The following is a 72,089-nucleotide window of genomic DNA, read 5'->3' on the forward strand; positions in this document are numbered from 1 at the left end:
GCCATTATGAGCATTATACTCACAATGTACAGACAGGTATCACTAGGCATCATGGCTGCTATGTGCAACGCGGTCTGGAGGGATGGCCAGGATATGTTAAGTTAGTTTACCTTTTATTGGGGGAAAGCTGAACTTATTCTTTATTAACCACTTCCCGACCGCCGCATGTATATGTACGTCCACAGAATGGCACGTACAGGCAAATGGGCGTACATGTACATCCTTGCCTTCTAGCGGGTTGGGGGTCCGATCGGGACCCCCCGCTACATGCGGCGGTCGGGTTCCCTCTGGGAGTGATCCGGGACGACGGTGCGGCGATCGCTCCCCGGAGCTGAAGAACGGGGAGAGCTGTGTGTAAACACGGCTTCCCCGTGCTTCACTGTGGCGGCGTATCGATCGAGTGATCCCTTATATAAGGGAGACTCGATCGATGACGTCAGTCCTACAGCCACACCCCCCTACAGTTGTAAACACACACTAGGTGTACCCTAACTCCTACAGCGCCCCCTGTGGTTAACTCCCAAACTGCAACTGTCATTTTCACAATAAACTGAGGGAAAAAAAAATGTTTAGATATGTTTTTGGGCGATATTTATTATAACAAAAAGTAAAAAATATTGCATTTTTTTCAAAATTGTCGCTCTATTTTTGTTTATAGCGCAAAAAATAAAAACCGCAGAGGTGATAAAATACCACCAAAAGAAAGCTCTAATTGTGGGGGAAAAAGGACGCCACTTTTGTTTGGGAGCCACGTCGCATGACCGCGCAATTGTCTGTTAAAGCGATGCAGTGCCGAATCGCAAAACCTGGCCTGGGCATTTAGCGGCCTAAAGGTCCGGGGCTTAAGTGGTTAACAAGAGGGCTGGAGCAGAGTTTGAAAACTTCAAGCACGATTCACAAAACTGTTTTGCGAACAAACCCAAGCAGACTTCTTCATCTCAATCAGTTATGCTATTGGTGGTCCGCATCACAGTCAGTTATGTCTTTGGTGGTTTTTATTTATCCACCAAAGCAGCTTAATTTTAGCATACAATGAACAAAAAAGTCCATAACCTCTGGTATAAAACAAATCTTTGGCTCACCACCAGTGTACACTGTCCCACCACAAAGTTTTAATGCCCCCACTCCATGGGTCCCGAAAGGGTCACAATAGCCCGGCAGTGTCTCAGCAGACCGAACAGCCACAGGTTTCGCACAAGTGTGTCCTACTCCAAGCAACACCTCATGAATCTGCTGGCTGCTTTCTGCCTTTTTCAGGCCTATCTCACAGGTCGGTGTAATCCCAAGTACTAAAAAAACAGCTCATTATCATCCCCCTTAAAGGGATCATAACCCAAATAATGGTGATACATATCTAGCAGCCAGGACCCATCCCTGGTGTCCTGTACACAGTCTATATATCTGTGCGCACTGTACATTACAGCAATATTTTTTTTTGGCAGCAGTAACGTGTGAGATATGTGTCTCCAGCCTAATGATGCTCCAAGATTCCTGTCACCCGATTAAGTTTCTATTTTCATTTCTTGTGCAACTGCTGGATCAGCTTACCTGACATAGTGGAAAGGATACATTCAATGAGCCCCTGCATAGTAGCTCAGATGAGATGGAATGCAGACACATTGTATAAATACAGCTGATGACATGACTTTTAACGGTTTTATCCTTAATGGGTCACGTGTTGAAAGACGCACCATATGGCGTGAAAACTTTAATCTTTTCTACCTTCCCCAAGTAAATAGGTCCGTCTTTCTCTGTCAGCCATAAATTACAGTATGGAAACAGACTCAAAGAAAGCCATAAATGGACAGGAATAAATGACTGTATGTGTTCAGAGTGATGAAGATGCTGAATGAGTGACCTTTGTTTTATTTAGTGCCACATTTTGGGGGAGGTTTTACTTCACATTTAGGATGCAAATGTGAGAACTCATCATCGGTGTACAAAATACAAACTGTCTGTTACTTTGCAACCACCAGATTCAAAACCTCAATAAAGTGCATCTATAGTCGAACATTCATTTTTGTTTTTTTTTCTTGAATGGAACAGGGAAGTGTTAAAATGCCTGCCCATTTTTTTGCTACACAAAGCCATAGGAATGTTTAGACTTGAATTGAAAAATTCAAACATGCTTAAATGCTATGGTAATGTGGCTTCCACACAGCAAGGCTTCCCCTGGTGAGCACCCAGCAGTAGCTGAAGCCTTAAAATTACCAAAAGCAGACTAAAGTCAAATGACAAAGTCCAAGCTAATTTTAATTCTTGTTATAAAAAGGTCATATAAAACAGCCAAAGTGTTTCGTGGGCAACACCACTTTCCTTTTATTGGAGCTCAAAAGAAACTTGAATGCACTCAGAGAAAAGAGTGACTTCACAGATCTATAGTGGAGCCAGTATTGAAATCATTCCATAAAGCAACAATTTTATGGCAGCTTCTGAGCAATGATGGAAGAGCCATCGTCACTGAAACACAAAATGATAGGAAATCTAACATTTTACGGTTTTCTTCGGCACAGGAATTAAGGTGAATTCTTTTAACGGTGACACATGTTTCGTGAAATTTGTCTGAGAGATTTCTACTCACTTTCTCTTGTGGAACTGGAATTGGGTTTTAAAAGATAAGTTCACTTTTAGTGAACTTGTCCTTCAAATCAATTCCCAACCTAACTAGAGCCTCCCATGTTACAGCGATCTTCCTTGAGCGGAACAGCCTAGTACAGTAGAATACAAAGTAAGTTGCGCTAAGTGAAAATAATATAAATGTGGATGGATGGTAAAGTCCAAAAAAAAATAAGTCCAATTCCTTGAAACATATGCTGAATAAAGTGTTGACTGCTGTGAACTCCAAATGGTATCCTTCACCAGGTGAATCACCAACATAAAGTAAGGCTGTACTCTTACCCCACACGGTGGACCATCTGTTATGGAAGGTCAGACAACCATAGGAAACTGTCAGCTCCTGGCATCAAGGGGAAACGGTGGTATAAGTAATATACCAATCTCCAACAGCTCCTCTAGATGACTGGATCAGAACCTCATGTCCGCCGAACAGATTCCCAAAAGAAATAGGAAGGGGGGCTTCCAATAGTGTAAAAAAACTTTTAAGAGGTGTTTTATTCAGACACTATGCACAACATAAGATACACAGTGCATATAAAGCATAAAAACTGCAGTTTAAAATTTTAAGTTTGATTATTATGAATTGAAATGTATTTAAATTATTATATTTCTGCGTGCTATTGACTTATTTCTTGCTAATTTAATACAAATGTATGTATTTATTTTATTGAAAATAAACTTAAATTTGAATGAAAAAAAAAAAAAAATTTAAGTTTAAAAGAACTTGCGGTGGCGTAGTTGGCGTCTCGTCGCCTGACCGGTTTCGTCACTACAAGGACTTCTTCCGGGGCAGTAGAGCTTTTCAATTACACAATTCCTACCAGCTTGTTTTTTAAAGGTAATTGAATTGAAGTATTGAAGTACAGTACACTCATAGTTATGAACAGGGATTCCCTGGGTGACCCATTACCTTCCAATGGACTTTGACGAGTCTTTATTGCTCCATAAAATATGCAACACTATTTATTTGGATATTGAGGCGTTGAAGCCTCCTTTTTATAGCAGCCTCCTGTGCTTCCTTCCTCTTTTACCCCATTATTCTAGACCCCCTCCATTTCTAAACCCTCATGTCCCTTTTCTTTTCTCTACTTTTGTTCCCAAGATATTCTTATTCTTTTCAGTACTCTCTTCTTCTTGTTCAAAGGGCCACCAGGGCCAATAACCTTTACATGCACAGGCATGCTACTGTAATATTTGAATTTCCTCTACCGTAACATTTCTACAAGTCAGTTTTAACTATTTACTATATGTATACCAGTCTCATGTGGTTGATCATATATCTCCGAGATGTTATCTTTTTAATTCTTCCAAGTCTTGCACCTGAGAACTACATTCTACGAACATCATTCCAGTGTACCCCGATGGCTGCTTTCGTACTTTACTACAGAATGTTTTATTTTGATCCATTGGTTGCATTATCTTGTTCCCTGTTCTTACCCCAAATACGAATTAAACAAGGAATGAACAGGGATGTTTTGTGAAGCTACTATCAAGTCCAAAATCAGATCGTAGTGGGAATGGACTTTCTGCTTGTGACTGCTTAACACCATGTTGCCATTCCTGAGAAATAATCAGTGGTAAACCAATGGATTTGGCATGTTTTATAAAAATGTTGCTAATAACAGAAAACTGCATAAAATCAGGATTTCACAATACTACAATGTGCCTGGACACTGCAGAAAATGATTCTCAATAGCTACAGCCAAAACTAAAACATATATTACAGCCTTTCAGATTCTTTCACCCCAGGGGAACCATTGAAATAATTTTGAGGTCTCAAGGAACTCCTGCTATTAAAGAATTATATCTACAGGTCATGGTACATTACCAGGATCAGTAAGCTTTAGAATACTTGAAATAGAAAAATAAAGAAAATGGCATTGCTACAGTATTTGACACTCAGCGTGTATTATTTTACAACACTCCCCTTTTCCCTACGGCAATAATAATTAAATTAAACAAATAATAATGACCAGAAAATAAACTGTGAAAGCTGTAGTGACCCCGTACACTTGCTGTCAGTGGAAAAGAGTCTGTTACATTGGTGGTCAAGAGGAAAAGGACCTTTACGTTGGTGATCAGTGTATAAGTAACCACTTATGTTGGATGTCCATGGGAAATTGCCCCTTACATTGGTGGTCATTTGAGGGGAGATCAATTTTCCAAAGCAGTGTTTTTCAACTCCAGTCATCAAGGATCTGCTGTCTGGTCTATTTAGTGAACTGCTGTATAACCAAAAGTTATTTTCTGTGGGATACCCTATAATTAACACTTCAAGTAGTCAGTTGATAGATTTCATGACTCAACCCCAGTTCCTTGATTTGCCACCTTTTCCAGCTGTTGCTGGCTAACAGTAGATCATAAGTGTCATGCAATTGTCAGGTTAACTTTTGAGTTCAAAAGAGCAAATTTTCTCCATTCCATGAAGTTGGTCTAATGAAACCTCAAATGTAAAATGCTGCACAGTAGTGTTGAACCCCTATGGTGGTAATGGATTTTCACTTTGATTGCAAGCATTTACTGAAGTTTTATCCTATTATGAAAAAAAACAAAACACTTTTAATCCCACCAAGATCTACAGTTTTGCTCCTGTTGATTATTTTCTTTCTAGGTCCTTTTTTTAAATTTTTTCTTTTCATTTAGAGTAGGTCCTATTATACTTGTAAATGCTGTATTTTGCTCAATAACGGGAGAAAAATTCAATAAGAACAAATGTATTACAGTTTTTTTTTCATTCAAGTTGTACAAGCAAGAATATCTGCAGTTATTTCCCTGGAATGCCTTATATTTATTCCATGACAGAGGCAAGTCATCAATGTACTGCCTAAAAAAATCTTTATGTTGGAAATAAATATGGAAAGCAAATACAAACGTTTTAATTCCAGACAAGCAAACACACTGTATGGTTCTTTTTAACTTCTATTTTCCATCCAGCCATAGGGCACCCATCAGAAAATTTTGGGGCCCCTTACACAGCTTGAGGCCTGCCCCCCCCAGGCCTGCCCACTGGCCATCCCATCTTCTCCTCCAATCCCATCTCCTCCACCCGATGTACTCCTCCTCATACAAGTTCTATCTCATCAATCCCATGCATTTCTTCTCCATCCCATGTCCTACTCCTCCAGTCCCATTTCCTTCATTCCATGTCCTCCTCCTTTTCCATCTCATCCATTACATGCCCTTCTCCTCCATCCCATGTCCTCCTCCTACTTCAGTCCCATCTCCTCCATACTATGTTCTCCTCCTCCTTCTCTGACCTAAATCCTTAATAACATGCCTTCCTCCATCCCATGTTCTCCTCCGCCTCCTCCAGTCCCACCCACTCCATCCCATGTTCTCCTCCTTCTCCGGTCCCATCTCCTCCATCCCATGTCTTCCTCATTCTCCAGTCCCACCCCCCATCCCATGTCCCTTATGGGGGTGGTGAGAGGCAGGGATTGAGAGAGGGATGGGAGTGAGAGAGAGAGGTAGGGTAAAAACAGAGAGAGGGGAGACAGGGGGTGAGAGAGAGAGAGAGGGGAGTGAGAGGGAAAGGGAGGGGGTGAGAGAGAAGGAGTGTGAGAGAGAGGGATGAGAGAGAGAGAGAGAGAGAGAGGGTGTGAGAGAGTGTGATTGAGATAGAGAGGAAGATAAGAGAGAGAGAGAGGAGGTGAGGTAGAGAGAGAGGAGGTGAGGGGGTGAGAGGGGTGAGGGTGGATGAGGGAGAGGGGTGAGAGAAAGAGAGGGGGTGAAAGAGAGAGAGAGGGGGAGAGATGGGGTGAGAGAAAGCGGGGGTGAGAGAGAGAGAGGGGGGGGTAAAAGAGAGACAGGTATGTGAGCGAGAGAGAGGGGTATGAGAGAGGGTGGGTGAGAGAGAGAGGGGAGTGAGAGAGAGATGGGAGGTGAGAGAAAGGGGGAGGGTGAGAGGGGTGGGGAGGAGGATGAGAGAGACACCTCGCCCAGTCCCTATTTGCAATACCTCCTGTGCCCGCCAGTCCCAGTCTTTATCTGTGGGTAGGTGACTATGTGTGATGTCCGGTACCTTCATGTCGTTCATGATGGCCAGCAGCGGGCAGGGCTCATTCTCCTTCTGGGTGACAATGAGGGGGCTTTGCTCCTCTCAGTGGATCCCTGGCTTCCTGCGCCTCCCACCAGTCCTCCTCTGGGCCGCAGTCACTGTTGATGGAGCCAGGAGTGCAAAGGGGGTTGGAGGAATCCAGGCTCTGGGAGGTGCCGGGTATGCTGCACCCACTGCTGCTTGTTTCTTATGTGGTCAGGGAGGCGGTAGAGGTCTTCTCTCTCCCAGACCCTTGCTCCTATCTGCCACCTATTTGCCGTGTGCAGATGAGCAAGGTGCTATTTTCCTGCTTGTACCCCAAGGGCACCGCTGTTTGCTGCCCCGCTCCCACCACCCACAGACCTGGTTGGGGCCCAGGACCTCTGGGACGCTTGGACCCCCTACATGTGAATGGACCAACCCCCTGATGGTGGTCCTGTAGCCCAACCCACATTAGTCCTATTGCTGGAAACGTGGTGTTCTGGGAACGTCACCTCACCAATGATGAGTGCAACAATGATTACCAACAGGGCTGAGTAGAGTGGAATTTGCGTGAAAATAAAGAAAAATATACTAAAAAAAAAACATTTAATGTGAGATGGGTAGAGTGATTTCATATCGTGTTCTCTGTATTTGTGTTTTTTTTTTTTCATATACATTTTTTTTAGACTTTTTTGGCACCAGAAAAGGTTGTGGGAATTATTTCTAGTGTCATTTAATTATTACAGTTACTTATATAGCAGCACTTTACATGTATATTGTACATTCACATCAGTCCTTGCCTTCAAGAAGCTTACAAACTAAGGTCCCTAATTCACATTCATACATACACATACTGGGGCCAATTTAGACAGGAGCCAATTAACCTACCAGCATGTCTTTGTAGTGTGAGAAGAAACTGTAGTACCTTGAGGAGACCCACACAGGCACAGGGAGAACATGCAAACTCCAGGTAGGTAGTGAAATGGTTGGGATTCAAACCGATGACCCTAATGCTGCTAGGCATAAGTACCAACAACTTAGCCACTGTGGCTTTAAGAATGCAGTCCACTCATCAAAAGCTTTTTTGCCCACTTTTATTTAGAATAAAGTTCTAAAGATCACACAAAGTGTAATCCATGCAGGGGTTGTTCAGTATCGTTCTGCCATAAACAATTATTTCAACTTGTTGGCTTTCTAAAAGGGTCAAAAAGACAAAGTAAGGCCTGAAGCGAGAGAAAATAAAATGAAAGATAGTGCAGGGTCTGCATGACAGTGTGAGAAGGGGAAGCAACTATGGGGTTAAGGATTTTAGGTGGAGAATGGGGGAGAGGTGGATTGGTTCGTGCAATAGGATGAGGAGGGGTTTGTGGTAGTTATTAAGGGATAGGTGGGGTTTCCTGGACAGCAGAGAAGGGGCGGGTGACAAGCAGGCAGTTTCCCACCCACCCTCCCTGTGTTTTGTTTTGTTTGCTTTATCTCTTTGCAGGTGCAATATGAGCAAAGGACGTCATGGCAGCTGATCGTGTGGCGGTGGTTGGTCTTTTGACGGTGGAAGAAAATATGGTTGAGATGGAAGTGTGGGAGGTTCATCGGTGGTATGTGCCCTTCTGGTGTATCCCAGTTACTAAGGTTAGCTGGAATACGGTAATGGTTGCACTGTGGGTTTGGGTTGACTCCGAGCTGGTGTATTACGTCTGGAGGTCTGGTATGGTAAAAGGTCCCGCAGTGTTACAAGTGGAACAAGTTGGAATTCTGGGTGTCGTCATAGGACCAACAGGCTGACAAGTTGTTTTTGTTAATAAAAAGACTGCTATGGCCATTTGTACTCCAATTCATGTGTGGTCTCATTAATTTAGTTAATAGCAAGGGGGATGGTGAATACTCATGGTCGGGCAGACACAAAAGAAGGTGGCACATCTTATCTACACTGGTCAAGGGTTTATGCCCACCTGTACAATCAGTGGGGGCTGGTTGCCAACAAAACATGGACTTAGGGTTAGAGGCTTCATCCCACTCAAGGTTCTACAAAGCCTCTTGGCTCTAGGACTAGGACCAGGATTTTCCAATGTGAGAGAAAACAGAACAGCCAGCATGTATATACATGCATCCTGGAAACCCCACAATCTGGATGGGTGAAAACCCTAGGTGGCACCAAACTGTTTTCAAAACCTGTAATTCTTCACCTGCAAAACTGCTGCCTAAATGCAATATTTCACCGTTACATGGTGTCATCCTGTCACAAGGTTAAAAACAATTGAATGTGGCTTCCCTAACCCTCAAGAGCTATTTAAAGACCATTGCTTCCTTAACCACCTCAATACCGGGCACTTTCACCCCCTTCCTGCTCAAGCCATTTTTCAGCTTTCAGTGCTGTCTCAATTTGAATGACAATTGCGCGGTCAAGCAACACTTTACCCAAATGAAATTTAAATAATTTTCCCCCCACAAATAGAGCTTTTTTTGGTGCTATTTGATCACCTCTGCTTTTTTTTTTTGCTATAAACAAAAGAGGAGCGTCAATTTTGAAAATAAAGCAATATTTTTTACTTTTTGCGATAATAAATATCCCCAAAATATTATACTAGTAATGGCAGCGATCAGTGATTTTTATCGTGACTGCGATATTGCGGCGGACACACCGGACACGTTTGACACTATTTTGGGACCATTCACATTTATACAGCGAACAGTGCTATGAAATATGCACTGTTACTGTGTAAATGTGACTGGAAGGGAAGAGGTTAACCACTAGGGGGCGATCAAGGGGTTAATGTGTACCCTAGTGAGTGATACTAACTGTAGGGGGAGGGGACTGACTGAGGGAGGTGACCGATCTGTCTCCCTATGTACAAGGGCCACACCATCGGTCTCCTCTGCCTGACAGGACGTGGACCTCTGTGTTTACACACAGAGATCCACGGTCCTGCTCAGTTACTGGGCAATCGCGGGTGCCCGGCGGACATCACGGACGCCGGGCACACGCATCGGGTTCCCAGTAACGCGGCGGGTGCGCGCGCCCCCTAGTGGCTTCGCAAGGCGAGGACGTCATATGACGTCCTCCCAGAACAACAGGATTATCAATTGACGGCGGCCGGTAGTAAAGAGGTTAAAGACCACCCAAACACCTAATTTTATAGTTGACTTCACAGTTGCCAAATTAGCAAAAAAATCATTGTAACTTCCAGATTTTTGGCAACATTTTTGGAACAATTTAATTTTGCCAATCTCCAACTACAAATCCTTCTTATTTTAGCTTTTCTGCCTGAATGAAAAGGAGGGGAAGGGGGAAAGACAATCATACTGGGGTTGTCACCCTTTTATGGGCTATCCACCCAGCACTTCTTCCTTGTGTTCATTCTTTGCACCCAGTTCTACTTGTGGGGAGGTGCAGCATTGTAGGGGGGCAGTAATCACTCAGAATCCAGCTGCGGAAACAGAAAAGTAATGAAATTAAAGTTCAGCGAAGCATAACTAGCCCGGTGGGAAGGCAACCCGAGTGGCACACTCACAGAATGTACAGCGATGAGTTTAGCAGTAGGTCTCAGGTGTGCCAACAGCATCTGTCTCGAGAGGCAGAATGCGGCCTGGCCTGTCCATACCCAAGTGAGGAGTTTTCCAGGAAGGGTGGCATGTCCCTGCACTTTCCCTACTCAACTAGAACCTTTCCCTGTTGCTAAGCACTGTCCTTGACAGACAGGTGACCTGTCCATACGCTATTCACACAAGAAATGTGTGCCAAACCTGGGAGCCAGGGTCTTAAATGAACTCTGCCTAACCCAAGATGGTCGCCAAAGTCATATGGGACGCCAGCATCTAAGCGGATGCTGCCTCTTAGTGACCAAGAAGATCATAGAGGAACAAGGTTCCTTTCGACTTCCCCCCTCCACCTGCAACGCCGCTGCGGATGAGTGCTACCTTCAATGGAGAAAATAGACTGCGACTGCCCACACTCTTCAGCCCCCGCTCACTCTTATCACCAAGTGCCAAGAATAGGCAATATTTCTAATGCCTGCTGTAATCACTCTTCGGATTAGATTTCAACCTAGGCCCCGTACACACGGACGGACAATCCGCTGAAAACGGTCCGCTGGACCATTTTCAGCGGACATGTCCGCCCGGAGATTTCTGTCTGATGGTTGTACACACCATCAGACAGAAATCCGCGCGTAAACAATACGCGGGGCGTGGCCGCGACGATGACACGGCGACATGGGCGGCCTTGAAGTTCAAAGCTTCCACACATGCGTCGAATCAGTAAGACGCATGCGAGGGATGGTGGTCGGTCGGTCGGACGTGTCCGGTGAGTCTGTACAGACGACCGAACATGTCCGACGGACAGGTTTCCAGCGGCCAGCATGCTAAGAAATTTTTGTCCGCTGGAAACTGTCCGATCCGCCAGACAATTGTCCGGTCGGGCCTACACACGACCGGATCTGTCCGCTGAAACTGTCCGTCGGACAAATATCAGCGGACAGATCCGGTCGTGTGTACGGGGCCTAAGAGACTAGCCAGCTGGAACTGGGAACACTTCCACGCGGTAAGCAGACTTCGACCCCCCCCCTTAAAAGGTAACTGCATTTGAATGGCAGTTTTTAGGTATTTAGGAGGCAATACTGCCATCTCCTGAATGCCTTTTTTTTTTATCCCACGGGATTATCACAGAACAAGTGTTTGGTATGTGTTTGCGGTGCACTCCTATTGACTTCAATGGGCACGTTTGGCAATGACATGTCAAGTTAATTGCCGCAAAGCATCATGGCAATGTGAACAGACCTGAGCAGCTGCCATGTTAATTTGTAAGTAGAGGGTAAGGGAGGGGCAGGGGGCAGTAAAGATGCAGATCAGCTCAGCCATCATGTTTACCACCCCTTCATAGCCTATGACAGTGATGGCGAACCTTGGCACCCCAGATGTTTTGGAACTATATTTCCCATGATGCTCAACTACACTGCAGAGTGCAAGAGCATTATGGGAAATGTAGTTCCAAAACATCTGGGGTGCCAAGGTTCGCCATCACTGGCCTATGAGAATCTAGGCTTAGATCAACACGGCAGCCAGACAAGTAGCATTTTCTGCTACTGTACATCTTATTTTCTTAGTACAGTTTTTCTTTAATTGTGAGTTGTCAAGCAGTTAAAGAACTGTCTGAGCAGTGTTGACGCTGTCGTTGTCTGACTCACAAGCTGAAAACTAGCCGGCAGGGCTCTCTCTCAGTCCTCTGACAGATCCTCCGCTGCTTTGGAAATAGAATGCAGCTTCTGGGGCAGATAACGGCAGCTTCCATCAAAGGCTTTTCAGACAGGTGTTTAGCTTGATGGCAAAATTCTTTTAAACTCTGTGGTGGATATTGTTCAGAGACAATCAGATATTTTAATCACTAGCTCATTTATTGCTTTGCCAATGTTGTGCTAGGACGATTGAAAGTGATGTAAAAAGAGAGAAAAAAGCTATCAGCGCAGTACAATGGTTACAATGCCAAATCTGACTGACAGATCTGATGCCTAAGCCAAAAGACCCTGGAGCAGTATAGAATTAACATTAGTTCATTCTAGACAATCAAAGTACTGTAATAATAAATCTGCAGAGACAGAAATGAATATTTTATTATTATAAGCTTTAACAGAAAATTATGAGTTTGGAGAATGATACAATTCCTATAGATGATTCTGTCTTTCAATAGTCGTATATCATATGATGAGTTTTAGAAGGGACTTACAAAGTTACCTGGCCTGTAAAAGTTAGAGAAGATTGGAAAAACTAATTGAAGTGTATAATCATTGTTTTCCAGGCTGTAACCATGATCTATTTTCAATTTAAAAGGATCGTTCCACCTAATGCAATTTTCAAGATGTAATACTTTGATGGGTGTAGCATAAACCCCAAACCAGGCCGGCAGTTTTGTTCCTGGTTTCATTCCCTATGAGGTACACGTCAACCAGGCACACAACAGTTCTACAGTCTCACAACTCAAGAAACAGGCAGTACGTTTCTTTTTGTAGTTTAATGCTGGTTGAACTTGGTTAGGGTCTGGGGCAAGCCTTGGGATAATCGTGCAAAGTACAAAAGAGGACACTCTTTGACTATAACTGACTCTTCAGGGTACAACTTGAAACTAGTGGTAGGTGAAAACAGATCAGGAAACCCCAATGCATGAGCAGATCTGAGCCAGCAACTCTGGGAAACTCTCTGCAAGGGGTAACAAGGACAGTCACTAGGATCGCTCTCTCTCAGGCCTTTACTCACTGTCCCCTGGGTACTTGAGTGCGCTCCTGCAGTGCCAGTTGGCCTCTGTATTGTGAACCTCCAGGCCAGATCCTCTAGGACAGTGATGGCGAATCTTGGCACCTCAGATATTTTGGAACTATATTTCCCATGATGCTCATGCACTCTGCAGTGTAGTTGAGCATCATGGTAAATGTAGTTTCAAAACATCTTGGGTGCCAAAGTTCGCCATCACTGCTCTAGGAACTTCCTCCAAACTGCTTCCAGCAGCTTTAGACACCTCAGTTCTCCCGGAGCAGGGACCCCGATGGCCTCCTGCAAACTTTAGCTAAGTGACCCAGAGGGTCACAGCTCTTAGACTAGGTCTTCTCCCACAGGACAATGACCCTGCTGTTTCAGGCCCCAGCCTATGTATACATACATGGTCATTCTTGCAACAGAGACAGTATCGGGTATATTGACACCAGAATGAAATAGTTAACTGGAGGACAGTTTATTGCTGGGGTGTACATGGAGCACTGTGCAAGTAAAGGTACAACATGTTTAAGGCAGTGATTCTATCCAAAGTGACTAGCGTCCCCAGGAAGAACCCACCCCCGGGTTAGGTCTCTTATGTGACCCACACTTAATGCTCAACAAGGAGGGAAACATAGAGGAAGTGCCACCTCAGCCCCCTACTGTTTATTCTTCTTCCCATGGATTGGCTGAGGCTGTATAAATTTTAGAACTCACTAAAAACCACATGGAAGCAGTTGAACCTGCAACCAGCAGAACTTAGAACAGCCAAAAGCAATCAAACTTTGCTCCACTGACTACAGAGGAACCAAAAAACAAAATATGCCTTAATCCTGCCAACAAGCTAACTAGGAAGGCGATTCAGTTTGCATGTGTTGCGCTTTACAAGTCTCTCTCTCTCTCTCTCTCTCTCTCTCTCTCTCTCTCTAGGAGGGTGTTACATAGGATATATTTTACATGGAAAGCATTTGTATTTCTGTCTTTCTATTCTGATATTTTCACATCCCCATAAAAACCAGGTGGATGAGGCCACATACAGAAATACAATGGTGTTCTCCTACCACCCCCAGCTTTCTGATTCGACAGTAAAGTAGAAGCAGCAGACTGGGGAAGTCATCCCTCTGCTCACTCTGCTCTCCTCTCTTCTTTTATCAGCATGTTCCTTCCCAGCACATTTGCATGCAGCATGCCTGATTGGCCACCAGTTCTGCCTTTCCCTCTCCTTGTCTGAGCCCTGCTATACAAGGGATTTAGTAATGCTGATAGCAAATCTACAAAATTATACCCGTTACAATTATGAAAGAATACATTTAAAAATGTATTAAGGGATACAAAGTTGCAATAATTTCTTTGTTTTATATTTTCCTGAAGTTCATTTACCATTTGTCGACCGTACAACTTAAAGTGGAAGTAAACCCTCCTATCATTTTCAGCCAAGGAAGCTGCCATCTTGGCCATTGTTTAATCTTCAACTGCCATGATGCTGCACGTGTGATCAGTTATGACACCAGCCATTGGCTAGTTTGACAGTTTGGTTGAACGCACAAGCAATGTGACAGTTACATTCCCGGCATGTGCCGGAAATGTAACATTTTTTTGAAAGTATTAAATCGATGGGTTTACTTCCGCTTTAAATATATTGCAGCAAAGTGGCACGGCTGCCTAATACTAGATCCGACACTCCCAGGCCTGGGGCGCACATGCGGGTATCCCTGGTTTTCACCAAAACTAGTGTTCTCATTGGAATATTTCCCCTCTATTCCTGTTCTAGTAACAACCCAAGCAATTGGGATTTCCTTTCACTTTCACTTTGATGATAGGAGTCGCCAAAACAAATGGGAAAGGTGAATATCCCTAACAGGAGCACAGATGGCAACAAATATCTAACAGGCGCTTTAATCCCGCTCTGCTCTATCCAAAACTAAAATAAAAAGTTTTGCCTTTAGTTATGCCTTTATTTACTGGTGGGTGGTGGTAGACAGAATTTCCTATTGTCTTGCTTCTCAAAGTCTCAAGTAGCAAGATCACACTGCTGGAGGTGGAAGATCGCTCCCATCCAGCACAGAGTCCCAGTGTTCTTGCTGCATTCTCTTTCATGTAGAATGAAAAGTACAACAGGAAGAATATGACCTTCTTATAATAATGGCTATGGCAGTTGGGTGGAGTTGGGAGCTACGGCAAAATTCGAGCAAATCATTTGATTCATCTGATGATGCCTTATACAGAATGATGATACCAGCACTCTATACAAACACAAAATTCCTGGTGCTCTACCCGAATATAGCAATATAACAAAAGGTACAGTACGTACTCAGGGGTCTTCCACAAGAGTGTAAGGCCTAATGCCCTATACACACGGTCTGAATTTCCGATGGAAAATGTCCGATGGGAGCTTTTCATCGGATATTCCGACCGTGTGTATATCCTATTGGTCTTTTTCCATCGGAAGCTCCGACGGACTTAGATAGAGAACATGTTCTCTATTTTTCCAACTGAAAATCGGAACATCCATTCGTCTGTATGGAATTCTGACGGGAAAGAAACACGCATGCTCAGAAACATTTTCGACGCATGCTCGGAAGCATTGAACTTAATTTTTCTCGGATTGTCATAGTGTTGTATGTCACCACGTTCTTGACGGTCGCAATTTGGTGTGACTATGTATGCAAGCCAAGCTTGAGCGGAATTCTGTCGGAAAAACCATCCATTTTTTTCCAACGGAAAATCCATTCGCGTGTATGCGCCATTAAGCACACTGGTCACTGGGCTGCCTCTAAATACCCCTCCATGTTAGTCTGTGGGGTTTCTTTACTAAAGGCAACTTGGAAAAGTGCAGTTGGTCCAGAGCTTAGTAAATGAGATAAATCTTCACTTTGCAAAGAATACCAAATCACTAACTAAGGAACCTAAACAGCCATTGGTCCTAAAATCCAACAAGAACCTGTGTAACAGTTAAGACAAAGGACCCAACCAAATTAGAGCTTATGTAATTTGGTATTATTTGAAATGACACAGCTTCTTTCTTGTGCTAAGACAAACCCATGATTGACTGTCTAAGTGGGAACGGAAGGATTGAGTCCTAAAAAGGGTTTTAGTTTGTTCTGGGAGTGTTCCATACGAAAAAACATATTACTACTAGATGTTAGGATAAATGTCTAATGCCGCGTACACACGATCAGATTTTCCGGAATTCTGCTCAAGCTTGGCTTGCATACACATGGTCACACAAAAGTTCTCTGAACTTTCGACCGTCAAGAATGACACTACAACAAGCCGAGAAAATGAAGTACAATGCTTCCAAGCATGCGTCAAATTGTTTCCAAGCATGCGTCGGAATTGCTACAGACGATTGGATTTTCCAATAGGATTTCTGTCGGAAAAATAGAAAACCAGCTCTCAATCTTTTGTTGGTGGAAATTCCGACAGCAAAAGTCAGATGGAGCATAAACACGGTCAGAATTTCAGTTTAACCACTTAAGCCCCGGACCAATATGCTGGCTAAAGACCCAAGGTGTTTTTACAGTTCGGGACTGCGTCGCTTTAACAGACAATTGCGCGGTCGTGCGACGTGGCTCCCAAACAAAATTGGCGTCCTTTTTTCCCCACAAATAGAGCTTTCTTTTGGTGGTATTTGATCACATCTGCGGTTTTTAGTTTTTGCGCTATAAACAAAAATAGAGCGACAATTTTGAAAAAAAATAATAATAAATATTAATAAATATCCCCCAAAAACATATATAATTTTTTTTTTCCTCAGTTTAGGCCGATACATATTCTTCTACCTATTTTTGGTAAAAAAAAATCGCAATAATCGTTTATCGGTTGGTTTGCGCAAAATTTATAGCGTTTACAAAATAGGGGATAGTTTTATTGCATTTTTATTTTTTTAATTTTTTTTTACTACTAATGACGGCGATCAGCAATTTTTTTCGTGACTGCGACATTATGGCGGACACTTCGGACAATTTTGACACATTTTTGGGACTATTGTCATTTTCACAGCAAAAAATGCATTTAAATTGCATTGTTTATTGTGAAAATTACAGTTGCAGTTTGGGAGTTAACCACAGGGGGCGCTGTAGGAGTTAGGGTTCACTTTGTGAGTGTTTACAACTGTAGGGGGGTGTGGCTGTAGGTGTGATGTCATCGATCGTGTCTCCCCTATAAAGGGGATGATGCGATCGATACGCCGCCACAGTGAAGCACGGGGAAGCCGTGTTTACACACGGCTCTCCCCGTTCTTCAGCTCCGGGGACCGATCGCCGCACTCGAGCGGCGATCGGGTCCGCGGGACCCGCGGTCCCGGTCCCGGAGCTTCGGACCCACGGCTGGGTACAAGTACAGGACGTATATATACGTGCTTGTGCCCAGCCGTGCCATTCTGCCGACGTATATGTGCAGGAGGCGGCCTGAAAGTGGTTAAAAGCTCACAGCCGACTTTTGCTGTCGGAATTTCCGATTGTGTGTACGGGGGCATAAGAGCTGGGCGGTGGAAGGGGGGTAAGGATAGAGGTGGTGTCATCTCCTCAGTCTACAAAAAAGGCAGGACAATACAATCTATTTGACAGAAAAATTATGTGTTGGGAAGTTCATGACTGGAGACCATAATATATATCTGCTCATGATAATTCTCCTTGATGGGGGGCCTCCCATATTCATTCCTTGGGTAGGGGCAGGAGGCCCTTTGTCTAGCGTTAGAGATAATGAAGGCCTCTTGAGCCCCATTAGGGAAAGAGAGCCTTGACTGATGGGGGCATGGCCAGGTACACGATAAGGCGGCTCCAAGGATTGGTTGCTAGGGGGAATGGGCTGGGCCTGAGCTCTGGAAAAAGAATTGCCCCAGGGAATTCTGGGTCTTTTGAAGAACGTGGTTGGAAAAGCTGCCCACCCTCCCGCCCTTTTTTTCTATGGTATGTCACAGCTTGCTGCGGTTTCCTGACCTTGTCAACATAAAATGGCTGTAATGGGCTATGCCCTTAATGGAAATCGGAAGTAGGCGGCCTGTCCAGCACTTATGGTAAGGACAGGCTCCCTCCCCTTTTTGGAATTGTGTGCTCACAGTACAACTGTGACTGGCACTGGTTGAAAAGTGTTCACATGTTATGTTTGAATATAATAAAGCTGTGGCCTTGCCCTTCCCAACCTAATGGTTGTTAGTGTGAGGGGGCAAGGGGGAAGGTTTTCTATAATCTATGTTACAGTTAATTGTACCTGGGATCATTGCTCCTCAGCAGTCATGCCTGGATATAAGTTCTAACGTGAAAAGTCAACTGGTTATTGTGGGGGGTTGGCAGGGTTCAGTCCCATCAGAGTTAAATATCTGTTTATGGTTTGGAAATGGGTCAAGATCACCATTTTTACCACTTGAGCAGTGGTATGTAATGTGCTGGACATCCTGGAACACATAGGAGGTTTTGTGTAAAAAGGAAAGGAAAGGCAAACTAATCATTTCAATCTTTATATTTTTAAAGAGCTCTATACATTGGATCAAAAAGAAGGACTGAGGAATTTGTTTCCAAACGAGAGACCAGTCTCTTTAAATGAGAAACAGTTGACAGCTATGCATGCACCGTGGTTAGACGTGGCTGGTACACTTTAATATACATTTGTTCTTATATAGACCATGCAGCTAATTAATAGTACCAATTTAGCATCACATTTTAACATATGCCAGAAAATATAAATAAATTAATACATCTGTTAGATGAATTTGACCTTTTAGCCCTAGATCCTACACGACAGATATATGATGTATAATATCACATGGTTTGTGTAAGACACAAAATGATATAAAACGAATGAAGGCTTCATAAGGCAGACCGTCAGAACAGGGTGTCTTGCCAGACTGATGTCCTCATCAAGCAGAAATATGCAATCAGAAGTCTAGCAGATGCTGGATGGAGCCAGACAGCGTTTAGGAAATTGTGGTGGAACACAAAGTTTCCATTTTAACAGCTTTTTTGAACTTTTATTTGTCACTCAAAGTTCACAAGGTTTTCTAAAGCAGAAAGGATCACAACACTTCTGGACCTCAACCCGCAGAGCATTACCGGCTACAGATAATACTTTATCAGAATGTGAATTATAAAAGCTTCAAAAGCAACTCTATACAAAACTGTTACACATTTTTTTTAACTGTGAATGAAGCTGAATGTATAAGTATTGGATATGAAAAACCCATTAGAGTCCAATTGAATTCTCAGATTCAATCAAATAAATACATTCCAGGTGCATCAAACTAAAGGTGTTGAATGTTATACTGTGTTTTTTTTTTCTTTCTAAAGCAGCTACAACTCTAGTAAAACAGTCTGCTTGCTGTCAGCATGCTGCAGAGAAGGGGCACATCTCTGTTTGGAAGCAGTGGTCTCTCTGGAAAGGTCTGGTACACCGCCTTCTAAATCAGAGCTCTCCAGTCAGCACAGAACAGGCCTAACTCAGAAGGATGCATGTAGGAACTCTGCAGACAACTCACTGCTTTTAGAGAGGTCCTTCTCTGGAACATGCTGGCAGTAAGCAGACTTTGCTACTCAGGGTGTGGACTATTTTTTAATAACAAAACTGTAAAGCCTCGTACACAGGACTGGTTTTCCCGGCAGGAAAACTGCCAGGAGAGCATTTGGCCCTGTGTATGCTCCCTAGCAGTTTTCCCGTCAAGAAAACAACCGAGAATCCCAATGGGAAAATAGAACCCTGCTCTCTATTTTCCCGTCGGGATTCCCGGCAGAGTGTTTCCTGCCGAGAAAACCAGCCGTCTGTATGCTTACCTGTCCCAGGTAAACCCATGCATGCTCGATAAGAGTTCGACGCATGTGCGGTAGCATACAAGTTTAGTGTGAGGTCAGGGTGTAGCAAGATGGCGGTGACGGCATTGAATGTGACGAGCGCCGACTCGTAGTAGTCGATGACGTCACCGCGTTCTTGCCATTAAAAAGAACGACGGTTCTTTTGAATGGCCGTCTGTATGCACGGCTTTGCAAGACAAGCTTGCCAGGAATCCCGTCAGAAAAAAACTTTGGTTTTCCTGACGGGATTCCAGGCCGTGTGTACAGGGCCTAAGACTTTGCATGCTTTTTGTTATGATGTCCTTGGAATGTATTTAAAGTGTCATTAAAACCCAAATCATTCTAAACTGTTGTGTTTATAATGTGTAGCACAGACCCCAGACCAGTCTCACTGTTCTGTTTCCTATTGGATGCACAGCAGCCAGGCACGCAGCAGTTTCCCAGTCTCGCGACACAATAACCTGTCTTTTTTGTAGTTTAATGCTAGTTAAACTTGGTTTGAAAGCAGGATAAGCCTTGAGATACTCCAAATTTAGTGCAAATTTTCTTGTCGGAATTTCCGATCATGTGTACGCGGCATTACTCACTGTGCCCTGTGTACTTGAGTGTTTTCCTAGAGTAGTCCTAGAGTACCAGCCAGCATCTGTACTTTGAGCCCCCAGGCCAGATCCTCAGTGGACTTCCTCCAACTGCTCCCAGAAACTTTAGACATGGGTCCCTCAGCTCCCCCTTAAGTTGGGATCCCGACGGCCTCCTGAAACTTCAGCTGAATGGTGCAAATTTCAGTATTTAGGCTAGACACAAGTACAATATACAATTAGCAATGTGATTTAAGGTAGATATTAAGGCAAAAAAACATATTTCTTATTTTATTTTCAATATAGTAAATAAGTAGCTCAGGGACAGGTCTCAGGAGGGCAAGAAATTAGAATGGACACACACATGAAACTGTCTCTCACAGTGACACTCACAGCAGTGTGCAGATGATGATGACAGCCCCCCGATATGACACGTCCCCTCCTGAGTCACAGTGATGGTCTCTCTCCATGCCAGGTGGTCCCTCCAATCCACTCCAAATAGCACTGACAGTTCCGATCCCAGCTTGCCTTGCTCCCACTTTGCAGACCCTGTCACAAGGCTCTGGCCGCTCCACTCCCTTTCACCATGACATCACATAACATGCTCAGGCACCGTCTCTGCCAAACCCGCCCCCTCGCCCGCTGGCACCACCTCAACACACTGAAACAGGCACTCTGATGGTCTCAGCTGGCTCCAGGCCATAACTGCGCATGCACAGTCCCAAGCTGAGCATCACAGCCATATTTTTTACTGCCAACATTTTCTTGTTACTGGCATTTATTGGCAGGAGAAAAGTTCCCATTTTTTACTGGCATCCAGTAAGAATACTGACGGTTGACAACACTGGGTCCCAGCCTGTAAGCAAGTTGAAATGCTGGTTAGTGAGATAGCTAACACCCTAGCTAGGAGCAAAACAGTTAACCTAATTTCCCACTTGTTCCTTAGCGCTGCCTCTCTCCCTGTGTGTGCTGATAATAACAGGGGGGAGGGCTCTGCCCAGACAATCAGTCTGCTACATGGGTAAGAAGATACAGACAAGCCACATCATGTAATCTCCAGTTGCTTACAGAGACAAATGGAAGTAGTTCAACTTCAGAAAGCATGCCTGCCTCCTGTCACACCCACCATGTACTGTAGGTGAATTTCTGGGACCTGCAGTTCTCCCTGAAGATACCAGTTCTGGAGTTCTGCCACTATGGACTCTGAACTAGAAATTAGGGACGTTGGGAACAGATTGTTTTGGAACTCTTATGCTGGGAGTTTCCAGTAAAGCTTTTCAAACTTTGTCCTTGCCTGGTCTGAAGTTACTAAAAAGGTGTAATGCAAATAACTGGCACACATGTGTATTTTCCAGCCTGGGTCAAAAAGCACATTGGGGTATGAAGACAGCACTGCAGGAGTAACGTGGCGTGGAGTACAATAAGTGGTTACCAAGGGTAATTGAGGTTTACCAAGCAGCCTGTTGTGAGTGTTCCGTCTCCCATAGCAACGGGAGTAGATCAGTGCCGCAGAGGCTCTCAGCTTGTGCACAGGTATAGAAAAGAAAGAGTTAACGTAGAGCATGTATAGAGTTCACTCTAGGTGCCCAGCCTGACCTCATTCCGATATTGGTAGTGAGGTAGCGGAGTGGAGAGGGTATAGGCTCAATGTGTCCCTCCTAAATGCAACAGAGCCTGTATCATATATATTGACATTATAATTAAATAGTTAAATGGAGGACAGTTTGTTGCTAAAGTGTACATGGAGCACAGTGCAAGTAACGGTACAACATGTGTAAGGCATTGACCCTATCCAAAGTGCCTAGCATACCCTGGAAGAACCCACCCAAGGTTAGGCCTCCTATGTGACCCACACTTGCCCAACAAGGAGGGAAACATGGAGGAAGTGCCACCTCAGCCCCCTACTGGTCATTCTTCTTCCCAGGGATTGGCTGAGGCTGTATGGATATGCAAGTCCAGGGTCTGCCTTTCCCAACCCACTACATTTCTAAAACTCACTAGAAACCAGTAGGAAGCAATTGCAATCAACAGAACCCTGAACAGCCAAACATCAAACTTTGCTCCAATGGCTAAAGAGGAGCCAAAAACTAAATTTGCTTTAACTCTAATAGCAACCTAACTAGGAGGGTGCTACATATACTATATTACTGTAGCGCCCCCTTACTTTCAGTATGGGCACTACGCTAAAGTTAGTGGGGAATGGGAGAGTTACTTTGCTCCCATTCACAATTTACTAAATTGGGACTTCTGTCATTCCAGAAATGTCCACTGGGTCAGTCTGTGCTCCAGGGATGTGGTGCCATCCCTGGCCAGCAGGCAGTTGGCGCCAGAGGGGGTTCTGGCAGAGCAAGTTTTCTCCAGCAGCCAATTAGAGGTGTTTTTCCCTCACAGGGCATGCTGGGGGAGAGTATATCTGTGACAGATGTCATGTGCTGAAAAATCTTTGCGGGGTCCCGGTTCCAGGTGCGACATCCACCTTCAGGGTGCGCGCATCCATGGACCCCGCCGGCGCGGCCCACCTGGCCAAAGACACAGAGCCTCATCCGGAGGTGAAAAGGGACTCCAGTGACTTACTGGGTCCCCAGTTCTATTGAGAGGATCCCAGGCTGGGTGCCGTGCGATTGGGGAGTCGGCTTGAGGAGAACCCGGAGGCAGGTTGTGCAACAGCGTTTGAACGAACCAATCGGGGATCTGGTGACTGGAATGCTGACAGGTACGCTTTGCTGTCATTCGGTGACCTACACTAAAACCTACTGGGAGAATTCTCTCCATTTGTCTATTTAGCTCACTCTAAAGTAATAGGCCTGTGGCAGAGGCCCTAGAGCCAGGTCTGTGAGAGAGGCCTGTTCCTCCGAGCAATTTAAAGTGACACTTTGGCTGCCAGGCTTGTGATAGGGGTCTGTCCGGGGGCACTTCACCCACTTTGGCTAGAGTGGCGACGAACAACAAATTTTATACTACTGAGAGCAGGACTGCTCGGTTCACATCCAGGCCTGATACTGCAAAGTTCTTCCTTTCTCTTCATCAACCTTTTCTTCCTATTTGAAGTTGATGTTGGCCGTGTTGGCCTGGAAAATAAAGCATTGGAAAACCTTTATTCACTGTCTGGACCTTCGCTCACTACTTTGTTCTCCAACTACATCCCTAGACCACATCAAGGTAACTTAATATGCCGATCCCAACCACAAATCAGCGGCTCCTGCGGGGGTAGCGATACATTACATTGTGTTTATACTCAGTAGAGCAATTGTTTCCTGTTGATTGCAAAAATAACTGGTAGATCCAGTTGTTCACTGTCCCTCCCCCCTTGTCTATGACCCCACTGCAGCTTAAGATTGTATAGACCTGCCAATGCCACCAGGGCCACCATTAAGGGGGTAGCACCGGTCCTCCTATACCAGCCTGGACCAGCAGCAGGGGAATTGGATGTGTGCAGGAGAGGGGGTGATCCGTGTTGCTTTCCCATGCTGAACTACAGTCAATCACAGTGTCCCGTATCCTGGACAGTGGGTGGGCTCTCTTCCAGACATAGCCGTGACTGCAAATGCAGCCTTATAGAAGTACCTATGTCCTCTGGCTAACTCTTTCTCCTTCCCTCTTTTCCCCGTATTGCCAGTTCTCTGCTCATTAATGGCCAGGGAGAGGGAAAGGGCTGTAATACTGGCAGCTGTGCCAACGGTCACAGTCCAATCTTGGTTGATGTGGCTGGGAAGAGTGTCAGACCAGGGCTACATTCAAATTAAAGTTTTTGTGCCTGGAATTCAGCTTTAACTGATTCTAGTTAAAAAAGTACAAGCATTCCATGTATGTCTGCAGGCAAGATAGTGGCCAAGAGGTTAGTACTCTTGACTTTTAGCTGCAGGTTACGAGTTTCCACCTGGGACACTATCTGTATAGAGTTTGTTTTCCTCTATGTTTTAATGGGTTTCTGAACACAATTCATAAAACATACTGGCAGGTTAATCACCATCCTCCCAGACTGCCTCTAGTGTGGAAAAGAAATTAGATTGTGAGGCTACATAAATACTGGAAATAAATATTCCATCCTCCCGGTGAGTCCACCTGCTAATTGGTCATTCTACCATTGAAAAGAACCCGTAGTGCATGGAGCTATACAAAGATATTACAGTGAGAATCAAAAGCTGACTTCCCTGCTGCTGGACTGATTCAGGCAAAGACAACCGTGCAAGACACAAAGCCGAGGGGGGTTTGCCTAGTCCCAGAACAAAGATTATACTACATTACAAAGACACATTTCAAGTAATTACGCTGGCTGAGCTGAAAAATTATTTCATGACATTGCGATGAATACATGAGTGCCACAAAGGGCGCTTTTTATATATATTAGCCTGCAGTTCAGTTTTTTGATATTGTTTTTTAGGCTTCATTTGTAATGTTTCTACTATAAAAGAGAACAAAACTAAAGTAACAAAGCTGTAAATCTGAAACTCGGCAAGCTGTGAAGAAATGTTCAACTGAGAGATAAGGAAATATCGTGCTTGTAACAAGGAATATGAGGCCTATGATTGTTGGATGGTGGTATGTTGGCAGCCTCCAATGCACCCAAAGAACAGAATATCCATTCAAGTGGGTGGCAGAGCAAGGAGTGAGGCAGCGATTCACAAATCACTCACTCATCTCTGCATTAACTGCCAGCTGGTTACCTCCAGGAGAACCTTTTTAGACGACTTACTTGTCCTCTACATCCCAGTGGCCACCTTGGGGGAGACTATGTCTGATTGGACACAGAGCCCAGTGTTGCCAACCATCCATATTTTTACGGATAGTTCATAAAAACGGGCAATTTTCCCCAAGTTCGTAAATGTCCGTGGTTTGCGGGAATGTGGCAGTAAAAATAGCCGAGATCGGTTCGGCTTGGAACTCTGCATGGAGATTGAAGGCGATGATGGCTGCGGTGGCACTGCAGAGGGGGATGGAGGCAGGGTGAGATTGGAGGCAGGGTGAGATTGGAGGCAGGGGGTGATTGGAGGCAGGGGGGGTTGGTGGCACCGCAGAGGGGGATGGTGGCACCGCAGAGGGTGGGGGATGGAGACAGGGGTTGTTGATGGCACCGCAGAGAGGGTTGGAGGCAGGGGACGATTAAGGCAGGGGGTGATTGGAGGCCAGGGGGAGATTGGAGGCAGAGCGAGATTGGAGGCAGAGCGAGATTGGAGGCAGAGCGAGATTGGAGGCAGAGCGAGATTGGAGGCAGGGGAAGATTGTGGCACTGCAGAAGCGGGTGAAGGCAGGGGGTGTTGGTGGCAGAGGGGGATAGAGGCAGGGGGTGATATGACTAAATAATTTGCCCTTATTATATAAAAAATAACAAAAATATGTTTTTTTTTTTACCTTAATATCTACCTTAAATCATATTGCTATTTGCCTAGCGTACTTGTTTGTAGCCTAAATACTGAAATTTAGTAACTTTTGTGAAATGCCAGTAAAAACGTGGCTGTGCCAGTAAATTTTGGGTGCCGTACCAGTAAATTTCAATCTGGTAGGTTGGCAATACTGAAAGAGCCTCCCTAAGATATGGACAGCCACCTTGGAGCCAGAAAGGCTATATACTGTACAGCCACTGTTGTGTCATTTTGGCACACTTACAGGGGGAGATTTATTAGAACCAGGGAGTGTAAGATCTGGTGCAGCTCTGCAAAGAAACCAATCAGCTTCCGGGTTTTAATGGCAAAGCTTAATTGAACAAGCTGAAGTAGGAAGCTGGCTACCATGCCCAGCTATACCAGATTCTGAGTGTACCAGTTTAATAAATATCCTCCACAGTGAGAAGATTGGAGATAGAAACAATTACCTGCTGATTGGGAAGAGGATTGGCTTAAAGCGGCGTTCCACCCAAAAGTGGAACTTCCACTTTAAGAACTCCCCGCCCCCTTACATGCCACATTTGGCATGTCATTTTTTTTTGGGGGGGGGGGTGGGACTTCCTGTCCCACTTCCTCCTTCTGCCCAGGGATCGCCTCGGCGACTTCTCTTCTCGCCTTTAGGCGATCTCCAGGGACATGTGACAGGTCCCACTCATAGAGCACAGCGCGACTCACGCAAGCGCAAGCGCTGTGAAGCCGAAAGCTGCCCACACTATGAATCAAGGCGCCAGCTGGAGAGGGGGGGAGGGGCGACGCTCCAGGCGGCCGCGTCGCTGGACCATGGAGCAGGTAAGTGTCTGTATATTAAAAGTCAGCAGCCACACTTTTTGTAGCTGATGACTTTTAATAAACACTAAAAGGCTGGAACTCCGCTTCAAGCAGCCCATAGAATATGTGATTTTCTTTCCCTCAACCATGGGTGGAAGGAAAGAAAATGATTCAACTCCTGCATCAACACAGTCAGTGTTGGAGCGGCAATCATCCAGCAGAGCTATTGCATAGCTCCCAACTGTCCCTGATTTCAAGGGACTGTCCCTGATTTCGAGCAACCTCTCTCTGTCCCTCATTCCTCCTCATTTGTCCCTCATTTTGGTCTGATCTATATAGATGTATATAAAATACACTTTATCTAAAAGTGTTTCCCAGTGCTAAACCTTTGATCTGATTTCCAAATTGTTGCATTTGTAAATTCCAAAAGCCAATATAAAGGAATAGTAGTGGTAAAACAAAGCACTTGTGGGTTTAACCAAGAGGTGTGCCCTATGGCTGCATACTTTTGCTGATAGGTGTCCTTCATTCCCATCTCAAAAAGTTGGGAGGTATAGCTATTGTGTTCTGCTTGCTGGGTGCCTTCCAGGTTGGCAGAACACCATGATAATTACTAGTGCCTACAGCCACCGTCAGTAATCGCATTTAAAAAATCCAACAGGCTGGTTGAACCCAAGTCGCTCAATGGATCGACTTGGTTACAACGAGCCTGCTCGTAAATGGCCATCAATGGCTGGCTGTAGCCTATAGCGGGGTTTCAGAAGAGAAGGGAGATATTAGGGTTGTCCCTATAAACTCCCCTAGAGGCTAATTGGCACTTGGGAAGGACCTTTGTGTATCCAACCTATTATCTGAAGTGATTCATTTATTTTGCTCATCGTCCTGCTAGCAAAGCAACCTTTCCACCCAGCCAAAGGTTATCAGCCTGAAAAATAACCCTGTAAGTCTTGCATTGTTAAAGGGGTTATGGGTCTGTATGAGTGCCTTAGGCCTCGTACAGACGGACGGACTGTCCGCTGAAAACGGTCCGCCGGACCGTTTTCAGCGGACATGTCCGCCCGGAGATTTCTGTCTGATGGTTGTAAACACCATCAGGCAGAAATCCGCGCGTACACGATACGCGGTGACCTGGCCGCGCCGTCACCGCGGACCAGTTTCAGCAGACATGTTCGGTCGTGTGTACGGGGCCTCATTGTCCAACTTTGAGTGCAACTTTTTGAAAGCAAACACATTGCTATAACCAGTACTACTACCTGAACAAGTAAATCTAAAGAAGTTGCCCCACCTGACCCCAGTGAGTCATAGCTTTGTGGCTAGCAATTATTACTTACATTAGCTCCCAGAGATAAGCTATCATGGTGGCTGCAACTCCTATTTGTAAACTCCCACAACTTCAGTGCTGTAGCCTCTTTGGCTTTGGCATTTTCACTGCACACTGTTGGTTCTTTCTCTGGAGCTAATGATTCTGAGTTCTGTAGTGATGTACGAGTGGGGGGAAGAAAGTAAATGATGTAGAACATCTCAGAAATTTCAAATGTCAATGAGGCTTAAAGAGGAACTTTACATCTCTTTTAAGTTTTTTTTCTTCTTCTCTTACCTTGAACCCTGGGTTGTCCTCCAAAACAACATACTCCTAAAGCCAGTGAATCCAGAATTGTCTGGTAAAACCTTCTGCTGCTCTCTTCTTACGTCATCAGGGTTTGGCTGTCTCTTCTTGCAGTCATCCCCCTGATGTTGCACTGTTGTATATGTGTAGTGTGCTTGAAATTGCCTGGTAGTCTCCTGGATGGGAGACATGAGTATCCCAGGAGATTCCTGGAGGGGAAGAGATGTTATTCTCACCCAGGCATGAAAGCAGCAAGTGTGGGGCGAGGTCCTACAGATAAGGGCCCGGATTCAGATACAATTGTGTATCTATCGGCGGGCGTAACGTATCTCAGATACGTTACGCCGCCCTAACTTAGGGCGCAAGTTCCGTATTCATAAAGAACCTTCGCCCTAAGTTACGGCGTAGTGTATGTGGTCCGGCGTAACCCCGCCTAATTCAAATGTGGATGATGTGGGCGTGTTTTATATAAATTAATTGTGACCCCACGTATTTGACATTTTTTACAAACGGCGCATGCGCCGTCCTTGAACGTTTCCAAGTGCGCATGCTCCAAATTACGCCGCAAACTGTCAATGCTTTCGACGTGAACGTAACTTACGTACAGCCCTATTCGCGAACGACTTACGCAAATGACGTAATCGATGGAAAATTAGACGCTGGCCCGACGTCCATACTTAACATTGCGTACGCCTCATAGACCCAAGGGTAACTTTACGCCGGAAAAAGCCTAACGTAAACGCGGAAAAAAAAATGCGCCAGGCGGATGTCCTAGACATCCTTCCATACTGCTATTCCTCCACAGCTCACAATTTTCCAAAGGCACAAGTATTTGTTGACAATGCCTAGTACAGGGGTGCCCAATCAGTGGTCCAGGGGCTACATGTGGCCCGCGACCTCCTGCTCTGGGATGACAGATTGGCAAGCCCAGATTGCAGGTTGCCGACCCGCCATCCCAGAGCATCAGTGTTGTGAATGAAGCCGGTGGTAGAGGAAGCAAGCAGCTGTGGAGCAGAGGCCCATAAGCCAATGCTTCCTGTATAGCGCTGGCTCCTGTCATAGGCGGAATGATACCAAATGCACTCTGCCTTGTACAGTAACAGATGCAATACCTGAATAGAAAACTGTTATCAATTGCAAGTTTATTACTAAAATCACAGTGTATATATGGGCAAAACTATTCTGCAGTGCTTACTGGGCTGCTTTCAAGCTTATCCACAGGTGCAGCGCAGTACACCTGTGGGTACCTGCACTGAGCCACAGACTTCTGGTTTTACCTGCCGGTTGGGGTGCTTTCAGAAAGTGCACCACACCTGCAGGATATAATAGAATTCTATGGCAAAGTGCAGCTAACCCACGGGAAAACCACAGGTGCACTGCACCTGTAGCGTGGGTAGCACCCTGCTCCCAATAAGTGGGTGCTATATGTTAAAATTATAGTTGTCTGAATAGTTTGGCTCAGAAAGATTGTTTTCAAATTGTGGTTCTGTTTCAGTTCAGCTGGGTTGCACGTTTTTCCACTTGAAAGTAGGTACCCTGGAACTTCTTTCAAGCTGCTGGAGAGTGGGTTGCTAGATAGAGAGAGAGGGATATTGTAGTGTATAGTGATAAGATTGCAGTGTGTATGTGTTAAATCTTGTATCTTCTTATTGCCTTACCCCTCCCTTACCCATCCAAGTTTTTTTGATTCAGGTATCAACCCTCAGGACTGAGGGTCAAAATATCCTTGACAATGGGGACATCATCTGTTGTGGCGGGAGAAGTATGTAGCACCCTGTTTTCAATGAGTAAGTGCTATATGTTAAAATAATAGTTGTCTGAGCAATAGTTTGGCTCAGAAAGATTATATTCAAATTGTGGTTCTGTTTCAGTTCAACTGGGTTGCACGTTTTTCCACTTGACAGTATATAGGTGTCACTGTCACCACTGGTCAATGTTGGAAATGCAACAGGTTGAATGTATTGGGTATTTCTTTTTCAGAAGTGGCTCAGAGGGCGTGGTCAACCCGCTGTGCATTCTGGAATAGAGTACTTATGGGACAGACACCATTTTGTGGGTTTGGTTTTTCCTGATCCAGACCTGAGGGCCCTCGTGGCCTCAGGGATGTATTGGCAGCTCCCGCCTCGGGGCCACGTTGGCATGAGGCTCCGTTACTGAGATGTAGGCCCAGGAGCTGCTCTGGCCTACTGATCCAGGGATGGTCCTGTGTCGCCTTTCCTGCTGGAAGGGACCGAACAATTGAGGACTCAATTGGAGGATGCATCCGGATCAAAATTTACCTTGCAGTGCTGCTGGACTAGCTGAGAGATCCTGGCACTGTGAGCTGTGTTCTTTTCTTTTTGAAGTTAACCCAGTGCGTGGATACACAAGTCTGTGGCAGAGACTATTGAACCAATTCTACTTTCACCAAGTCTGTGGCAGAGATTATTGAACCAATTCTACTTTCACCAAGTCTGTAGCAGAGACTTTATTTTGATCGAGCTTCGCACCGGCTGCTAGGCCAGTGAGAGTGGGCCTATCTGGTGGTCGCTGAGTCCAGCGTGGAGACAGTTGTTCCTCTGGACCTAGGAGAATATCCATGATTTGCAAGTAAGATGCCCGAATCTCCCTTAAACCTCCACCCCTCTTTTCTGAAGTTTACTTTAATAAAAACCCTCTCTACAAGAGGGAGAAAAAGACTGGGTGTTAGGCGCATACATTTCTTTCTTTAACCACCTCTTCAAGGAAAACCCCTGAGACGAGTGCAAGGAACAGTAAGGTAACGGCAAGTCCAAATCTAAACCAGCAGCTTCTTCAGGGGTGCTACAAGTGTAAAAGCAGTCTTAGGCCCCTTTCACATGATCGTCCGACCCAATCGGACCATCCATTCACCTCTATGAAACGGCAGATGTAAAAAGACTTATGTCCATTTACACACACCTCCCTCCAATCCGATCTGCTAAAAAAACTGAAGTGGATCCGTCCCCTTCCATCTGATCGGATCAGAGGACCCATAAACAAGAATGGGCTGTGTCTTTGTCCGCTATGCATATTCAGAGTGGAGACGGACCTGTTATCCACTCACTCCACTCATTGTGGCCCGCGACTGGTTACTAATACCTCGTTTCCACGGAACGGTTCGGGTCGGTACAGTTTGGAACGCTTAGAATGGTCCGGTCTATTCTGGTGAGCATTTCCACTGCAAGTCAGACTGTCGGGGGCATGGACGTCCGCTAAAATCTTTTCAGAGGGGGGCGCTTCGGCAGCAGCGATACACAGGCACATTTTACCCTTTCTTCGACCGCTAGCAGGGGATAAAAGCGCCCCCCAATGTTAAAATGTAACAACACCCCACTGTGCCCCCTGCATCTTTCAATATCTCTCCCCTGAATCACTGGCCCCCTTTACATTACACAGCACCCTGCATCAATGGACCCTTTACATTACACAGCACCCTGCATCACTGGCCCCCTTTACATTACACAGCACCCTGCATCACTGGACCCCTTTACATTACACAGCACCCTGCATCACTGGCCCCCTTTACGTTACACAGCACCCTGCATCACTGGCCCCCTTTACATTACACAGCACCCTGCATCACTGAACCCCTTTACATTACACAGCACCCTGCACCACTGGACCCCTTTGCATTATACAGCACCCTGCATCACTGTGCCCCTTTAAATTACACAGCACCCCTTTCCCTTGACTGAAACACTACACTATATTGACAGTATATTTATTTCAGGTCTAAAAGAGGATCCTTTTGGAATGAGGGACAAATGGATTTGATTCCAGAAGAGGGACAGGCACTCTAAATAAGGGACAACTAGAAACTATGCCGTAGGCTACAATTCTGTGTTGTGTTTGCTCTGCGTTTCCAGACTTGCTAAAAACACATCAGAAAATAGTCTAGTGTTACCTGTGGCAACAGATGTTGGAACAAACAAAGCACAGGCCTGGTAAACAATATCAAACGGCGATCCCCTCCCTCTGTCCTCTGGCGCTCGTATCGTATGTGACGGAGCTGGGTCTGTGTGCAAGGTCCCACCCCCCTATTTCGGCTCGTGTGACAGGCGGAACACTAGAAGACTATCAGATGAGCCGAACTAGGGGGGCGGGACCTTGCACACAGACCCAGCTCTATGACATACGATACGAGCGCCGGAGGACAGAAGGAGGGGGCGCTGCAGTCACCTCTTAGAGCGGCCCCAGGGCCAGTTTGGCCCTGCTCCTGGCTCTCCCTGGCGATTCCAGGGGGGCAAATGACCCCCCTTGCCCTATGGAGCGGACGCCCATGGTCGGGGGCCATACAGGGTTTAGAAAAAAAGCCTAGCGTGTCCACCAATCAGTGGAATGTATTGTAGCTCCGCCCTAACCGAACGGTTCCATTTTCTATGGGCCCACATCTGAAGCGGGACCCAGAATGGTGTGGTACAGTTTGGTTTTATGGCACACTTTCATAATGGAAACACCCAAAATAGTGTACCGTACCAAACCATACCAAACCGATCCGCTCACGAGGCATTAGTCAGTTATGTGAACCTCACTCTTCAAAAGGTTGGGCACCCCTGGCCTAGTACAATCCACTATTGCATACTGATACCATTTCCAGCTAAGGAGTTGCTGGAAATGGCCCAGCTTCTTTTCCCAGCAGATTGCCCCACAGTCAGGTGCACGTTCACAGTCACTCTTTGACTTAATAACAAGCCAAGTTCTTTTTGCTGTTTTTATTTTTGGAGAAACTGGGATAGAGTTCAGGAAATTGAGTGGGATTCTCCAAAAATGAGAACTACTGTATGTACAGGTTGAGGACAGGAAACTCCTTTCTGAAAAGTTGAACCAGCAGTCTATGCAATAGCAAACTGTGGACTTGGCTTCTAGTAGAAGCAGTTAAAGATAGGCTTCTTCCTTTAGAGCAACCAGAGCAGATTCCTTTTACAAAGAACTAGATAGACTAAGCTCTTCAGGACACCAGCCTCTTTGGTCAAACACACAGCTGACTCTAAACCACAAGAGGGGTGCCAGCAGTCCAAAAGTCTCTAAGATCGCTCGCAGACGTTTGTACTCCCAAAATGTCAAAGGACAGTTGGTTGCCTTCTACCAACTTCCATGTGACACCTTTCTCCTATGATAGTAGACTAGATCTTCAGATGACAGCCCCTCAGTCAGTTCTCTGTAGCTTCAGCATCCAGGCCCCCAGGTTACCCACCTGACATCCTATGAACAGCAAGCACATGGCACCATTAACCTGGAGGGCAACAAGCCCTCTAGGCTAAACCTTCTGTCAGGAAAGGTTTCACCTGCTGGTGGCACTGTCAGATCTTTGGGCTGCAGTACTGGTGTCCACCAGCGGGTGTCTCCTAGCAGTCTGGAGCTGTCAGGAAAGGTTTCACCTGCTGGTGGCACTGTCTGATCTTTGGGCCGCAGTACTGGTGTCCACCAGTGGGTGTCTCCTAGCAGTCTGGAGCCGACATCTCCTGCAATCAGACATCACCTGAGACTGTCTGCAGGAGACGTGTATTTATACCCGGCAAGTACTCATACACTTGCCTTGGTATTGTCCTTGAGCCCTGACCTGTAATCCTGTGAACCTGAACCTGTATCTGTACCCAAACCTGTTCCTGTCCCTCCTGTGATCCTGTTATCCTGTACCCCTACCCTGCAGCCTGGTCCCTTCCACCTTCTCCCTGCCCTGTCTTGCTCCTTGCCCCATCTGCTGATCTCCCGTATATGACCCTGGCCTGGCTATGATTATAATTCTGGTATTTCCTATCTGATGTATATACTAGTTTAGACTGTTCTTTGTGGGTCACTGTTTGTTTGGTTGTTTGATTTGTTTTACACTGTTTGGTATTGGAGGTGCATTTATATCTGTATTCACTTATCTTTATAAACTACAGGCCATATTCTTGTACATTTTCGGCGTAAGCCATTTACACTACGCTGCCCCAACCTACAGGAGCAAGTGCTGTATTCCCCAAACACTTGCTCCGTAGTTTGGGGCGGCGTAGTGTAATTGGCCCGGCATATCCCCGCGTAAATCCAAGGGGGCGGCTTGTATTTAAATTAAGCGTGCCCCCGATTCGAACGAACTGCGCATGCGCCAGGCTTAAAATAGCCCAGTGCGCATGCTCCAGTTCTCGGCATAAAACGTCAATGACGCCGACGTGTGCGTCATTGACGTAAAGTCGTATTCAAGAACGACTTAGGGAAACGACGTACCCGACGGGAAAAGATGACGCAGACCCGACGCCATACTTAACATGGCGTACGTGGGACTGGCGTAAGGTTACCCCTCATATAGCAGGGGTAACCTTACGCTTACACAAACGACGTTAGGGACAGTTACGCGACGCGAAATCGGCGTATCAGGCTCATTTGCATAAACAAATGAGACCTGAATGTAAACGCCACCTAGCGGCCGGCTGGGTAATTACATTTAAGATCCGACAGTGTAAGTGACTTACACATGTCGGATCTTAAGCGTATCTATGCGAAAATGATTCTAAGAATCACTCGCATAGATACGCGGCCCAAAAAAGAGAGATACGACGGAGTATCCTGAGATACTCCGTCGTAACTATACTCAGAATATGGCCCTACATTACTTTTTCACCTTACATACATTTGGTTCACTCTGTTGCAGTATACACAGTTCAGGTCACACCTCCTGGTTATGCCACCTTCCCTCTGTAGGCAAAAACCCAGCAGCCCTGTGTCTCAGAGTATTTATACAGACCCCAAGCAGCCTTCAGGACCACTCTCCCTGGGATTGGCTACTGCTATTTGCATTGCTCCACACCTATGTTACAGCTCTTTGGAAAGCAGAGGAAACAGGCAAACCAGCAACAGCTGAAACACTGAGCAGACCTAACTAATCACATACAGCTGCACTGATTAAAGTGAGCACAACTAAATTTTACATAACACAGCAATTACAACCACACAGGTTAGACAAGCCATATTTACCTAACAAAAATGCAGGTCCACTGAACACAGTGAGACAGCACTAAATCTAACTAATCCTAGACACCTAGGTAGGAGAGTTCTACACTGAATAGCACACTCAACCCTGCCACCTTGTGAGGCCTGGTGGCTGGTCTTTCAAGCATTAGAAAATGTTACAAAAAAAAATCTTCCTGCAAGGTAATGTCATATTCACTGCATACTAGTGTATCACTACCCCCGGAGGAGCTGCTGGTTTGTTTTGGGTGGCACATTTACTTCGTGGCTCTGCGAATTTCTAGGGGTGTATGGTAAGGTGACCAGATTTTTAAAATTAAATCCGGGGAAATTTTTTTTAATTTACTATTGATGGTGGCAATCAGCAACTCATAGCTGGACTGCAATATTGCGGGGGACAAATTGAACACTAAGTGACACTTTGTGGGAACCAGTGACACTAATGCAATGATCAGTGCTAAAAATATGCACTGTCACTGTACTAATGACACTGGCTGGGAAGGGGATAATATCTAGGGCAAAGGGTTAAATGTGTGCCTAACAAGTGTTTTCTTACTGTGGGGGAGGTGCTTTTACTTAGGGAAGGAATTGATCCCTGTACCTTTTTTGCAGGCACACAGGATCAATGTTTTCCATACTGACAGAACGATGATCTGCCTTGTTTACATAAGCAGACCACCGTTCTGCCTATGTACATGACGATCAGCAGGTACCGGTGGACATTGAGTCCGCCGGAGCCGCTGATTGGCTCCCATACTCAGAAATGCAGGATCGCGTATATATGTGATCCTGCACAGCGCGATCGCCCTGTAGCACTAAATCTGCTATTAGGCGATCAGCAACTGGTTAACATCATCAGCATTATAACTCACAGGCAGCAGGCACTCTATCATGGTGCTGATTTTGTTATGTGACACACTGTGATAGAGCCAGCCATGATAGAGTGCCTGCTGCCCATGAGTTATGATACCATTCATTATGCCAGAGAGACACTGGCAGCCCCAAGATCGGATCCCCTTCCCCTCTGTTGTTGCTGCTGGACATCGTCAGCTGAGCTCAGATGCTTCTCTCTGCCCATCGCCGCTGCCATCTGCCCCACAGCCTCTCAAGTCTCACTCTCCGGGCCCCGGTTACTACTGGGTGGGGAGTGGAGGAAGATCACTCCACTTGAGCCAAGGCAGAGGAACATGCGAGCGGAGCTGAATTGGAATGCGCCCGAAACCGAAGAAATGGTCCCTCCGCTCCGACCAGCATATGATCATCAGAAAGAGGCACAATTTTAATTCTGCACTGACTGACAAATCCAGGACAAAACTGGGGACAGACTTGGTCCGGGGACAGTGTCCTCAATCTGGGGACTGTCCCTGAAAACCGGGAATGTCTGCAACAGGTGTCTTTTGCTGTGCTCTTTATTACCCAGCTGGGTAAAAACATAAAACTTTGTGGTGAAGAAGGTAGAGTTGAAAGAAGAAGGAGAATAGCAAATTCAGGCGTAGCAATAGGGAAACAGTCCTGCTCCCACGTGTAACACTTCTTGCGCCACTCCTGCTTGAGTGGGAATAGTGCACCCGGACAGGCCTCTCTCACTGACCTGGCAGCCAGAGTATCACTCGAACCTTTGAGGATAAGTCTCTGCCACAGACCCTCCTGGAATGAATTCAGTGAGTAACCTCTGCCACAGGCCCTCCTGATTGTGGTTACGGAGATGAACCTCCTTGGTAGAATTCCGCCTGGATCTCCTTCTAGTTGCTTTCAGGTACCGACTGACAGGTGACCAGCCTCTCATTGTCCAGATACCTCGATCCCCGGTGGTTTGTCGAAACCCTATTGGATCGCCAGCCTCTCATTGGCTCTCCTCAGATGGACTCCCCACCGAACAGCTATACCGCTTGGGATCTTTAGAATTGGGAACCCAGTCCTGAAGATCCCTACCACAGCTTAAATGTTCCGGACCAACATGGTCCCGGAACCAGGAACTCCACGTGGCACGCGAGCCCCGGCCCGGTAGGCCATAACGCCGGGGCACCGTGGTGCAGACACCCTAAAGGTGGATGTCAAACTTGAAGAAGAAGACCCAGAACTAATGGCGTCTGCCCCATAAATACCCTCCCCCAGCATGCACAGCAAGGCTCAACCCTCCTGATTAGCTGCTGGGGAAAAGCACCCAAACCTTGACTCCACTGCTGCCATCTACTGCCCTGGGGTGGGAAGAACACCCCAGCACAACAGACCGAGCCCACAGCACAGGCAAGCTGAGACAGACACCCAATTTGAACATATCAAGCAGATCAGAGTTTAACTAACACTCTGATGTCCCTCTAAATTTAAATAGCACCGGTACTTTGAAGTAACCAGGTGCTACACAAGCACATTATAAAAGGACTTACCTTGAAACGGAAGCCATCCATTGGCGCTGTCAGCGCTTCCATCTTCATCAGTGTTCCTTCCGGCTTCACAGGCTATGGCTGTATGTGTAGCCGGGAGTCTTGCCTGTGGCACATAGCTCTGAAGGAACTGCATGAGTATGCCATTCCTTCAGAGCGTATGTGCTGGTGATGTCATCGGCTGCAGAGAAACTGAATATCTCCTAAACGGGGCATTTTTAGGAAATATTCCTTGTACCTACTGGTATGCTTTATTATAAGCTTACCTGTAGGTACAAGTGTCTAAACTGAGTTTATTACAACTTTCAGGCCTCAAACTTTGCATTGTGGGTGACATCACTTGCACCTGCATACCCGCAAACATTTTTACAGAGCAATATTGGTGATCACAGTGATTGGGGAACAGCAGGAGAATAGTCATCCAAGGGTAAGAGCCGGTTCACACAGGGGCTTCACGACTTTGGGGGCAACACGGCAAGGCGATCTCAAGACAACTTGAGAGGCGACTTGCAAAATTACTTCTGTATTGAAGTCAATGCAAGTTGTCCTGAGTCGCCCCCAAAGCGAATTGAGTCGCTCCTATTAGAATAGTTCTATTGAATAGAGCGGAACGCGACTTGTCAGGCGGCAAAGTCGCCTGACGAGTCGCCCCTGTGTGAACTGGCTCTTAGGTATTTCATTTGATGTAATACACCTTCTTTTTGCAACATTTTTGTGTATCTGAAAAAAGCTGTACCCAAAGTAGAATGCAATTTTCTGTGTACCAGGCCAGAAATCATGGAGTTTGTCCCTCCGTCTGCCTTCCTATTCTCAGCAGATGTCTGTGTTCATAAGTCTACCAATACTACCCAGCACCTGCCAGTATATCTAAACTGCGTTCCCCGAATCTGTATATTGGAAGTACTTTTGCTGTTTGTGCGAGGGAGGAGATGAAATATCATCTGTCATAGTTTATTTTTAATCTGAGCTACAGGGGAAGGTCATGCTAGGGTTGAATTTTGCATTTTAACTGCCAATATGAGAATTTCACATTCAAGGTTGTCCTTTCCAATGACATGAATTGGTAATTCTATCATATTATAACCTCTGTTAAATAATGCTGCCAAACTATTTGCATCTAAACTTGATATATAACAAAATATGCAAACCTAAGAAAAATAACGCTTTATGAAAAAATATGCCATTCAGATTTCCCCATTCTTCTAACAGATATATGTAGAAGTATTTGCATAAATGACAGCTGAACTCTGTTCAAAAATGATTTTGCGTTTGCACCGTAATTATAGCTTGCCACTAATGAAGTGCCATGTGTGTGCGGTGCTGGGAATTTTATTCAGCTCACACAGTACAGTTATCACCAAACTTTTATGATTTTGTGGAAGTGGAATACTTCCAGAGACCAAGTTTGTATAGAGAGTATGGTGGCTTGCTGCCTTGAGGCTTGTGTACTTTTGCAGTTGTGGGGGGGTGAGGGGGGTGGTGGGGTGAAGGTGTGTTCAGAAAACCCGGCAGATGACCTTCAGTCAGGGTGTACATATGCCGCAGCATATACTATACCCACTGTCGTATTTTTTCGACAGCGCTGCTACCAGACTCAACCCATTCAAGTGAATAGGACCAAGCTGCTGAACTTTGAGAAAAAGATGCTTCACTTTTGAGATTGAGGACACAAATTCCTCAGTTGTCTTCTCCTTTGCAGCCCCGGACTCTCCAACAGTGAACATCAAAGTGCTCAGTACAGACCGCTCCTGTGTTTATTTGCAAACTAAGGGCCAGATTCTCGTCCAGCGGCGTATCTTTGCGGCGGCGTAACATATCCGATTTACGTTACGCCTCCTCAACTTAGACGGGCAAGTGCTGTATTCTCAAAGCACTTGCTCCGTAAGTTGCGGCTGCATAGCGTAAATCGGCCGGCGTAAGCCCGCCCAATTCAAATTTGGAACATGGGGGCGAGTTTTATGTAAAATGTTCTGTGACCCGACGTGATTGACGTTTTTCACGAACGGCGCATGCGCCGTCCGTGGAAATCTCCCAGTGTGCATTGCTCCTAATACGCCGCAAGGACAAGGACAAGGACATTGATCTCTACTAGCCTCATGTAATACATTCCCAGTTTCATATTGTCTTTTGGAGCATATCCCCAATCAAAAATGTAGCATGTCCGCACTCTCTGAAACTCATTTCCTTTAGTAGGTCGTCAGTTTCTGACAGTCCTCTCCAGCATTGCATATAGTGAACGTTATGTATGGCACTTCAGTAATGTCAGGGGTCACATTTGAGGCCCCCTTTAGCTCATAAGTTGACGACCACCATAAGTAAACCATGTGAAAATTGAAGGATCATTAGATACGAGGGACATTTACCGATTCCCTCCTCGTAGGGATGCCACCTTTTATTCAAGCCAAATCTGAACACTAGTAGGCACTCAGCAATTTATTTTTGTAGTATACAAAACAAATAAAAAACAAAATGTAGTGCAAATAGATGTAAAAACTGTATAACTTTTTAAAAATTGCGATGCACCAAAACGCATGATACTTTGTTGCCATACGTTTTGCTGCAGGTGAATGAGCACAAAAGCAAGGTGTGTGGTTGTACCATTAAGACTTAAAGTGACTGTAAAGTCTTGTTTAAAAAAGAAAATAAAATAACAAACATGTTATCCTTATCTGCTCTGTGCAGTTGGTTTTGCACAGAGCAGCCTGGATCCCCCTCTTCTCAGGTCCATCTTTGCTGCTCCTGGCCTCTCCCTCCTATCAAGTGCCCCCTCAGTCCTATAGGGGCACTGGAGCCGAGTCAAGCTCTAGGTGTTCATTTAGACATGGAGCCCTGCCCCTTCTATCGCCTGATTGGCTAACTGACTTTGATTGACAGCCACAAGAGCCAATGGCGCCGCTGCTGTATCTCAGCCAATCAGGAGGAGTGTCCCGGATGGCTTAGACATTCGTAGACATCGCTGGAGAGAGATGGGACTAAGTAATTAGGGGGGTGCTGGGGGGTTGCTACACACAAAAGTTTTTTTTATCTTAATGCATAGAATACATTCAGATATAAAACCTTCTGCCTTTACAACTCATTTAATGGCACCACTGCACACCTACAAAAGGGCTGTGTGTTTTTCTGCATTGTACGAATGTCCACTCAGGGCAGGGGTAATAAATTAAAATTCAAGGAGGTTCGGTTGCTACAATTTTCTTCCAGCTGAGATCCGAATTGCTCTCTAATATAACATAAAAGTAGGCCAATCACATCCATAGTTTAAGTAAAAGAAAATAAGACCACCTCACATCCGGTGTCCCCATCAGGGTTCCTCCTTACATCTTGTGTCCCCAGCAGAGTCCCCCTATACATCTATTGTCCCCATCTGAATCCCCCAACATCAGGTGTCCCCATCAGATTCCCCTTACATCAGGGGTTGACAGTAGAGTGCCCCTTACATCTGGTGTCCCCATTAGGGCCCCTCCTTACATCTTGTGACTGGGTAGAAGAAGTAAGGGTTGCTTTCTTTGCAGTTTGTGATCTGTAAGTACACAGGGAAAGGGAGGACAAATCTGATGTGTGGATGGACACTTGGTGTAAAGGGAATTGTGATGTGTGGAGGGACACTGATGGGGACATCTGTTGCCCCTAGAGTGCCCCTATACATCTGGTGTCTCCATCAGAGTCCCCCTTACATCAGGTGCCCCCAGTAGAGTGCCCCTTTACATCTGGTGTTCCCATCAGAGTCCCTCTTACATCAGGTTTCCCCTGTAGAGTGCCCCTTTACATCTGGTGTTCCCATCAGAGTCCCCCTTACATCAGCTGTCCCCAGTATAGTGCCCCCTTACATTGGATATCTCCATAGAGTCCCCCTTACATCTGGTGTCTGAACCAGACTCCCCCCTATACATCAGATGTCCCCATCAGAGTCCCTACACACATCACAATCCCCCTTGAACCAGGTATCCCTTCACACATCAGATTTGTCCCCCCCTTTCCCTCTGTACTCACAGATCACAAACTGCAAAGAAAGCAGCCCTTCCTTCCTCTCTCCAGTCTCCGTCTTTACTGCCCCAACCCCCCCCCCCATAGTGTCGCACTAAGGGGAGTGCTCAGTGCCGTCTCTCTATAACCCCCAGCAGACTGGAGAAAGGAGAATGCCTAAGGACCCTTTCACACGGGGCGGATCAGTAATGATCCGCCCCGTGAACCTCCGCTTGCTCAGCGGGAAACGCTCCGTTGATCCCCGCTGAGCCAGCAGATGACAGTGTGGTCCCCACACACTGTGCAGGGACCGCCCTGACTTTTCTCCGCTCTCCTCTATAGGGTGATCATGTTCCCCTGATCCGGAGACTAATGGAAAAATACGGTTTTCCTCCGTCTGCAGAATCGGAGAAATGTGGAAGCGGGCGAGATCGGGTGTCAGAGGATTTTCATCCGCTGACACCCGCGATCTCATAGGGACCAATGTATGTCCCTTTTTCATCCGTACACGGATGGATGAAAAAACGAACATACGGTCCGCCCATGTGAAAGGGCCCTAATCCTCTCTCCAGCTATCTTAGGGAGTCACGGTCCGGTCTGAATAATGTGTCTGGTTTTCGGGCGGACTGAAAACCAGACAAATGATTCAAGACCCGGACTGTCCGGGTGAATCCTAGACAAGTGGCAGCCCTATCTCCACGCCATCCTGAGTGCATCAGATCCCTCCTGCTGTGTCCTCTCCACAACTCACTGTCTCTGCTGACACAAGGGGGCTCAGATTTTTAATAAAAGGCTGCGATCAGTATGAAATAATGTAACATGTATCCATCTTTTCCATCACATGATAGTTGCCCTTTAAATTATCAGCACCCTACACCGAGAAATTGTTGTATACCGACCTACATGCAAAAACCATCCTGTTTGTGTATTTTATAACAGCAGTTTTGGGTTACAAGCAAAAGCTCTGCAGAATTGCCTACTCCAGATAATACAAGCTTTTGTAAATATGGGTACCACAAGATATAAACTTCAATCATTTCCACACTGGAGGTAAGTGGCGTGATGAGCTAATTTGTATAATTCAGGATGTGGTGAAAGACTGATCTGATAACTACTCATTAATTTTTTTACCCACTGTTCCATGATGTAGCTAAAGCATATAACATTACATAACACACAAAAAGACACATTCTGGGCATGTAACAGTGCTGGAGGAGAGAGCTACACCCATCCGAGGTTATGCTCAATAACATATAAAATGTGTCTTATGTCTCTAGATGTTGTTCATTTGGCTTTGCATAGTTGATTTTTTTCTGGTATTTTGTTAACCCAGTCACTGTAAAGTTGATCTAGGAACCGAGGAAGAATTCTTACTGCAGATGTGTAGAGATTAAAGAGCACCTCCGTGCAACAAAGAAAATCAGCTTGGTAATGTAATCTAAGAAACACTGCAACTATGCTAAAGAAAGGACACCGCTTTCACCAATATAGGTTTAGGTCCATTGCCAATAGTAAGCTTCGCATTTGTGTTTCTTTTATCACAAAATATTGTGCACTTTCTATTTGACTCTTTTTCACCCTGTCTCACTCCATCTGAGACAGCAACAGGGCTGTCTTAATGAGAGGGCACACCTGGGCACTGCCCAGGGGCCCCAGCTGCTTGGGGGGGGCCCTGCACTTTCCCCAAAGCAGCTGGTCCTTGAGCCCACGCTGACCCAAAATTGGGGGCCCCATGAGAGTGATAGATACACAGGGGAGGCAGCCTGCCTCCTACCTACTTGATATCTGTTTACCTGCACTGTCATCATTGTAGGGGCCCCAGAGCATTACCTTGCCAGGGGCCCATGATGCTATTAAGACGGCTCTGGACAGTAGGGATAAGCCGAACACCCCCCTGTTCGGTTCACACCAGAACTTGCGAACACTCCAAACGTTCGTGTGAACTTTAGAACCCCGTTAAAGTCTATGGGACTCAAACATTTGAAATCTAAAGTGCTAATTTAAAAGACAAATATGCAAGTTATTGTCCTAAAAAGTGTTTGGGGACCTGGGTCCTGCCCCAGGGGACATGTATCAATGCAAAAAAAAGTTTTAAAAACGTCAGTTTTTTCAGGAGCAGTGAATTTAATAATGCTAAAAGTGAAACAATAAAAGTGAAATAATCCTTTAAATTTCGTACCTGGGGGGGGGGGGGGGTGTAAAGTATGCCTGTGAATTAGCGCATGTTTCCCAGACTTAGAACTGTCCCTGCACAAAGTGTCATTTCTGAAAGAAAAAAAGTCATTTAAAACCGACTTGCGGCTATAATGAATTGTCGGCTCCCGGAAAAAAAATGGCGTGGAGTTCCCCCAAAAATCCACACGAGACCCCTTATCCGAGCACGTTAACCTAGCTGGCCGCAGAAAAGAGGGGGGGACAGAGTGCGCCCCCCCCCTCTCCTGAACCGTACCAGGCCACATGCCCTCAACATTGGGAGGATGTCCCCATGTTGATGGGGACAAGGGCCTCATGCCCACAACCCTTGCCCGGTGGTTGTGGGGGTCTGTGGGCGGGGGGCTTATCAGAATCTGGAAGACCCCTTTAACAAAGGGGACCCCCAGATCCTGGCCCCCCCCCCATGTGAATTGGTAATGGGGTACATTGTACCCCTACCATTTCACGAAGGAAGTGTAAATAGTTGTAAAAAACACACACATACACCGTAGAAAAAAGAAAAATGACTCAACCACAGAAATTCTCCCCCACAAAGTGTTCATTACCCTGGGATCCTTGAATGATCTCTTAATAATAAACAAACTACAGGAAGAGAAGCAGAGTACTTTAATGGAACCTGGAGGGGGGGGGGCTCTCTGATGGACACAGAGAGGGCTTCTGTTAGAGAGTCTAGTCTGTTAGAAAGACCTCACCAGGCATACTACAGACATGATATAGGACAGGGATATGCAATTGGCAGACATCCAGCTGTTGCAGAACTACAAGTCCCATGAGGCATAGCAAGCCACAGCCACAAGCATGACACCAAGAGGCAGAGGCATGATGGGACTTGTAGTTTTGGAACAGCTGGAGGTCCGCTAATTGCATATCACTGATATAGGAGATGGTCAGGGACTGCAGACATGATACAGGAGATGGTCAGAGACTGCAGACATGATATAGGAGATGGTCAGAGACTGCAGACATAGTACAGGAGATGGTCAGAGACTGCAGACAATAGTACAGGAGATTGTCCATTAGACCCCTTCCACACTGGAGGCATTTTTCAGGCGCTTTAGCGTTAAAAATAGAGCCCAAAAAAAGCCTCATCTGCAATCCCAGTGTGAGAGCCCGAGTGCTTTCACACTGGAGCGATGCGCTGGCAGGACGTAAAAAAAATTCTTTGAGGCGCTTTAGTGTGTGTATACATCGCTCCTAATGCGCCCCTGCTCATTGAAATCAATGGTCAGTGCCTGCAAAGAGCCTTGGCAGTGGCGCTTTGAACCCTTTAGTTAGCCGCTAGTGGGGGTTAAAAGTACCTCTAAAACTATAGAGATTGAGCACTGCCAGAAGGAGGGGAGAACTCTGGCACTTCAGCGCCCCCACCTCTGCAGGCGCCTGGGTGCAAAGCACCCTGCGCACCCTGCGCACCCTGCCTAGGATCGGCCCGGACTGCTCCCGAAAAAAAACGTCATTGATACATCCCCAAACACTTTTTAGGACAATAACTTGCATATTAGCCTTTAAAATTAGTACTTTAGATTTCTCCCATAGGACTTTAACAGGGTGTTCCGCGGCTTTTCGAATTTGCCGCGAACACCTCAAATTGTTCGCCGAACAGGCGAACAGGCAATGTTCGAGTCGAACATGAGTTCGACTCGAACTCGAAGCTCATCCCTACTGGACAGCAAGTCTCATGAAGGGTGGAGTCAGGGATACTTGTCCTGCGCATTCACAAGGCTCAGAAATCGGTGTTCTTAATAACAACGAGTATTAGGACAGACACCCTTAAATCATAGGGAATATCGCGACTATATCACAAAGCCACAGAGATGTAAACATTTCACCAGGCCTCTAACTTCATTTGAAACCATATGCTTTATGGCTACCACGTCAACAAAGAATATTTCTTTAACATACACTTGGTTGCAGACCTACGATTTACAGGAACCTAGTGAACACAAAATATTTTGGGAAACAGCCTTAAACATGTCTTTTACGAAAGACCAATGGCTTCAGGCATGTGTGCTTGCTCACAAATTCGCAATTAGCGTGAGATTACAAGAAACATCATTTAAAGCGGAGCTCCACCCTAAAGTGGAACTCCCGCTGATCGGAACCCTCCCCCCTCCAGTGTCACATTTTACACCTTTCAGGGGGGAGGGGGGTGCAGAAACCTGTCTAAAGACAGGTATTTGCACCCACTTCCGGCCACACAGTTTCGGGCAGCCTGCGGGCATGACGTTACCCCCCCCCCCCCCCCCGTTGTGTTCTGGGAACACTCGGCTCCTAGTACACAGTGGGAGCCAATCAGCAGGCGTAGCGCGACTTGCGCATGCGTCATAGGGAACCGGGCAGTGAAGCCAGAGCGCTTCACTTCCTTGTTCCCTCACGAGGATGGCGGGGGACAGCAGAGTGACGAGCGATCGCTCACCCTCTGCTGCGGACGGCGCTGGACTCCAGGACAGGTAAGTGTCCTAGTATTAAAAGTCAGCAGCTGCAGTATTTGTAGCTGCTGGCTTTTAATATTTTTTTTTCAGCGGACCTCCGCTTTAAGCTTTTAACGAATTGGTACATAACACCAAGTAAATTACATAAATGGGTTACTACAGCTCCTGACCATTGTTGGCGATCCAACCAAGAAAAAGGTCCACTATACCATATATGGTGGGAGTGCGACTTGATCAAATCTTTTTGGAGGCGGGTAATCGAAACCATAAAACACATAACAGAAACAAGGATCCAACTAAATGCAGCATGCTGCCTCCTACACATTACCAACTGCTCAATAAGAAAATACAAGAAATCGCTGACAAGATTTCTACTCAGTCGCAAAAGCAGTGATACCAGGGCTCAAGTCCTGCGGGAACGGAGTTCCTGCACTTTTTTCACAGCAGGAACGCAGTTCCCTTTGCAGGACTAGAGCAGCCTTGAGCAGCCGAGCCGCCCGAGCCAATCCTTCACTAAGCGGCGATCACCAGCTCGAGTCACTGTCAGGGGCAGGCGAACCTTAGTAATCCTTTATGTTACTGGCCGCTTCCTGTATATGGATTCATCGAGTAGTGTGCGGGTATTCCGTCACTTCCTCGATGCCGCAATGTCTCCTGGGAGCTTTTATCATTGTTCCCAGGAGACATTGCGGAGGTCTGCCGCGAGTTATCGCGGGATTTAGAAAAAACTTCCTCAAAGTTGTTTCTAAATCCCGCGATAACTCGGTTTAGTAATTATGCATGTGAGCGTATCATTTTTTTTTTTGGTGGGGGAGTTGATCTTGGGTGGGAGTTCCCACACTTTTTTCCCCAGGACTTGACACCTGAGTGATATCCAGATATTGTAGAAGCACCACCACCCCTACGATTAAGGAATGGCTAGAAGAGGCGCATTTCTCTATAAAATGGAAGAGATCAGGGCAATAGCAAAAGGAAACATAGAAAACTTCAACAAAACCTGGCAACTGTGGGTTATTTTCAAACATTCTGAATCCTTTGACTCTTTTATACAAGGGCACCTTTCTAGGGGCCAACATTTTCTTTCTTCTTTCTACCCAATTATTGGAACTATGCATACGAATTTAGAGTATTTTCCGACTATAGATTTTGGTTTTGAGATTAGCCAATCTATTAGGATATGCCTCATCTTGCTGAGGTATAGTATTTACTATGCTAAAGTTTAATACATTTTGAGGCCGGAAGTGGGTGCAAATACCTGTCTTTAGACAGGTTTCTGCACCCCCCTCCCCCCTGAAAGGTGTAAAATGTGACACTGGAGGGGGGGAGGGTTCCGATCAGCGGGAGTTCCACTTTAGGGTGGAGCTCCGCTTTAAATGATGTTTCTTGTAATCTCACGCTAATTGCGAATTTGTGAGCAAGCACACATGCCTGAAGCCATTGGTCTTTCGTAAAAGACATGTTTAAGGCTGTTTCCCAAAATATTTTGTGTTCACTAGGTTCCTGTAAATCGTAGGTCTGCAACCAAGTGTATGTTAAAGAAATATTCTTTGTTGACGTGGTAGCCATAAAGCATATGATTTCAAATGAAGTTAGAGGCCTGGTGAAATGTTTACATATCTGTGGCTTTGTGATATAGTCGCGATATTCCCTATGATTTAAGGGTGTCTGTCCTAATACTCTTTGTTATTAAGAACACCAATTTCTGAGCCTTCTGAGCCTTGTGAATGCGCAGGACAAGTATCCCTGACTCCGCCCTTCATAAGACTTGCTGTCCAGTAGGGATGAGCTTCGAGTTCGAGTCGAACTCATGTTCGACTCGAACATTGCCTGTTCGCCTGTTCAGCGAACAACGAACAATTTGAGGTGTTCGCAAGGGGCGCTCCCATTGATTTACGATTTGAATATGCAAATGAGTGAGATACGCCGATTCACAAACGTACTTGCGCCCGGCGCATTAATATACTCGGTTTACGTAAGTCGTACGTCTGGCGTAAAGTTATGCCTCATAAAGCAGGTGTAAGTCAGCAACATAAATGCAAATGGCTGCACCAGGGAACACAGCAGTCGTTTTTTATGTCGTTTGCGTAGTACGTGAATAGGGCTAGTCGTAGGTTACGTTCAAGTCGTAGGCAGTGATTTGACGTAACTTAGGCAGTTTCGACGGGATTCTGAGCATGCGCACTGGGAAGCGTCCATGGGACAGCGCATGCACCGTTCGTTATTCATATTTTGATGGCGCTCGGCCCATCATTTACATGGGGTCACGCCTCATTAGCACTACGTCGGCGTAGCGTATATTCGATACGCTACGCCGGCATAACTATACGCCAAGGTATGTGAATCCAGGCCTATAACTTTTGCGCAAACCAATCAATATACACTTATTTACCAAAAACATGTAACATATTGGCTTAAATTTATGCATACATTTTATTTTATACATTTTTTTATTGGATAGTTTTTATAGCAGAAAGTAAAAATTATATATTTTATTTTTTTATTTTTAATGGTCTGTTTTGTTTATAGCACAATAAATAAAAAATGCAGAGGTGATAAAATTGCACCAAAAGAAAGCTCTATTTGCGGGGAAAAAATAACAATTTTATTTGGGTACAGCGTCGCACGACCGCGCAATTGTCAGTTAAAGTAAGGCAGTGCCGTATCCCAAAAAATGGTCTGGTCATGAAGGGGGTAAATGTCTTGGAGGTCATCTGGTTAAGCATATCAAGCATGACAAGACAAGTATATCAGCGTTTCTGCTGCCATTATTTAAGATTTGTCTATTTAAAATAGTATTAAAGCTTCAGCATTTTTTTAGCTTAACACAATTATTACAATAAAAAAAAAAAACATTCCCCAATTAACTATTAAACCCTTTTCACACTGCCAGCGAGCCATGTTAGCGGTAAAGCAAAGCTAGTTTTGGCGGGGCGCTTTATCGTTGTTTTAGCTGCACTTTTCGGCAGCGGCGCTACACGGGCGCTATTAACCCTTTTTCGGCCACTAGCAGGGGTTAAAAACACCCTGCTAGTGACAGAAAAAAGGGTTAATAGCGCCCGTGTATCGCCGCTGCCGAAGTGCTTTGCTGGCGCTTCGGCAGCGGTGCCCATTCATTTTAATGGGCAGGGACGGTGGAGGAGCGGTGTATACACCTCTCCTTAACTGCTCCAAAGATGCTGCTTGCTGGACTTTTTCTATTGTCCTGTAAGCGCACCGCTCCAGTGTGAAGTGCTTTACAGTCGTCCTTTAGCGCCTAAAAAACGCCTTCAGTGTGAAAGGGGTCTTGGTAAAAATTCTTACACCAGCCATTGCATTTTACAAATTTTAAGGCTGCTGGCTCCTGCTCTCTCATTTCTGCTTCCCTGAACTTCCGGTCTTCACAGGAAAAAGTTACCAGTAGACAGCGTAGTCTCCAGCCAGTTTGCTAGCTTGGAGAAGGAAGGAAAGAGGAGAAGGAGGAGGAGGGAAGGACAGGGGAGTGTCTTGCCACTCCAAACTGGCTGGATGTTTTGTTTGATGCTAGCCTAGATGATAGGAGAACTCAACTCTAGTCCAAGGAAGACGCCAAAGGATTCTGCAAGAGAAAGAAATCACCATGAAACAGGAAGACTGGGGCAGTGCTCATGCCACTAGCTTAAACTGGAACATAGGCAATGATTCAGGCCTCATTTATACTTGTGGTTGGGGAGTTGATAAGACCGCCGCACAACCACTTCTGCTAAAGCTGCAAAGTGTTCTGTTTCGTATCGTTCCGTAGGTTCGTTTCCGTTCGTTTTTCGTAAAACGCCCATTTTCCTGTTCGTTCCCGTTCGTTTTTCGTATGACGAGATTTTTTCGTATTCCGATCGTTTCGTATTTTCGTTACCGTTTTATTTTCGTACATGCGGGATGGTTCGTTATTCTGTTTAATTCATGTTCGTTACTTGTTAGATAATAATTTTCGTGAATTTCCGTCAATGATTTGCATTCTGTGTTTTGGATTCCTTTTTCTGTTCGTGTTTTCGGTCGTGTGTTCGTGTGACATTTATGACAATTTGTTGTGGATGTCATGTGGGCATGTGACTGAAGATACGAACAGAAAAAGGATTTTCGTCATTTTGTACTTTCGTAAATATATCGCAGGATTCGCGGCACTTTCAACACGCGGCTCATCCATATTAACTATTGTTAAGCCCCATACACTTGGTCAGACTTTAACAACAAACAAAAACGATCGTTTTCCGTTCGTTCTCAGAAAATTTGTTCGTTTTTAAACCCCATCAGAAAACCATTTTTGGGTTCAAAAGTCTGGCCAACTGATCTCCCTTCAGATGAAAATCCACAGAAAAGTTTATTTGGCTTTACTGTACTACTCAGCACAAAAGAGAAGCAGCTAACTACACTCACTGCCCATTCAAAAAAACGAAAATGACATCTGTGGCAAGGGGTTTGCATTCTGTGTTTTGGGTCCTTTTTCTTTTGGTGTTTTCGGTCGTGTGTTCGTGTGACATCTGTGGCTAAAGATTTGCATTCTGTTGAATCCAAAATACGAAAAGAAAAAAAGAATTCAAAATACAGGGTGCGGGTCTTTTGTTGTGGATGTCGTGTGAGCATGCGACTGGGGATGCGGACAGGGAAAGGATTCAAACAAAATGCAGAGTGCGGGTCTTTTGTTGTGGATGTCATATGAGCATACGACTGAGGGTGCGAACAGAGAAGGGATTCAAACAAGATACAGAGTGCAAATCTTTTGTTGTGGATGTCGTGTGAACATACGGCTGAGGATACGAGCAGAGAGGGGATTCAAACAGGATACAGAAAGCAAATCTTTTGTTATAGATGTCATTTTCGTTCTTTTGCCGTTTTCGTTTTGTCGTATTTTCGTCGGATCGTTCGTTCATATTTGTGGTTGTTCGTTATGCGGCTCATTCGTAATCCCGTCGTTTTCGTATTTTGGTGCTTTAATTTTTTCGTATGTACACATTATTCTGCGTGTACGAAAATTTAAATTTTCGTACGAAAATAACAATCGTACGAACGGGAATGCACATATCTAGTGGCCAGTACTGTCCACTGAAAGCAACCAATCCAACTGAATGGGGGTATGTCACAACTGCCCCATAACCGTGCGCAATATGGTTGTTGCACGCGGGTTTAAGGGGTTGGGAGGTGGGAGAGAGGTGAAATAACAGCTCAATAGCAGACATTTTCAATGTCAAAAACCCTCTGTAGAGAAAATTACTCTTTGGAGGGCCCCGAATGTGTAAACAAAGCCTAATGCCCAATACACACAATCGGAAATTCTGACAGCAAAAGTGCGATGTGAGCTTTCGAACGGAAATTCCGACCGTGTGTGTGGTCCATCTGACTTTTGCTGTCAGAATTTCCACTAGCAAAAGATTGAGAGCTGGTTCTTAAATTTTCCCGGAAAATCCGATCGTCTGTAGCAATTCCGACGCGCAAAATTTTGACACATTCTAAGAAGCATTGAACTTCATTTTCTCGGCTCGTCGTAGTGTTGTACGTCACTGCATTCTTGACGGTTGAAAGTTCAGAGAACTTTTGTGTGACGCTGTGTATGCAAGCGAAGCTTGAGTGGAATTGCGTCGGAAAAATCATCCAAGGTTTTTCAGACGGAAAATCCCATTTTATTTTATTTTTTATTTGGTGCCAATGGCTGGTATTGGTAATTTTGTTATGTCTTTGTATCTTGTTCTGTTCATTGTTGTGATCTTGTGTTGTCTTTGTTGAGTGTGGCTGTTGCAACAATTTTCCAGTTTCCCTTTGTTATTAATAAAGTAAAGTATATATGTATATACATTTAGAAAAATGCAAGGCATTCTGGGAATAGTGACCATGCAGAGTGACCATGCCACTGTGTTCACAATGCAGGTGTGCAGCCCTTCGGCATGTGATCCAGAACATTGTAGTAGTGAATTGTTACCTTCCACAGGTATCCCACAAGTATGACACATACAGTACCTACTTGCATTTGTCCAAACTGAACCAATGTATCTATGCCAATAAACAACATACCTGAAATTCAGTTATACAATGACCACCAATTGTTTTAAAGGAATATTAAACTACCTGTCAAACCTGCCCATGAAATTTAATTTCCAAATATCCTTTACCTATTGCTTGTTTACTCAACATAAACATGCTTGCAAGTCTAGGAAATCCTGCTTTGTCCTCCTCTCACCTGTGGCGGCCAGTGGATTTTTTTTCGGAGGGGAGCAAGCAGTATGCCACCCCCCCTCCTGGGTCAGTCGGTAGCACTTACCCTACCACCGGTGACTTCCCCTGCTTAGCGGCGGCTTCCCCTGCTTGGTGGCCTCCCGTTCTCCTGCTGTTCTCCTGTGGCCTCTCATCCTCTGGGTCATCACGGCGGCTTCCGTTTCCTCCCTCCTCCTCGGCAGCCAATCAGGAGTCTTTGCTTTTCGTAAAATCGGAAAACGGGTCTCACACCCACTTCTGATTGGCCGGATTGAGGATCAGTGTTTCCCACACCTGGGTGGAATCAGAGAAGATCCTCTGCTTCCCAAGCCCACCCAATTTTGAATCATATCAGAGCCCCTGGCTCTAATCATGTACTTCAATCAGGCAACTTTTCCAACATTTTCACATTGAAAAAATTAATCCTTTAAGCTCCCTATTGACCCAGGAAGAGCCTTGACAGTAACATAGCGTGAGTTCACCCATTAAACTATTTTTTCAAACAATCCCCTTAGATTAATGCTCGTTTTGTCTAGGGGAATCGGCTAGTTGTTTTAAAATATGAGCCGTACTTACCGTTTTCGAGATGCATCTTCTCTGTCGCTTCCGGGTATGGGTCTTCGGGAGCGGGCGTTCCTTCTTGATTGACAGTTTTCAGAGAGGCTTCCGACGGTCGCATCCATCGCGTCACTAGTAGCCGAAAGAAGCCGAAGCTCTATACTGCGCCTGCGCACCGACGTTCGGCTTCTTTCGGAAAATCGTGACGCGATGGATGCGACCGTCGGAAGCCTCTCGGAAGACTGTCAATCAAAATAGGAACGCCCATTCCCGCAGCCCATACCCGGAAGCGGCGGAGAAGATGCATCTCGTAAACGGTAAGTACAGCTCATATTTTAAAACAACTAGCTGATTCCCCTAGACAAAACGAGCATGAAGCTAAGGGGAAAAAGTGTCATGTGCGGGTGAACCTCCGCTTTAAGCGTTTTATTGAGCCTACTGCCAACATTGAATCCTTTGACCCATTCATTTGCAGACGCCAACATCAAAACATTTTTATATTGTTTGGAAGTATCTTTTTAACTTTCCATATTACCTCACTGCCCCTTCTACATTTCATAAGATAACCTAACTCATTAACATACTAATAAAAAAATAGGAATATGTTGACGTGTTTGCAATGTTTATCCTCATCTATTTCTCTGGCTGCATTCAGAGAATCCCAGTCTTGAAAGCATTAAGCTGTATCAAACAAAAACAAACCGAGTTGACTATTTCAATATTTTAGAGGCAGAAATTGTGGGAAGGGTTAGCAGAGATTGTCATAAAACTTTCCCTGGAAGGCTGTTTTTCTTTGCATGTGCTTGTCCAGCACGCCGTGCTCTCCACACAAGGTGTAATATTTCTCATCTGTGTTCCAACCACAAAGAATTCTTAAAGAGGATTCCTTATTTTTTTCCATAGCAGTGAGCGGTAAACCCACATAACTGAACTGCATGTGAGTCTTCCGGAAAAAGAACAGATTTTGGCAGATGGTTAGAAAGCGTGTGGTGGACACCAGGTAGTATCAACAAACTAATGGGGAACTTGAGCAGAATACCTCCTAGCTGGAATACTTTTTCCGTCCTTTGATTTCACACCAAGTAACCATGATATAAAACAGTGCTATGACATTTACCAAGGGAATAAATTCAATACCGACTGCACTGATAATGAGACTTATGCAGAGCATTTACAAACGGAGCTACAGTTTTTGGTAGTGGTACAATCATGGTCTGGTGCCAACTGAAGGCTATCATTCCTTTAACCTTTGGAGGTTAATTACGACTGATGTTAAGTGAATGTATAAAGTAAAGAAAACAATAATGCAACATAAACCCAATCACTAAAATCTTATATAATCTATAACTAGTGAGGAGCCACATATTCACTGTTCGGAGAAGATCCATTAATGTAGACCTAAAGGGCCAGATTCAGGTACAGTGGGCGTATCTGTGCAGGGGCGTAACGTATCCAATTTACGTTACGCCGCCGCAAGTTTTTCAGGCAAGTGCTTTATTCACAAAGCACTTGCCTGTAAAGTTGCGGCAGCGGCGTAGCGTAAATCACCCGGCGGAATTCAAATTCGTCGGGTAGGGGGCGTGTATCATTTAAATGAAGCGCGTCCCCGTGCCGAACGAATGGCGCATGCGCCGTCCCTAAAATATCCCAGTGTGCATTGCTCCAAATGACGTCGCAAGGACGTCATTGGTTTCGACGTGAACGTAAATGACGTCCAGCCCCATTCACGGACGACTTACGCAAACGAGGTAACTTTTTAAAATTTTGATGCGGGAACGACGGCCATACTTAACATTGGCTGCGCCTCATATAGCAGGGGCAACTTTACGCCGAGAAAAGCCTAACGAAAACGTTGTAACTTTACTGCGTCGGCCGCGCGTACGTTCGGGAATTCGCGTATCTAGCCAATTTGCATACTTGATGGGGAAATCGACGGAAGCGCCGCAAAAAAAAATATTGCAGTTTAGATCCAATGGCGTAAGAGACTTACGCCTGTTGGATCCAATGGATATCTATGCGTAACTGATTCTAAGAATCAGTCGCATAGATACGACGGCCCAGATTAGGACTTACGACGGCGTACATGGCGCTGCGCCGTCGTAAGTCCTTTGTGAATCTGGGCCATAGTCCACACTTTTTTTTTTCCATTTGGGATAGAGTAAGTGAGGATTATAACCTCTGTGTCATGACCTTGCAGTAATACTTTCATGACCTGTCTGTCTCGTACCTGGTCTGTGTATCAGCCTTAGGTTTATCCTTGTCTGCTTGTCGTTCCGACCTTTAGCTTTTCCTTCTATAACCTAGTGTGAGCTGGGAGACCCTGGGGGCCGTGACCTGGAGTCAGCTGCAGAGAAGTCCATCTGTCACCTGGACTCAGGTGACCTGACACCCTGTTCGATTTTTTTCAACATCTGTGTTCCAGTGCAGAGATTTCCTTTCACTTCCTGTCCCATAGACAAACTGGAAGTGAGAGGAAATCCCTGCAAATTAAGTCCATTCCTTTGGGGACACCCAGGTCACCAGAACTAGTGTCCCCATTGGAAGGTTTCCCCCCAATTACTTTTCTAGGGATAACCCAAAATTTGTGATTTTCATTCGATATATGTTGGCAGAATGGCACGGCTGGGCACATGGACGTATATATACGTCCTCATTAAGAGCCCAGCCGTGGGCCGCGAGCGTGCCGCCGGCCGCGCGATTGCAACCCGGTCCGAAGCGCTGTGACTGTGACTGCGCCCATGGGACTTGCGGACCCGATCGACCCGGGTGTCCTGCGATCGGGTCACAGGAGCTGAAGAACGGGGAGAGGTGTGTGTAAACAAACCTTCCCTGTTCTTCTCTGTGGCAGTGTCAGTGATGATCTGTTCCCTGATATAGGGAACGACGATCACTGACGTCATGCGTCCAGCCCCGCCCCCTACAGTAAGAAACACACATGAGTTCACACTTAACCCCCTACAGCGCCCCCTAGTGGTTAACTCCTTCACTGCCATTGTCATTTTCACAGTAAACAGTGCATTTTTATATGAAAAAATGATACTACCGCGCTAAATTAAATAATCAAAATTATACCATTAACAAATCACCAAATAGTAAACGCAGCAAAAATAGTGTTGTGGGTCAAACAGAGTGAAAAGTAAAATTATATTATTTGCGCTGAATACTAACTTAAATAATGCCAACCGTGCTTATAAGTGATTTAAGCTCTGAGTATAATAACACAGAAAAAACAATGAGTAAACAAATCCACAATAAATGTCCAATTGTGCTTAAGATGTACACCAGTGGTTCAAATGGGAACAACACCCAGTTCAGTGTAGTGATAGGAAATGCGATGTGATCACAGACAAACTCCTGCTTCACAGGTAAAGGGATCTCCTCCACATAGACACCGCTCATGGAAAAAAAGAGAGACAACTCATAGCGCAGATGGTAAAGCACCAGATATACAAGAGACACTGATCTCTAGCAATAACACACTCACGATACCGCCGTTCAAACAATGCATAAATCCACAGTGCACCGATCCTTCATAGAGCCGCTCAGCTGATGTTTCCTCTCCTCATTCGGATCCACTATCCGTCCCGCTCGTAACTCCTCCCCCACGCGTTACATCAATGGTCACTTGACTTAGTCATGGGTCACTTTTTTTTTATAGCACTTTTCGCTGTGAAAATGACAATGGTACCAAAAATGTGTCAAAAGTGTCCGATGTGTCTGCCATAATGTCTCAGTCATGGAAAAAAATGGTAGAAGGATACGTATCGGCCTAAACTGAGGGGAAAAAAAAACATTTTTTTTAATCTTTTTAAAATCTTTTTTGGGGGGATATTTATTATAGCAAAAAGTAAAAAATATTTCATTTTTTTCAAAATTGTCGCTCTATTTTGTTTATAGCGCAAAAAATAAAAACCGCAGAGGTGATCAAATACCACCAAAAAGAAAGCTCTATTTGTGGAAAAAAAAAGACGCCAATTTTGTTTGGGAACCACGTCGCACGAAAAACATTTGGCGGTAATCCACTTTTCCCAGTTGCCCAGCTGGCCTTCTTTTTTTTGTAAAAAACTGCATGGAAACCCCCCAACACACACCCTCTTGGTGAGGGTCTTCTATGTATTTTGGGTGCTTTTTTTGTTTTTTTTTTACAAAATAAAGGAAGCTTGCAGGGAAGAGTCAACTACCAGCAATTTAAACAGCATCTTTTTTTTTGTAATTGGAAGTTTTGTTGCAGTAGGTTGTTTACATTGTACAGATTCACTTCACAGGCTGATTAAGGGCCCCCAGGCATGTTACCCAAAGTAATTTTGCATTTTAATGTTTCTCTTTAAGCATTACTAACTTCAATGTTCACTGCACAACTGTATTAAAAGAAATGCCCTTTTTTTTTGCAAATAATGTACCTTACATATTAGTCTTTAAAATAGAAATACTTGATTTGATGGATTCAGCTCATTGACTTCAATGGGGTTTGGATTCATTGTCTGAATGTATTATTTGTTTACGGTCTGGCTCATTCCTATCTATAGCATGTTAAGTAGATTCAAAGGTCATTTTCAATATTTTAAAATATGCAGCTTAAAATAATACATGGTGACACTGCCGTTTGGGTCCTTATTCAGGCATTTCCTGTTAAACCGACCATACATAGATCAAAATTCAAATTTCGATCCATGTATGGGCAGGGAAGTTGTACAGAAGTCGATCTACTCATTGGCTTCTGTACAACCACCCTGTGGGATTTTCCCTGATTGATTAGCACTGCAGGTTACAACTGGCAGCGCTGATCAGTGTATTCTAAAGGCGAGGAAGTCTCTCCGCTGTCAGAATACAATGACACAACAGGACGACTCCCTGGTCCACCTTGAATGTGTGGATGGGGGGATGTGTATCAGTTTTTTTTGTTCAACCGGTAGGCTGAACAAAAAAAATAACGAATCTATGGGCTGCCTTAAAGGTTGACAATGCTCTGTGGTTGTCTCAAAATTTTTCTCCCTTCTTGTCATCGCATTTTGATGGAGACTACAATTTCAACACACTTTACTCGGGCATGGCCACTGTCAGAATCAGGAGACACTACAGGAGTTATGGAGTGTATGGAGATTGAAACATGGTTGCAAAAAATGGCAATTGTTTTCTGATATGCAATATTTTTTAAAACTAAACATCATTAGGGTTTACATTAACTTTAAAGGGGTTGTAAATCCCTAAATAGCTTCCTTGCTAGTGAGATTCACCCTCCCTATTTATCTTGGTGACCATTGTCCTTGTGACAATTTGAAAGGGAAAATCCAAAAACTGGAGGTGTAACCAGACCAGGAAGAGGGTCATTCTTCTAATAGGGACACATGTCTTGACAACTGTCTAGATGAAGATCTCACCAACTTTGAAAAAATGTCCTCTCACTTCCTGTCTGTGATACAGGAAGCAAAGGGAAATCTCCCCAATGACTCGGGAGGCCCACTAAGGCCTCGTACACACAATAGGATAGCCAGAGGACAACGGTCTGAAGGACCGTTTTCATCGGTCAAAACCGATCGCGTGTGGGCCCCATAGGTTATTTAACCTTCGGTTAAAAAAATAGGAACTTGCTTTAAAATTTAACTGATGGACGCCTAACCGATAGGTCAAAACCGATCGTTAGTATGCAAAAGCATCGGTTAAAAACCTGCGCATTCTCAGAATCAAGTCGACGCATGCTTGGAAGCATTGAACTTCATTTTTTTTTTAGCACGTCGTTGTGTTTTACATCACCGCGTTCTGACACGATCGGTTATTTAACCTATAGTGTGTAGGCGTGACGGACCATCAGTCAGCTTCATCGGTTAACCTAAGACAACGGTCCTTCAGACCATTGTCCTCTGGCTATCCTATCGTGTGTACGAGGCCTTACACACAGCTCCTTTCTCTATCTGCAAAGTAGAGAGCATCCTGACACTCCTGCTCGCCCCCTTAAGAGGCTTTCTCCACACCAGGGAGAAAGCCTTGCATTACTGTGTGGAGTTACAGACAGAAGAACAGGAAGTCAGGATTTCTCAGAAGAAATAAGGACATTTAAAAGCAAAATCGAAGGATGAGGTAAGCAAAGGAGGACTGCACTAAGGTAAAGGAAGCTATTTAGGGATTTTTTTTACCTTTACAGCCACTTTAAAGTATATCTAAAGCATTAAAGTATTATCTTTTTAGGTTTGGATAACATAAATTATGTTTAAAAACCCTGTTGGGTTATTTTGGTTGCCACCATTGGCTCATTGGGGAGATTTCTTTTTGCTTCCTGTATCACAGACAGGAAGTGAGAGGACATTTCTCCAAAGTTGGTGAGATCTTCATCTAGACAAGTTGTCAAGACAAGTGTCCCTATTAGAAGAATGACCCTCTTCCTGGTCTGGTTACACCTCCAGGTTTTGGATTTTCCCTTTCAAATTGTCACAAGGACAATGGTCACCAAGATAAATAGGGAGTGTGAATCTCACTAGCAGGGACATAGAAACTTCAAAGAAGAACTAATAGATTGGTTGTAGCTTGTGTGTTACAAAAGAGAAGGAAAGATAACCAGCACCGATACCTGTCAATTTCTGAAAAGAACCTTATTCAGCGAGCAATATTTTACTAAATTAGAAATGCTGGCGAGGATTTCTATATTAAGATTAGTGACGGATGAATTCTGATGGGTGGCTATGTGTAATTGTACTTCACACATCATCATTGATATGACTCATTGAGCTTAGTATTATCTTTTTTAAGTTAAAGTATACATGATGCCATCTAATACAAAACACTATATGACAATCTAAAATCATTTCTAATTGTCAAATAATGAATTTGCATACTTTTTTTTTCTTATATAGTGCAGTTGCATGACCACATGTCATTTCCGCTTGTCCCTCTTCACTAGTGTGTGGTATGTCTGCATTGCCTGAAGGTGGGCAGTGTAATGGAGTAGGGGGCAGTGGAGAAGTATGTTCAATGTCTCCCTTTGTTGTGATCTATAATGCTGCTGTGCTGTGCTGTTCTGTGCTGGGACCCACTGTCAACCAATCAGAGCTTGGGCAGTGGACATGTCAACCAGACTGTGATACTATAGGCAAGCTGTGTGGCAGCACAACATCCTGTAGCTCTGATTGGTAAACTGTAGAACACAAACTGACCCAACCAGCACAGATCTTCTTTCAAGTTTTTTTTTAATCAAAACATTTTTATTCATTTCACATAGTGACTGTACATTAAATCATGGAAATAGACATTTTGAACGATACAAAGCATAGATCGCACACACGATTCAGATAATAGACAGTCATGTAATACGCAACAAATATATAAAAAAAACAGTACTCGTAAAATATTTTATACCAGGAAGTACACCTTTTCAGCTATTAAATGCAAGTAAAATTAGCACGTTAAAAAAAAACTGTGACTCTTGATGGGTTAGAGTCATAAAAGCCTATCCATCACTGACAAAAAAATGTACTGCGCTATTTCAATAAATGGTAAAGCGGCAACTGGAATGTTATACAACACTAATAATAATCAAGTAAAAAAGCTGCACTCTAGTGGGGCAAGACTAGGATTGTCTAACCAAACCTGCCAAATAAGATTAAACTTTGATGCAGCATTCACATGGACTATAAGTCAATTGTTCCCTAAGAATGAGGGCATTAACATAGGTATTCCATTGTTTTTTGGATGGCACGGTGGATGCTATCCAGTGTCTTCGAGCGTGAGTTCGACTCAAATACGAAGCTCATCCCTTGCCAGGAGGCACACCAAAAGCTCTAGAAAAAGTCATAGGAAGTAAAGGGGGATTGATTAATTTGCCCTTAGTAAAAATGGCCACCGTCAAAGAATAGAGAGGTAAAGAAAAAAAATGGTATGCAAAGAATACAAAGCCTGCAATTATCTATATGTGTGTAGCACACCCCATATAGGAGCTGCAGATAAACAAGGATCCCCCATTCCTACACAGTCAGGCACACCAAATCTTCACAGGCACAAAAAGTGCCCATATAGGCAAGAACTCACAGTTCCTTAGAAAAGCACATATGGAGTGAAACAGCGTGTAACCTTTCCTTCCGCTTCCTGTGGCCACTGATTACAGCACCACTTCTTCGGGCAATGCTAGCCCATCTGGCTGCAGCTGCCTCTTTCACCAGCCCTCCTGGCTGCTTCTACACCAGCCTACCCAAAGGACTTTTTTTACCAGTACAACCAGCTGACTCTCTGGAGATCTCTCAGGGAAATGTAAAAGAACTAAGACCACCACTGTCTTTAAGGGAGACTGGCTACATGTGGCAGTCTAGCCCCTTTTGTTAGTCCTATCAGTGTTAAATTACTCACCCTGTCCTCTCTTTGCTCCCGTGCTTTCAGGAAAGGCTCCTCCCTTTGGGTCTTTGGCATGATCCTATTAACACCAGAGCCCCAGCCCAAGCAGGACCCCCCCAAGACTAGAGGGTACCCCTCAGGGCCACCGGCAACCTCTTCAACACTGCATCTTCATCTTCCACCTGACTGCCCCTGCTGGCCTGGCCCATGTCTATTTATGGGGTAGTGTCAGCCCCCTGCCCGCTCACATCTAGGGATTGGCTGAGGCCCCACAAATATTTATGGCAGCCCCTCCTAGCCCCAGCCTTCTAGCTCTAGAAGGTTCTCCAACCTTCCAAGCCAGGGGGAGGCATGAAAGAGCTGCCAAGATGTGTCATCCAGCCCTGGCCTCTAATTATGCTGATCCAATTCCATGACTCCATTAGGCTCCATTCACACCTTGGCGATTTGGATCATGGGCGGAATCGCAGCGATTCGTGCCTTGCCTCTCTCGGAAAGTGTTGGATAAAGCCCACTCCCCTTCTTAGTTGTGCGCTTTCACAAAGGAGGAGCCATGGGCGTTAGCCAGCCCTGTTTTCCCACCTCCTGCCACTGAAATCACCCCCAGCCGCCCGTGTTCAGCGTGTCTTACAGCAGTGGGTGTCCAGAGTGTCCAGACTCCCAGACAGAATACTGGACACTGCAGTGTTCAGCCCTCCCCCTCAGTGTGTTACAGACATCAGGTACATTAAGTACTAGTAGTTTCCTATGGCTGAACTTAGTTTTGTGCGTGTGCATTCACTGCATTGTGCATGGATTTGTACATATCAAGTAGGGGAAGCTCATTTTAGATTTGTCTCGAGGCTTAATTTCTTCCAATTTTTACTCTAGATCCCTCAGATCATTTGTATTCCTTTTGTAGTCTAAAGTATGTTTTTTTTTTATATGCAACTTTAGTGCCTTACATATAAATAGCATTTGTTTAATGTATGTTAGCCTAACATTGAAACAATTACACTCTTTGAATCTAAGTGACTGCCTGCAACTGCAATTTTAGGCTAACGTACATTAACCGTTTGCTAGCCGCCTTCCGCATATATACTGCGGCAAGGAGACTCGGCTGTGCAAACCAAACTACCTGTACATTGGTCCGAGCATGTGGTAGTGTGAGCGTGCTGTGGGGTCTGGTGGACTCGATGGGGATCTGCCTATGTGACAGGAGACAGAACTAAGATCTACTGTTCCTAGTGATCAGGAACTGCAATCTCTGTGTTGTCCCAGTAAGCCCCCCCCCCCCCACACACACACAGTTAAAACACACCCAGGGAACACAGTTAACCCCTTGATTGCCCTCTAGTGTTAACCCCTTCTCCGCCAGTGTCATTTATACATGGATTAGTGCATTGTTTAAGCACTGATCAATGTAATAATGTCACTGGTCCCCAAAAAGTGTCACTTGGGGTCAGATTTGTCCACCACAATGTCGCAGCCCCACTAAAAATCGCATATTGTCACCATTACCGGTAAAAACAATGAAAAAATAAATAAAAGGTCCTAAATCTATTCCATAGTTTGTAGACGCTATGGCCCAGATTCTCGTAGATCGGGCGTATCTCTGCGGCGGCGTAACGTATGTCATTTACGTTACGCCGCTGCAAGTTTTTCATGCAAGTGCTTTATTCACAAAGCACTTGCATGTAAAGTTGCGGCGGCGTAGCGTAAATCACGCGGCGTAAGGCCGCGTAATTCAAATTCGGCGGGTAGGGGGCGTGTTTCATTTAAATGAAGCGCGTCCCCGCGCCGAACGAACTGCGCATGCGCCGTTCGTAAAAAATCCCAGGGTGCATTGCTCCAAATGACGTCGCAAGGACGTCATTGTTTTCGACGTGAACGTAAATGGCGTCCAGCCCCATTCACGGACGACTTACGCAAACGACGTAACTTTTAAAAATGTTGACGCGGGAACGACGGCCATACTTAACATTGGTTGCGCCTCATATAGCAGGGGCAACTTTACGCCGGGACAAGCCTAACGTCGTAACTTTACTGCGTCGGCCGCGCGTACGTTCGGGAATTCGCGTATCTAGCTAATTTGCATACTTGACGGGGAAAACTACGGAGGCGACACCTAGCGGACAAAAAAAAATTGCATTTAAGATCCGACAGCGTAAGAGCCTTACGCCTGTCGGATCTAATGGTTATCTATGCGTAACTGATTCTAAGAATCAGTCACATAGATACGACGGCCCAGATTAGGACTTACGACGGCATACATGGCGTTGCGCCGTCGTAAGCCCTTTGAGAATCTGGGCCTATATCTTTTTCTTATTTTTTATCTTTTTCGGAAGCCAATCAATATACACTTATTGCGATTTTTTTTTATAGCAAAAATGCATGGAAGAATACTTATTGGCCTAAACTGATGAATAAATTCATTTTTTATATATATTTTTGTTGGATATGTATTATAGCAGAAAGTAAAAAATATTATTTTTTTCGATTTTTTTTTGTTTATAGCGCAAAAAATAAAAAACGCAGGGGTGATCAAACACCACAAAAAAAAAACTCTATTTTTTGGGGGGAAAAATGTTTGTTTGGTTACAGCATTGCATGATCGCGCAATTGTCAGTGCCGTATCGCAAAAAAATGGCCTGTTATTAAGGGGGTAAATCATACCGGGGCTGAAGTGGTTAAACAAATGCTTTCTAAGGCACTAAAGTGCTCTTGAGAGCATGGCCACCCGTCATCTGCGTTATAAGCCAAATGACATTTTTAAATACGTAAAGGGCAGGGCCACCTGGCGATGTCACTTGGTGGCACCGCCCCTCGTGATGTCACCGACCGGTGCATGCTAGGGGGGGTGTCTCTGAATTGCAGTTTGGAAATGTAGTCACCCTAATTGTGACCATAGATACACTTTAAAGGGAAAGCTTCTCCAATAGAGACACAAACCACAAGTTAAAGCACATCCCAAATCCATTTGGTCCACCTTTGGCTGGAGTTGGGCTTTAATACATACGGTGAAGAGGTGAGGTCCTGTTTACGTCTGGTTGTGTCTTTCGATACACATCAATTCTCAGAAAGTTTTTCACTTGTACAGTATATATTTTGGAACCTTAGCAATGAAAAAGCGATACCAACTGTGGAAAAATCACTGCACACCCCTGATAGAATTTGAGAAAAAGAAAAAGTACACCTAGGGACTTTGAATTGCAAAAAATAACAAAATGAACAATGGGTGAAAATTTATATAAAAGTATAAAGTTTATTTGAATTCAAATGGTATCAAAAAAATATATGTATAAATGGTAAAAAAATAAATCAGTGGAGACTGGGTCTCCTGGGTATGTATACCTTGGCAGTGATGTCATTATATATCAGTGATGTCATTATATATCAGTGATGTCATTATATGTCATGTGTGCGCTGCTTGCAAAAAAACGTGTATATAATGTTTAATATATATGTATTTTATTGTAGTACTTATGGTCGCAAATCTCTTTCCCCCTGAAGAAGACAGCAACTTTTGTAAAAGGTCGAAACGCGCTGGGGCCTTGCGTCCTCAGTAATCATTTTTATGTTATACTTATTTTCCATGGCTGCCTTTTGTATGTATTAGCCCTTGTATTATGTTTCTCCCTGGAGCTTATGTCCTGATTCCAATTAGATTTTTTTTTACCATTTATACATATATAGCCGGATTCACATAGACTTACGCCGACGTATCTAGTTATACGCCGTGTAAGTCCATGGATGTGCCGTCGTATCTATGCGCCGTATTCTCGAAACCAAATACGCCTGAATTCTGGCTCCATCCGACCGACGTGAGTCTCCTACGCCGAAGTATCTTGGGCACATATTTACGCTGGCCACAAGGGGCGCTTCCATTGATTTACGCGTCGAATATGCAAATGACCAAGATACGCCGATTCACGAACGTACTTGCGCCCATCGCATGAGTATACGCCGTTTACGTAAGGCGTACGTCCAGCGTAAAGATAAACCACCAAATAGCTGGTCTAAGTCTGTTAGGGTATGGACGTCGGAACTGCCTTCGGATTTTACGTTGTTTACGTAATGAGTACGTGAATGGGGCTGGACGTAGGTTACGTTCATGTCGTTGCCATTGAGCCGTCGTATCTTAGGGCGTAAATTCGACGTGATTCTGAGCATGCGCGCGCATGCGCCGTTAGTTCGGCGCTTCATTTACATGGGGTCACAATTCATTTTGAATTCGGCGGAATTAGGCGGGCTTACGCCGGCCCATTTACGCTACACCGCCGTAACTTACGGAGCAAGTGCTTTGTGAATACTGGCCTTGCCTCTCTATGTTACGTGGGCGTAGCGCAAATGAGATGCGCTACGCCGGCCAAAAGATGCGCCCTCTACGTGAATTTGGGCCATTTTTCTTTGGTACCATTTGAATTCAAATAAACTTTATACTTTTATATAAATTTTCACGCATTGTTCATTGTGTTATTTTTTGCTGCAATTCAAAGTCCCTAGGGGTACTTTTTCTTTTTCTCATATTTCGGAACCTAAACAAAAGTTTGAGTTACTCACAAACTTAGCCCATGCGGACTGAATGGAGTTGCAATTTCCTGCTGTTTCTGACTAATCCTTCTGATGTTTCATATTTGACCCAACAAAAATGTTATCAAAAGCTCGGAACTATGCTGGAAATGTCACAGCCTTCTAAGAATAGAAATAAACAATTAATAATAATAATAGAAAAAATTGGAAACAGCTGTTGCACTTTCATCTTTCTGATAGGATTTGTTTACTGGCAGACATATCAATTATTTGTTTTCCATTTTAGAGCAACAAAACAATCCGGCAACAATGATAAATATTCAAATGTACAACCTATTGCTCAGTCATATCTTACCGCAACTGATTAGGTTATTACTTGGTGATAGATACATCCCCGGCACAATACAGTAAACACATTAGTGGTACATTTGCATGATAAACCGTAAAATAGCAATGAAAAGGAATAGCGGAAGGAATGACGGTCTTGTTCTTTGTGTTCTCATCATTGAGCTGCTTTTGCAAATTATCAAGGCTGTTATTTTTAAAGCGGGATTAAACCCCAAACCAAGAATGTATTATATTGCAGCATACCAATCATTAGATAAGATGGCTGCATACATTTTCTTTTCTTTGGCTTTTGTAATGAACCTCCTCTATTATACAATTGCCACTCTGAATGAAGGAGCACAGAAGGCACAGCAAACAGCAGCAGTGTCAGTCTGGGGGACAGGGGAGTGTTAATGTGTTACTAAACCCACATCAGTAAAATCAATCTGTATAGGTAGTAAAGCATGCTTGTAATATTCACTATCTAACCTAAGGGGTTAATTTTCTGCATTATGTAAAAAGGCTGTCCGCTTATGTCTTCTCTGATCCTCCCCTTCTTCCACAGTCCCCAATCTATCTGCTGATAGAACAGAACCTTGGGGACAAGCTGCACATACTCAGTTTGCTGTGTTTTTCTTTTTTTTTTTCCTGGAAGGGGCATGTGATTAGCACGGGGCCAATCAGCGCTGTCCAGAAAGAGGGTCAGGTGTCCTGCAGCCTCATAGGACAGGCAAAGGAGAATGATATTTCCTCCTACAAGCTTTAACCAGACACTGACAGAAGTCACAAGACTGCTATATACTGCTGATGAGAAAATGTATTTAGCAGTTTATATTTACTAAAATAATTGCATTTCCATGTTCTGTGTACTGTGGGCAGGGCCGGCCTTAGGTGTTCAGGCGCCCTGTGCGAGCTAATCCTGTGGCGCCCCCCCCCCCAGACCGATACACAATAAACTACCCACAGACCGCTACACAATACACACACTGACCGCTACACAATAAACTACCCACAGACCACTACACAATAAACTACCCACAGACCGCTACACAATACACACTGACCACTACACAATACACACAGACACTACAGCATTGGTGCATTTTACTATAGAGGCATTGGTGGACTACAAGGCCCAGCATTTTACTATAGGGGGCATTGGTGGACTACAAGGCCCATCATTTTACTATAGGGGGCATTGGTGGACTACAAGGCCCAGCATTTTACTATAGGGGGCTCTGGTGGACTACAAGGCCCAGCATTTTACTATAGGGGGCTCTGGTGGACTACAAGGCCCAGCATTTTACTATAGGGGGCTCTGGTGGACTACAAGGCCCAGCATTTTACTATAGGAGGCATTGGTGGACTACAAGGCCCAGCATTTTACTATAGGGGGCTCTGGTGGACTACAGGGCCCAGTATTTTACTATAGGAGGCATTGGTGGACTACATGCAGCTTCCCTTTTTATCTCGTCGAGATTCTTGCCTGATTTCCAGATGAGAAACCTGAATGCCTCGTACACACGAACGTGAATCTCGGCAAGAAGCAGTTTTCTTGCTGTTTTTTGCAGAGAAACCCGGTCGTGTGTACGAGGCCTATCTCATATATTAGTTTCACCTTTTAAGTTGCATTGAGAGAGAAGATCACCGCTCAAGGTAGGTCTATTGTAGGGTCGTTTCACAAATATAGGACTCCAAGGGTGCAGGCAATGCACTAAGGCAAATATTGGTATAAAGATGAGGGATGGACAGCCGCACTCCAAAACAAACGGGTTGTCTTTATTCAAATCAACAGCAAGAACACAGCAGATCACAGCAATAGGAACAGGAGAATACCGACGTTTCGCACTGGCTTCAGTGCTTATTCATGGCTTTTAAGTTGCATTAGTGAAATAAATGAACTTTTGCACAACATTCAAATTTTTCAAGTTTCACCTGTAAGTAAAAAGTCCAAGTGTAAACTCTGTATAAGAGTATCTATGGCATGTAAACCAATCCCAGATAATACCGTGACAATCAAATGCAGTTAAGATGAGTGGTAAATCCCTCCACTGTGAAAGCAACGGCCGATGCCAGGCCAATCCACTGTAGTGACACCTAGATGTGTACAAGCCCCTCACCTTACTGCTGAATCAATCAAATGCAGCAATCGGCAGAGGGTCCCTCTTTGATGGTTCCAGAGATGGATCGTAGTATGTGCTTCTTCGGTAACAGGATCAGTATGGGGGGGGGGGGGTGTAAAATGGAAGAGAAATCCGAATAGCGTAATCCCGTTTAAAACAAGCCAATTTATTAGAGTAAAAATGTAGATTCAGTCACTTTTGGTTAAAAAATACAGATAGTGCTCCACGAGCACCGAGCTCGTATGTTTCCGGCACTTTCTGGTTTCGCCTATTGCTCCAATCCCAATGTGGATCATCATATCACTTCATCAATGTATCTGCTTGCACTGGTCTAAATCATTTGGTGGAGAGGGGTTTATGGTGTGGAGTTGTTCTTTAGGGGTTGGGCTTGGCCCCTTAGTTCCAGTGAAGGGAACCATTAAGGCCCCGTACACACGACCGGATCGATCTGCTGAAACTGGTCCGCCAGACCAGTTCCAGCGGACAGATCCGGTCGTGTGTAGGCCCGAGCGGACAATTGTCTGGCGCATCGGACAGTTTCCAGCGGATACAAATTTCTTAGCATGCTAAGAAATCTTTCCGCTGGAAACCTGTCCATCGGACGTGTTCGGTTGTCTGTACAGACTCACTGGACACGTCCGACCGACCGCCATCCCTCGCATGCGTCATACTGATTCGACGCATGCGTGGAAGCATTGAACTTCCAGGGCCGCGCACGTCGCCACGTCATTGTCACGGCGACGGCGCGGCCACGCCCTGCGTATTGTTTATGCGTGGATTTCTGTCTGATGGTGTGTACAACCATCAGACAGAAATCTCCGGGCGGACATGTCCGCTGAAAACGGTCCGGCGGAGCCTAAGGCGTCAGAATACCAAGACATTTTGGACAATTTCATGCTCCCAACTTTGTGAGAACAGTTTGGAGATGGCCCCTTCTTGTTCCAACACACCAGTGCACAGAGTCCTGACCTCAACCAGATAGAACACCTTTGGGATGTATTAGAACAGAGACTGTGAGCCAGGCCTTCTAGTTCAACATCAGTGCCTGACCTCACAAATGCGCTTCTGGAAGAATGGTGAAAAAATACAAATAAACTGTGAAATGATAGGACAGCATGGAATATTTCCAGGCTATGTGTACATACTGTATAACCACAAAAAGCACATTTGCTACCTTTGCAGCCTTTTTTACAATTTGGTCATTTGGAAAGTGGAAACCGTTTCTGACAACTTTTTCACGTTCCTTGTCATTATCAGGTGGCATGACGCTATTTCCCTTTCTGTTTTGGTTGATCTGTTCCCCCCTTTTTTCACTGCCCTTCATGTGGTACACCTGTATATTTCTTCATAGCAAAGGTTTGAATATAATGGAAAATGGGTTGGATTTGATGTTGTATATTTGATCAATATTATTATTAGTATTCGTTTTTTACAGGTAATATTGGTTACATTTTATTACAGGTTATGTTGTCCTTTAGGTAAGTAGAGTTTTCTCTACAGGTCCAAAATGAAAATCTTTATAATCTCTATCAAAGGTGTACTTCTGCCCTAATTAAAGATATGTTGAATTTAATTATATATATGGCAATCTAAACTAATACCTCATTAATTATGTTTCAGTTGGAATGGATTTATTCAAATATGCGCTGAATTTAAAATATAATCTCTAAAGTAACTCATTAATTAATGATGTGACCAGGTTAGTGGTTTTCTTTTTTTGTACCTTATCAAAAAATTGCAATGTTTTTTGTTGGGCAATTAAGGAAAAAATCATCACTTTTGTATGCAAAGTAAGTATTCATATTTGGCACTTTTACAATCCAGCCTAACATTTTCTTATATTTCTTTATTATACGTTTTCATCATTACAAACCAAAAATACATTCTTAATAGAAAATATAGGGCCAGACTCACAGACGAGATACGCCGGAGTATCTACTGATACTCTGGCGTATTTTCAAATTTGCCGCGTCGTATCTTAATTTGTGATTCACAAACAAGATACGACGGCATTTGGCTAAGATCCGACAGGCTTACGGCTTCGTACGCCTTCGGATCTTAGGCTGCAATTCTTCGACCGCCGCTGGGTGGAGTTCGCGTCGTTTTCCTGCATCGGGTATGCAAATGAGCATTTACGGCGATCCACAAAGGTTTTCGCGTTCGTTATGTCGTCGCTAGTAATTTTTTCCCGTTGCAAAGTTACGGCTGCTTTAACATTGCTTAAATTTAGACGAGCCATGTTAAAGTATAGCCGTCGTTCCCGCGTCAAATTTTTTTTTTTATTATTTTTTGCGTAAGACATCCGGGAATCCAAAAGTACGTTACGCACGTCGCCGTTCAAAAAAATTACGTCACTTTGCGCAAAGCACAACGGGAATTTCAAAACGGAGCATGCGCAGTACGTCTGGCGCGGGAGCGCGCCTAATTTAAATGGTACACGCCCCATTTGAATTAGGCAGGCTTGCGCCGGACGCCTTTACGTTACACCGCCGTAAGTTTACAGGCAAGTGCTTTGAGAATCAGGCACTTGCCCATAAAACTTGCGGCAGTGTAAATGCAATACGTTACGCCGCCGGAATTCTACGTGAATCTGGCCCATAGTGCCTATCTCATTATTCAACTACTACATAAATTCCTTATTTCTAAACCTCACATAGGGTCAGTCCGAAGCAAGTTCTGAAATTTTCTTTCCTTTTCTTGCTTATATCCACTATACAACATAAAAAAAGCCTAACATTTTACTATTCAGCTGAAACCAGAGATCTTTTTATGGCTAAAGGCATACAAGGTGTGAATGGTAAAAAAATAAAGGTGGCATAAATGGGCCATTTAACCACTTGCCTACTGTATACTGTATATATTTGGCGGCAAGGCGCCTCTGGGTCGGGGGCACACGCAGCCGTCGACTTGCTCCTACTGTGTTCAATCACAGCCAATCAGCGGGTTCGGTGGATCAGCTTATGTCCACCGGGACTCGCCAATCCTTTCCGAGAGAAACAGAATGACGGTCTGCCGATGTAAACAAGGAAGATCGCTGTTCTGTGAGAAGAGGAGGTAGTAATCTCTGCCTTCTCACAGTACAAGCACCTCCTTCATGGTTAGTAAGCACTCCCAGGAACACAGTTAGTAAGCACTCCTTAGGCACACATTTAACCCTTTCATTGCCCCTAATGTAAACCCTTTCCCTGCCAATGTCATTAGTACAGTGACAGTGCATATTTTTATCACTGTATTGGTGCCACTGGTTTCTCAAAAAAGTGTCAAAAGTGTCAGTTAGGCCCCTTTCACACTAGACGGACTCCGTCTCAGCTGACAAGTCCCTCTCTGCTCACTGAGCGGGAAGGGGCTTGTGCAGCACCGCTGTGTCCTACTGGGAGAGATCTGATGAAAGCGGACATGTCTCCGCTGACATCCGATGCTCCATAGAGATGTATGGAGCGCCCATTCAGGTCCGCCGACAAATATGACAGGCAGACCTGAATGGTTGGACCGTGTGAAAGGGGCTTTAGTGTCCAATTTGTCCGCCGCAATGTTGCAGGTATATAAGTCGCTGATCGCCTACTAAAAATAAAAAATTAAATAAAAATTTCATAGAAATATCGCATCGTTTTATTTTTTTACCAAAAATATATAGCAGAATACATATTGGCCTAAATTGATGAAGAAATTCTAGTTTTTAAATTATTTTATTGCATATGTTTTATAGCGGAAAGTAAAAAATATAGTTTTTTTTCTAAATTGTCAGTCTTCTTTTGTTTATGGCACAAAAAGTAAGAACTGCAGAGGTGATCAAATACCACCAAAAGATAGCTCTGTTTGTGGGGACAAAAAATACATACATTTTATTTGGGTACAGCGTCACACAACTGTGCAATTGCCAGTTAAAATAATGCAGTGCCCTATCGCCTGGTCATGAAGGGAGCTGAAGTAGTTAATATGTAATCGGCTCACAAATATTCAAATGTAACAGTGCCAAAATTCATTATATTTCTACATTTAGTGTTATACTTGACCAGGGTAGTTCAGAGCTCACCTTTTTAAAGCGGAGGTTCCGCAGTCCATCGTTTTTTTTTCTTTCTGTTTTTTCAATGGTGTTTCAGATTACATCTTAGTACTCACTTGTTTGGTGCTGTA

This window comes from Rana temporaria, chromosome 2 (assembly GCF_905171775.1).
Source record: "Rana temporaria chromosome 2, aRanTem1.1, whole genome shotgun sequence".
In the NCBI taxonomy this organism is placed as follows: domain Eukaryota; kingdom Metazoa; phylum Chordata; class Amphibia; order Anura; family Ranidae; genus Rana; species Rana temporaria.